Source organism: Tursiops truncatus, chromosome 17, assembly GCF_011762595.2.
Source record: "Tursiops truncatus isolate mTurTru1 chromosome 17, mTurTru1.mat.Y, whole genome shotgun sequence".
Classification (NCBI taxonomy): Eukaryota; Metazoa; Chordata; class Mammalia; order Artiodactyla; family Delphinidae; genus Tursiops; species Tursiops truncatus.
In genome coordinates this window covers 77,025,654-77,093,592 of record NC_047050.1, presented here as the reverse complement: position 1 = coordinate 77,093,592, position 67,939 = coordinate 77,025,654, and the positions used below count along the sequence as shown (strand labels likewise).

Below are 67,939 nucleotides of genomic sequence, written 5' to 3'. Positions count from 1 at the left end.
CCTATTTATTAAAACGGTTCAGATTCCATTGAGAAGGAAATGTCATTTTATTGTATTTAAAAACCAAGATCTGGACCAATGTATGCTTATTCCTACTAGGATGTTTCGCGCAGATGATATATATTCATGCTTATACGTCTCCAGTCACCATTGTATTTCCTGTCTCCTCCCGCTCCCCGTACTTTTTGTTTCTCCCACACAGAGAATCCTGACTTGTGACACCATCAATGGATTAAGCAGTTCATTATGATAGGTTCAAGTGTGTATTTCTTTGGATTCTTCCTGTTAGGAATTCACTGGGCTTCTTGAGTCTATAGTTTTATGTCTTTCTTCAAAACTAGAAAGTTAGCAGAGTCATTATTTCTTCAAGCATTTTTCCTGTACTCCATTCTTTGTCCTCTCCTTCTAGGGCAACACTTACACGATACTGGACTTTTTGGTATTTCCCCTAGACTCCGTTCATTAAAAAAAAAAATCTTTTATTTATGTTGTTCAGATTCTGTGATGTATCCTCAAGTTGGGTCTTTCTTTTTTCATCTCCATTCTGCTATTGAGCCCACTGGAAAGTATTTTATGTTTGTTATTGTAGTTTTCAGTTCTACAATTCCCATTTTGTTATTCTTTATATGTTTTACTTCCTTGCTGAGACTTATCTTTCCATCCATCCCAAGAGTGTTTGCCCTTAGTTCTTGGAGTATTTTTTAAATAAGTGCTTTAAAGACTCTGTGTGATAATTCCTAGTTGAGGTCTTCCCTGATCTTCTGTACAAAGAGTAATTTTGGATTATATCCTGGATATTTTGAATTTTGCGTTATGAGAGGCTGAATCTTATTTCCATCTTATGGAGGATGTTAATCTTTTTGTCTTAGCAGGCAATCTACCTGGTTGGGTTTATGCTTCAAGTGAAGATCAACCTTATGTGGGTTGTGGCTTCTATGACAGTTCAGTTTTCAAAGGCTTTGTGGTGGACACAGTGGCCAATCTGATACCTTGGTGGAGGTCAGTCCCATAGATCAGTTCTTATAGTTTATGTTTCTCAGGGCCAACTCCATGTATGCACAGCTCAGAATGAGCCTGGGTTTTCATAAACGTCTTCATGGGATTTCTTTCCCAAGCTTCTCGCTCCCTGCGGTCTCTCCGGCACTTTCTAGTAACTTGCAGTTCCGCTTTTCAGTCATCTAGTCAGAAAGCTGCAGCTTAGTTCTTCCATAGAGCTGCACAGTTCCCACCCCTACAACCACATCTGGGGCCATGAGGTGGGAAGATGTAGAGAGAAGAAGGTCAATGGGTTCTACCCCATCATCCTGAGATCACAGATCCTCTGACTGGAGGGGCCAGTTTCCTTCTCTCAGAACTTTAGGTACCTGCAGGCTCTGTTGGGAGCTGCTGAAGTTGCTGCCTTTCCCACTCATTAAGTGAGTCCAAGAGGGGTCCTAATGGACCTCTTCTGTCCATGTTCTGGTATTCACTTTCAGAATGTGGGCTGTTTTGGGAATTCTCTGGTGGTCCAGTGGTTAGTACCCGGGTGCTTTCACTACCAGGGCCAGGTTCAACCCCTGGTCAGGGAGCTCAGATCCTGCAAGCTGTGCAGTGTGGTTAAAAAAAAAAAAGATGTGGGCTGTCTTGAGTCAAGTCTAGAGAATACCAGAGGAAATGAAAAGGGGAAACTTACCACACATTTGGTGGTACTTCAAAGTTTTGTCTTATTCCCCAATCTTTCTGCTACTATTTTCTGTTTGGAGTCCTCATATAGCTTCTCCGTGTGCTTCATTCTGGGTTTATAGCTGCATTCAGTGGGAGAGGTCTAGCCATCTCACTCTGAGCCAGGGCTGGCCCTGACGGTGTAGCCCCCTACATTCTGCACAGCACACTCTACAGCAGGGGCTGCACCATCTTCCCTGTTTAATTTGAATTACCTTCACAAGTGGAGACAAACATATTTTCTTATGATTAAGTGGTATTTCATATCATTTTTGTTAATGTTTTTCATGTATCACTCATGTTTGCTTTAGCCCTGTTCCCCCACCCTCAGTGTTTACAGAGTTATTTATATCCCCTGGGGAGTGTGTGTGTGGAAAATCTTTATATTTGTATAGAGTCAAATTAGTCTATCTTTTCTTTTCTTGCATTTGGATTTTTTTTTTTTTTTTTTTTTTTTTGCGGTACGCGGGCCTCTCACTGTTGTGGCCTCTCCCGTTGCGGAGCACAGGCTCTGGACGCACAGGCTCAGCGGCCATGGCTCATGGGTCCAGCCGCTCCGCGGCATGTGGGATCTTCCCGGACCGGGGCACAAACCCGTGTCCCCTGCATCGGCAGGCAGACTCTCAACCACTGCGCCACCAGGGAAGCCCTGGATTTTGAATTCTACATAGGAAAACGTTTTCCACACCTGGGTTATAAAGATATTCACGTGTGATTTCTCTGGGTGTTCGTATAGTTTTGGTTGTTTACTATTTACTTCATTCTAATGTATGATGTATGGATGCGTGTGTATAGATCCAATTTTGACTTTTTCTAAGTATTCATTTATTTGTTCACAAACCATTTATTTATTTATTTTTACTGGAGTAAAATTGCTTTACAATGTTCTGTTAGTTTCTGCTGTACAGTGAAGTGAGTCAGCTATATGTATACCTATATCCCCTCCCTCTTGGACCTCCCTCCCACCCACCCCCATCCCATCTAGCTCGTCACAGAGCACCGAGCTGAGCTTCCTGTGCTATACAGCAGGTTCCCACTAGCTAGCTATTTTACACATGGTCGTGTATTTATGTCAAACCTAATCTCCCCGTTCGTCCCGCCCTCCCCTTCCCCCACTGTGTTCACATGTCCATCCTCTACATCTCCGTCTCTATACCTGCCTTACAAATAGGTTCATCTGCACCATTTTTCTAGATTCCACATATATGCGTTAAGATACGATATTTGTTTTTCTCTTTCTGTCTTACTTCACTCTGTATGACCGTCTCTACGTCTATCCACATCTCTACAAATGACCCAATTTCATTCCTTTTTATGGCTGAGCAATATTCCATTGTATATATGTACCACATCTGCTTTATCTATTCATCTATCGTTGGGCATTTAGGTCGTTGCCATGTCCTGGCTATTGTAAATAGTGCTGCAATGAACATTAGGGTACATGTGTCCTTTTGAATTATGGTTTTCGCAGGGTATATAGTGGGATTCCTGGGTCATATGGTAGTTCTATTTTTAGTTTTTTAAGGAACCTCCATACTGTTCTCCACAGTGGCTGTATCAATTTACATTCCCACCAACAGTGTAGGAGAGTTCCCTTTTCTCCACACCCTCTCCAGCATTTATTGTTTGTAGACTTTTTGATGATGGCCATTCTGACCGGGGTGAGGTGATACCTCATTTTGATTTGCATTTCTCTAATAATTAGTCATGTTGAGCATCTTTTCATGTGCCTCTTGGCCATCCATGTCCCTTCTTTGGTGAAATGTCTGTTTAGGTCTTCTGCCCACTTTTTAATTGCATTGTTTCTTTTTTGGATATTGAGCTCCATGAGCTGTGTGTATATTTTGGAGATTAATCCTTTGCCTGTTGCTTCATTTGCAAATATTTTCTCCCATTCTGAGGGTGTCTTTTTGTCTTGTTTATGGTTTCCTTTGCTGTGCAAATGCTTTTAAGTTTAATTAGGTTCCATTTGTTTATTTTTAGTTTAAGTTTAATTATGTTGCATTTGGTTATTTTATTTTTTAAGTTTGTTTTTATTTCCATTACTCTAGGAGGTGGGTCAAATAAGATCTTGCTGTGGTTTATGTCAAAGAGTGTTTTTCCTACGTTTTCCTCTAAGACTTTTATAGTATCCAGTATTACATTTAGGTCTTTAATCCATTTGGTTCATCTTTGCTCCAGTGATTTGAGAATCCTCCTTTATCATACACTAAATTTCCATATGTTCTTGGGTGTATTTCTGGTCTTTCTATTCTACGTCACTTGATTGTCCATTCACACGACAATGACATGTTGCTTATTTATTTATGGCTGTGTTGGGTCTTCGTTGCTGCGCGCGGGCTTTCTCTAGTTGCGGCAAGCAGGGGCTACTCTTGGTTGCGGCGCATGGGCTTCTCATTGTGGTGGCTTCTCTTGTTGCAGAGCACGGGCTCCAGGCACGTGGGCTTCAGTAATTGCAGAACATGGACTCAGTAGCTGTGGCATGCGGGCTCAGTGGTTGTTGCTCATGGGCTCTAGAGCGCTGGCTCAGGAGTTGTGGCACACAGGCTTAATTGCTGTGCGACATGTGGGATCTTCCTGGACCAGGGCTTGAACCTGTGACCCCTGCATTGGCAGGTGGATTCTTAACCACTCTGCCACCAGGGAAGCCCCTAAACTTTTTTTTTAATTATGTTTTAACCTGTGCTAGTACTTATTACTTCCACAACTTATTTTTTTCCTAACTGATCTTGAATGTTTTTGTTTACACGTCTTTCAACTTGCCCATTTAAGAAAAAAAAGTTATTTTTATGGTAATCACATTAAATTAAAAATCTTATAAATTAGAGAGAACTGACATTTCTTTGTTTGTTTATTTAGGCTGTGCTGGGTCTTTGTTGCAGCATGCAGGCTTCTCTAGTTATGGTGTGAGGGCTTAGTTGCGGCACGTGGGATCTTAGTGCCCCGACCAGGGATCGAACCAGGCCCCCTGCATTGGCAGTGCAGAGTCTTCCACTGGGCCACCAGGGAAGTCCTGAGAGAACTGCCATTCTAATGATATTTGGAGTTGTCCAAGAACAAGGAGTGTCTTTACAATTGCTCGAGGCTACTGTTGCATCTCTTGGAAGTTGGTTGAATTTTCCTCCTTTAGATTTTGCATATTTTTAGTCAGATTTATATTTTTATTTTATTTTTTAAAATTTTATTTATTTATTTTTTGGCTGCACTGGGTCTTTGTTGCTACGCGCGGGCTTTCTCTAGTTGCGGCAAGCGGGGGCTACTCTTCGCTGCCGTGTGTGGGCTTCTCACTGCGGTGGCTTCTCTTGTTGTGGAGCACGGGCTGTAGGCGCCCAGGCTTCAGTAGTTGTGGCACACAGGCTTAGTTGCTCCGCGGCATGTGGGATCTTCCCGGACCAGGGCTCGAACTTGTGTTCCCTGCATTGGCAGGCGGATTCTTAACCACTGCGCCACCAGGGAAGCCCAGTCAGATTTATTTTTAAGCATTAGCTCTCTATTCCACAATTGTAAATAAAAACTTCTCTTCCGCTATAGCACGAATCTCTAGGTGGCTATTGCTCATGTATAAAAAAGGCTATTAATTTTTATTTTAGTTTCATATTCTACTACCTTATTGAATGATTTTATTGACTTTGCTAGTTTTATCATTGATCTTTTAGGGTTTTTGAAACATACTATTAAGTTAGTTACAGAGATTGTACTTTCCCCAGCTCTCATGCCTCTAGTTGTCTTCTCTTGCTTATTTCCATTTGCTTGTGTCTCAGATACAATGTTAGAAAGTACTGATCCTTTTGTTCAGCACCATCATGAGACTGCATCCAGCACTGCCTCATACAGTTAAGTTCCTGGCTTCAGGGCTGATACATGCACACAATCATGTTATGGTATAATATGCTATTGAATTTGGTTTGTTAATAGTTTGTTTTATTTAAGATTGTTGCACTGATCCACAGAAATGCTGTCATTTCCTTTTTAGTATCATCGTCACGTTTAGCTGTCAGTGTTATGCTTCCTTTGTAAAAGGAACTTGGAAATTCTACTACTTGGGTCGAGTTTGGTAATCTGTATTTTTCACTAGGAAGTACTTCATTGCATCTAAATCTTCAAACCTATCCCATCGAGGTATGCAATGACTCTCTTGTGATAGTTCAATCAACTTTCCTAAAGTGTGATTTACACCCAGTAAAAAGCACCCCTTTGAAGTGGACAGTTCGGTGAGTTTGACAAAGGTAAACACTTACAGAACCACCAACACAGTCAAGAGGTAGAGCATTCACCCTAACCCGGGAATGCCCTGCTGCCTCCTCGTGTGGCCCGCAAGGCTGCGTTCGTTGTCCACATGTCCCTTTGCTAGAATTGTGTGCGAATGGGTGATTAGCGCTATGTGGCCCTTTCATCCATTTTTGTCATTTATTTGTATTTCCTCTTTACTCCCACTTTCAATCTTGCCAATGTCACCATCTTGTTAGTCTGTTGACTTTGTAGATCTTCTCTATTTTATTTTGGTTTCCTATTTCACTAAATCACATTTTTGGCTTAATTTTGTTTTTTGGTTTTTTGGGGGGTTTAATTTATTTTTCTGTCTCCAGCTTCTAGATTTAAACACATGGTTTATTGATGTTTCAGCCCCTCTTCTTTTGTAACATAAGGATCTAACCTATCCATTTTCCTCACAGTGCCGTTTTCTTTTCAAAATAAACGTTTGTCCTGATTTTATTACTGTTCAGATCAAGGAATTTTAAAAATTCCTATTATAATTCCTTGTTCAACAGATGAACTAATCAAAATGTAATAATTTAGTTTAGAAATATTTGGGATTTAAAAGTTTATCTTCTCTGTTATAAATGTTTAATTTAAATGCTTATGGACAGAGAACATTGTCTATGGGGTAATTTATTGTTCAATAAAAAAGATAAAAATCTGGACATTTGGAACAAAATGAGAGGACCAGAATGCTCCGTTCAAGGTTGAGCAGACCTTGGGCGGGGGTATTTGTACCCTCGGGGGTGGGGGGGAGGGGTGGGGAACAGAACCTGCAGGAGAACACAGGCCGCTCTGGACTCTGCTGCGTGTGGAGTTCACACACGACCTGATTCACGACTCTGTACCACAGACGTGGCAGACTTGGGTCTCTTTTTTAGGTCAAGGGGAGTGGAAGCAGCATCTGGCATGCCCTCACAGCTGGCTTTCCCTTCTAGGTCTTCACAATCCCAACACACGCCGCCATCGGGCTGTCCTGCGGTGCCTCCTGAGTGCCCCGTCCTCACGTGGGCTGCCTGGGGAGACCCCAGGCTCCATCAGTGGAATCAGGACCCACAGCCGGACGAGGACAGGGAGCACGCAGCAGGCAGAACCAGTGAACAGAGGTCAAGGGATGGGGAAAGTATGAAAGTTGACTCGCCAAATCCATTTGATAGCTGAAAGAGCTAAGGTAGGCACTTCCTTGGTGGCGCAGCAGTTGAGAGTCCGTCTGCCGATGCAGGGGACGCGGGTTCGTGCCCCGGTCCGGGAAGATCCCACATGCCGAGGAGCGGCTGGGCCCGTAAGCCATGGCCGCTGAGCCTGCGCGTCCGGAGCCTGTGCTCCGCAGCGGGAGAGGTCGCAGCAGTGAGAGGCCCGCGTACCGCCAAAAAAAAAAAAAAAAAAAAAGAAAGAAAGAATCCGCCTGCCAATGCAGGGGACAGAGTTTCGATCCCTGGTCCGGGAAGATCCCACGTGCCGCGGAGCAACTAAGCCCGTGTGCCGCAACTACGGAGCCTCCGTGCTGCAACTACTGAAGCCCGCGTGCCTAGAGCCCCTGCTCTGCAACAAGAGAAGCCACCGCGATCAAAAGCTGGCGCACCACAGCGCAGAGTAGACCCCACTCACCACAGCTAGAGAAAGCCCCCACACACCAACCAAGACCCAACACAGCCAAAAATAATAATGATAAATAAAATACACAACACACAAAAATTTTTTTTATAAAAGAGTTAAGGTAGTACAAACTAGGAGAATCAGAAACTCAAATAATTTTGAAGGAGGTAGGGTAGAAGAAAGGAAAGGCAAGGCGTGGCCAGGATGGAGACGGGATTGGATACATCTGAGTGTCAGCACGAAGCTGGAAGCCTGTCGGAGTGCAGGTTGTAGCCGGATCTGAGCTTCCCAGCAGAGACTGTGAAAAAGAACCTGGTCCCCAAAGAAGCCACAGCAAAAATCCTGAAACTAATGACGGCCATAGCAGTGCCCGCACGTCGGCGGTCCTGAGGCCGGCTCAGACCAGCTTTGGGTTGCTCCTTGGCGGCCACGTGCTGCTCAGGGCCCTGGGGAATGGGGGAGGGCCGTGGTGCCCAGGAAGGATGTGACCCGCCACCGTCTTAGGTCAGAGCGGCTTGGGGAAGCTGAATGGCTGAGGGCAGGCTCCATCTTTTTCTCACCTCACATGCTCAGCCCTCATGAAGCATCTATTCCCTGCTCAAGAATACCTTTCTCATTCGGTTGTCAATCATCTTCATCTTTCCTTCACTCATTCTTTACTCATTTCTCCATTCATTCAGCAAAGTTTCTGATTTCTAGCCGAGAGGTTTCCCAGAAGGGCCTACAATCCTGGGTCCCCTGTCCAGAGGAGGGACCAGGATGCCCGGCTCCAAAGGTGGTCATCTTCATGGAGAGGGAAGCAGAGAGCGGCTGGTACGGCAGTCATGGGGAGACAGGGTGTGGTGTTCCCTGACCCGGATCACACACACGTATTTCCTAGGAGAATGCAGCTTGGAGAGAAGACCGTGGCCCTACCGGGTGATTGTTTCCCCTCTGCACTGGCCTTGTGGACTGGCCTCGACTCAGGATTCAGAGATTCCTGATGCCTCAATGGGCCAGGAACCTCGTGTGGGGAGTCGGAAGCAGTAGCTGGTGACCAGCCTGCTTGGCCAGCCTAGGGGTTTAAATTCAGCATGAAAAGTCACAACTGCATTGAGGGGGAGTGAGGTCCCACTTCAAGCTGGGCCTTCTGGGCCTCTCATCCAGAGAGCTCCTGGCCACTCCATCGGTCTCCTTGGCACAGAGTGGAGCCTAGCCCAGGACTGGGAATGCATGAAGGCCCCGGAGCACGAGGGGCGGCCAGGCCCCTGGTCCACGGGGGAAATCACCAGGAGTTGGAGATTGGGGTCAGGTGTGCGATGGGGGAGGCAGGTGTAAGGACCCAGAGCTGGGCAGACGCCGGGGGGCATGCAGACCCTGGGCGGAGGGGTGTGCAGACCTTGGCGGGGGGAGGTGTGCAGACTCCGGGGTGGGGTAAGCCTGAGGAACCAGGACTGGGGGCCAGGTGTGTGGACCCAGCGTCCTCTGGGCTCTGGGGACCTGCTGCCTGCTGACGCTGCCCCCGCCCACAGATTCCTGGCTGCTGTCCTCTAGCTCTCTGCCCTCCAGGATGTCTCCCTGGATGTCTCTATGAGCTTGTCATGAGTTCCACTTGTCCCAACCTGCTCCACCCCTGTGCCCCTCTCCTGGGTGACCCTCCCCCAAGCCAGGCATGGGGCCATCCTGGGCACCTCCAGGCCTTCCATCAGCCCCTACTCTCTCCAGCACCCCTGTGCACCAAACATGGTTCCCATCCACCCCACCGCCCAGCATCTCTCCACCCCACTCTCCTAGGCGGGCACCACTGACCCCTGCCATGTGCCCCAGACTCCGAGCCTCCACCCCACCATTGGCCAGCTGGCCCTCCTGAGGACCCGACCCTGAGCCTGTGACTCTTGCTTGCCCAGTGCTGGTCCTGTCCCCAGCTTGGTTGGCTGTAGCCCAGAGGGACAGTTTTGTCCACCATTCCAACCATGGCCAGCGCACAACCACAGAGTCTGCTGAGAGCAGGCCAGAGGGCTGTAGTCTGGGCCCAATGGGTAGAGACGAGGAAGAAGCAAGAGGGGGTGTGGTCAAGCAACGACTTTATTGTCTCTGGAAGGAGTGAAGGTCGTGGTCCCACTGCAGGACTCTGCCTGGGCCAGGGACAGAGGTGGCGAGAACAGCGGACGTGGGGGGGCCGAGACCACAGAGCCAGTGAGAGCCAGAGCCAGGGCTGAGCCACCCTCTGGCCTTGCCGGGCTCTTCTTGCCCAGCACAGGGACCTGGAGCTTCTGTTCAGAGCAGGGGCTGTTACCCCAAACTGAGAAATGCCCATCGCATGCCCCCATCCCTGACCCCACGGAGTGGGGCTACAGTCCCAGGCTGTGTGAGCGAAGGACCCCTGCTGGGGACGGGAGAGGCGGCCGGGCCCAGGGCGAGGCGATGGCGCTGCCCACCGTCTCAGGGGTGAATGTCCCACCCATGGTCTTGAGAGCGATGGGGGCAGATAGAGGTGGGAGGACAGCGTGGGCTTTGGGGCCGAGGGGAATGTGCTCACAGCAGGACCCAGAGGAGGCCAAGGCCCACCTGGAGCAGGAGCGCCCTTGGAAGGGCCCCGGGAGCCTCCTGCGGGGGGCGTGCCCTGTTGCAGAGAGATCTGGAACAGCAGTGCCTGGTGATCTTGCCGTGCACCCCGGGGCCCGACGACCATTCAGACTTCATGTTGGTGTTGGGACACCTGGGAGCACAGCGCCTGCTGAGCGAAATTCTCAGGCGAGATCCTGCAGAAAAGAGGAGACAGCGCTCAGGAAGAGAGGGGGAGCCTGGGGAGGGGTGCTTTCCCGTGGGCAGGGAAGGCCAGAACCAAACCTCGGGTCAGAGAACTGTTGGTCTTGGAACATCTACAGATACCTTCTCCTGATCCTTTCACAGGCCAGGCCCTGCACAGTGGGAGCACAGCTGCCCAGGGTCACCTTCAAGGTCACAGCAAAGACAGGGTTCAGGACTGCTGGCCCTGGTCGGGGCTCTTTCCTGAAACCACACGTGGCCTGGAAACCCGGGTAGCCAGGGGCCTGGGAGTCCCGGGGAGACGGGGGAAGCAGGGCAGAGAGAGAAACGATGGTGACCAGAGGTCTTGCTGCACCCAGCCTGGGCTCCCGCCCACCCCTCCCTCCTTCACTTAGAGACGCGCAGAGACCTCTGCACGAAGCACCGGAGGGAACAGAACACTCGAAACAACCCAAGCTACGGAAGAAAAGATACCCTCGGGTGGAGTCCACCTTCCCTGTGTCCTGCTGTGCTGTGTTGTGTTTGTTTTGCTGTGTCTGTTGTGTGCATGGTACCTCACTACACTGAACCTTGTTGTATTGTATCATATGACAGCTGTATGCTTTGCATTACATCGTATCATAGGCTGCTCAGGGCGCTTGGTTTAGGATAACCGAAAAGAAGGAAAGAGACCAGCCAGCCTCCTCTGGAAGCCCCCAGAGCTCAGTCTTGAGCGGCTGCCTCTTCTTCCCCTGCTCAGGACCGGGATCTGGCAAAGGTCGGCGCAGGCGAGGGGGCCCCTGAAGGGAGCCTTCCTCAGCTCCCCGCAGAGACCCCGAAGGATCCAGCGCAGAGCCCCCGACAGGCCCCTTCAGCGCTGGCCAGGGACTCACTCAGGGTGATGATCACCGTGTGGGAGACGCAGACCCGGTCGGCGGAGGCGCACGCGGCGGGCTTGCAAAACTCCCAGCTCGTGGCTTTGAAGCACTGGTAGCAGCTCAGGTTCTCACCTGTGGGGCAGCAGCAGGCCGCGGTGGGGCAGCAGCAGGCCGCGGTGGAGCGCGCTGCGCACCTGCCCGGCGGCGCAAAGGGCTTCCGCTGCCTAGAGATGCGCCCGCTGCGCCCCGGAGCTCCGGCAACCCCCGCAGCCCAGAGGGCTGCCCTTACCTGGCTCTGTGGCTTCTTCAGCACAGCCCAAAGACACCAGCAGAGCCCACAGGACTGGAACCGGCACCCCCATGACGCCAGACGGCTCAGCCTGCAGGAGGGCGGGAGAGGGACGGTGGAGCAGAGACGGAGGCTTTGTGCGGACCTCCCCCCGTCGCACCGCCCATCCCCTCGGTCTCTCCGCCCTGGACCCTCCTCATTCGAGGCCTCTCAGACCCTGGTTCTCGCGTTGCCCCTCTCGCAGCCCGAGGACTCCTGAACCTTCCCTCCCCTGCTTCAGGGAGCGCGGCCCTCTGGGGAGGGTCAGCTGACGGAGGGCCGGCTGTGGAGGCCTGTCAGCCCCTGCTCGCAGCTCGGGCTCTTGGGAGGGTCTCCTGGGGTCCGTGAGGATGGCCGCTTCGTGCTGGAGCAGAAGGCGGGCAGGGAGCGCGTCTCCCCTGTGCGTGCATCCCCTCCGCCAGGCGGGCAGGGAGCGCGTCTCCCCTGCGGGCATCCCCTCCGCCAGGCGGGCAGGGAGCGCTTCTCCCCGGTGGGTGCATCCCCTCCGCCAGTCTCCACCCCGCGCCAGCTCTGCTGCATCCTTCTCTTCCTGTAACAACCCCCTGCGGAACAGGGCCCGGTTCACACCTTGGGGACACAGGACCACACTGAGTCCCTGCCTCGGAGGCTCAGGAGAGCTGAAACTTCCCGCAGGTGTGGTGGCAAGTGGTCTGGTGTTGGAGGTGGAGGAGGGCTTCAAGGGGGAGGAGGGATCATTGGGGCTGGAGAACAGGAGGCCGGTTGGGCAATCGGAGATGAAGTGCAGGGCCGTCCAGAGGGAAAGCATCAAGAGCCAGGCCCAGGGCAGGAAACAGGGCAATTAAGGGCAAGTGGGAGAGGGAGGGGAAAGGGGAGAAAGGGGAGGAGGGGAGGGGGGGAGGAGGGGGAGGAGGGGGGAGGAGGGGAGGGGGGGAGGAGGGGAGGGGAGAAGGGGAGGAAGAGGAGGGGAGGGGGGAGGAGGGGAGGGGGAGGAGGGGAGGGGGAGGAGGGGAGGGGGAGGAGGGGAGGAGGTTCCCAGGAACCTGTCCTCACCAGAACCAGTGTTAAAGAAAGAAACTTCCATGACGCTCGTAAAGCTCAGTGAGACTGAATAATCTCAGCGGGGCTCTCGAGACCGGCGCAGGGACCGCTGTGACGGGTTGTGCAGGGAGAGACTGGGGGCAACTCCAAATACAGCAGAGGCAGTGGGGATTTACAGCCAAGGAGCAGGTGTGGTCAATGGATGGAAAAACACTAAGAGGAGACCTCAGGGGTAGGGGGATTCTGGCTAAACAAACCTACCAGGATCTCCCTGAAGGCAGGGCAGGTGCTCAGTCCTCACCTGGGGGGTGGGAGGGGACGGAACCCCATCGGATACTGAGTTGGGGGAGGTTCTTATTAAAACCGGATTTTACAAGGAAGTGCCCAGATGGGCCCAGGAGAAGGTTTGGGAGCCTGACTAAAGTTTGGCCAAGCAAAGAATCTTTGTCACCAAACAACACGGCACAGATGAAGCAGCAGAGTCCACTGAGGGCAGGGGCGGTGGTCCGGAGTGGGACCCCGTCCCCTCTGGAGGCACCATCACCCCAGCCACAACCTCACCTGGAGACCGGGCAGGTCTAAGGGCCCTGCGTGAGTCCAGGTGTGGGCAGGAAAGGCTGCCCTCTTTTCTGACCCCCAGGGACCCCTGCCTCCCAAGGCTGCCCCCTAAAGGCAGCGCCCATGCCCAGGTGCCCGCACCTGCGTGTCAGGTGGCTTCACAGTTTGTCACGCCATGTCCTGCCAGCATCTTTCCCCAGGTTCTTTCTTTGTTTTTCCTTCCTGCGTTTATTTCCTTGACCACACCTGTTTGAGCTCCTCTGAGGAGAAGGCAGGGTGTGGGCCCTGGATCTGGATTTGCAGTGGGTGACCCTGCCCCCAGGGGTCTCGCAGGAGGAGAGTGGGTCAAAGGATAAAAGGGGCGACTAGTAGGCAAAGGGGGATTGGACGGGCTGCCTCTGGCCCCCGAGTGACTGCTGCCGGTCACCTCCACTCGCAGCCACTGGGCCTCTGGAGGCCTCGGCACCCCCTGCAGGCCCAGCTTCCCGTTGCCACAGGGAGAGGATGTGCTGGCTATGAATGAGGGTGTGCAGCTGGTTGGGGTCATTTCCCCTCCAGTCCACCCAGTGGCCCAACCAGCAGGACTGTCCCCCGCCCCCTCTTGCCTGGCACGTCCTAGGGACCATGCCTGGCCAGGTGCAGCCTCCGCCTTGCTGCTGGTGCACCCAGAGCCTCCCTTTATCGGGTGCAACTCCAGCCCTCCCTGCTGTCCAGCCTCTGCCCGGGCATGGGCCCGGCTTGGAGGTGGGCACAGAAGGGGTGGAACTGGAGATGCCTGGGGGGAGGATCTGGGCTTACGTCGTGCGTTTATTCATTTGTCATTTCATGCCGTGATGGAGTTGAATGTGAATCTGTGAAAAATTCGAAACCCCCAAATCGCATGGTGCTGTTGGATGTGGGTGTGATGAAACGACCCGGTGGCATTTGTGACAGGTTAATAAGGTCACTCAAAAACTTACATGAAAATGCAAAGCAGTTAAAACGGCCAAAACAGTTTTTCAAAACTCATGAAACTATACTTAATATTCATAAATTTCACTTTTTACAAATAATACCTCAAAAAGCTGATTTAAAAGGAACTTTCTGCAAATGAAAGTTCTAGATTTAGATGCTCTCGCTGGTTAATTCTTCCAAACATTCAAAGAAAAGATAATATCAATCTTCCAAGCTTCTTTCAGAGGAAAGAAATGAACACTTCCTAATTAATTTTAAGAAGTTAGCATAGTCTTGAGTTCTTAACAAAAATGGATAAGGTATTACAAAAAATGGACATTCCAGAGCAATATCCCGTGAAAATTAATGAAACATGTCCTAAACATAATATTGGAAAATCACCAATGGCCCACAAAAAGGAAAACATACTATATAATCCAATATATACAGAAAATTATTTGTTAACTTCAACGCAATTTGTGATTACAACTCTCTCAGCAAACTAAGAATAGAGGGGATCTTTCTAATCTGATAAAGGTCATTATAAAACCAGCCCTAACTTGCATCATCTTTATGGTGAACTCTTGAACACTTCCCCCCTTGTTATCACCCCTTCTACTCACTCTGTCCTGGATAGAGAAACAAGGGGATCATCATTTTAGATGAGAGATCAGGGACTTCCTGGTGGTCCAGTGGCTAAGAATCTGCCTTCCAATGCAGGGTGCGTGGATTCGATTTCTGGTCGGGGAACTAAGATCCCACATGCCGCAGGGCAACTAAGCCCGCGTGTGCAACTACAGAGCACGCAAGCCACAACTAAAGAGAAGCCTGTGTGCCCCAATGAAAAGATCCTGCATGCCGCAGCAAAGATCCCACGCAACTAAGACCCGATGCGGCCAAAAATATAAATAAATAAAGGTTTTTTTAAAAGATGAGAAATCAACTTCTTATCATTTGGACATCATGGGATTTTGAGTTTCGAACATAAGGTACAGAGCAAATATGGGAATTAATCCATGAATTTAGAAGGGCCATTGGCTATAAGATAAGAACCAATTGTATTTCTATAAATTTGCAATAATAAATTTGGAATCTTAAGTTTTAAAAACCCCACTGAATTCTGGCCCTAGGATCATTTCAGCTGCCTACATCCAACTCTATTTACTCTTTCTAGCAAGAAAAGGATTCAGATCAACAGAGCAAGGGAACAAGACGCCACGCTCCTCGTGACTTCAGCACGCATAGGAGATGGAGAGACCACAGATGTCATTTACTTTCATGTAGAAAAACGAACACAAACTTCTGGCAGAGCCGTCTTTGGACCTGGGGCACCTGCTGTGCAGCGTGGTATCGCTGGAGAGAGCGGTTGGAAACGGGAGAAAGGAACCAAGGGTCTGAGAGTGATGGGCTGGACAAAAGCCATCCTCAGAAAGAGAAGGTCCAGCTCCCCTCGAGGGGATGCTGGGAGCCAGGCTGAGAGCTGCTGGCCAGCGGCCTGGCTTGAGAAGATGCAGGGATGCAGGAGCAGTGGGCGATGCATCCGTTCTTGGGGAGCAGACCAGTAGGAGGGGCGAAACCCCTGCAGGCTTGGTGGCCAATGGAAAGAAGGAAAGAAGAAGGGGAAATTAAGTGCGGCAGCAACCAGGGAGACTCCTGATGTCGACAGGCACCCACCCCTCCCACCACCAGACAACGGACGCAAGAACAGCTGCACTTCATCGCGCAGCCGGAAGAGGGCGGCCTCGCGCCAAGAGGCCGCGTCCTACTGCGCGCTCATCTGTGGGAAGACACTGCACGGAGAATTAAAACGAGAATAAAACTTTTCTCTTGAAAAATGTCCCAGAAAACGAACCAGGAAGCAGAATAAATCTCTCATGCCTGAGTCAAAACATTTGAAAATATGAAGGAACACCTTGCATCAGAAGTTCAGAACCTCAAAACAACAGTAGGCAATAAAAAGAAGACATGAGATGAAAAACGATGAAAGTGAGGAAACAAATGGAGGAAAACGTAAAGACCAGCTTAGAAATAAAGTCTCACAAAGTTCCAAGGGAGCAGGCATTTGAGATTGTTAAGTCGGAAGCTGTAGCAGAGGCAGTGAAGCAGGGAGGCAGGCAAACAAGAGGACAAAGCGACCTAAACCCGAACTAAAAGGGCTCACCTGTTCCTGGAAAAACGACCTAGAATGGTGAGCGCTAAGACTACACTAGTAGAAAATGCAAACGACACAGGGCTTCCCTGCTGGCACAGGGGTTGAGAATCTGCCTGCCAATGCAGGGGACACGGGTTCGAGCCCTGGTCCGGGAAGATCCCACATGCCGCGGAGCAACTAAGCCCGCGCACCACAACTACTGAGCCTGTGCTCTAGAGCCCGCGTGCCACAACTACGGAAGCCCGCGCACCTAGAGCCCATGCTCTGCAACAAGAGAAGCCACCGTAATGAGAAGCCCGTGCACCGCAACGAAGAGTAGCCCCCGCTCGCTGCAACTAGAGGAAGCCCCCGCACAGCAACGAAGACCCAACTCAGCCAAAAATAAATAAATAAATAAACAAAATGTAACTTTTTTAAAAAAAATAAATTGTATTTATTTATTTTTGGCTGTGTTGCGTCTTCATCGCTGCTCACGGGCTTTCTCTAATTGTGGCGAGCGAGCGGGGGCTACTCTTTGTTGCAGTGCGTGGGCTTCTCATTGTGGTGGCTTTTCTTGTTGTGGAGCACGGGCTCCAGGCACATGGGCTTCAGTAGTTGCAGCACGCAGTCTCAGTAGTTGTGGCTCGCGGGCCCAGTAGCTCTGGCTTGCGGGCTCTAGAGCACAGGCTCAGTAGTTGCGGCACACGGGCTTGGTTGCTCCGCAGCATGTGGGATCTTCCCGGACCAGGGCTCGAACCCGTGTCCCCTGCATTGGCAGGCGGATTCTCAACCACTGTGCCACCAGGGAAGCCCTTTACCATGTATTTTTTTTAAAAAAAGTTATCATCTTACATTAGAAAAAAAATACCCATTAAAAGAAAAGCATTCCCATCACTATTTGAAATTCAGTCAGAAGTATTCACTGATACAGTTAGAAAACAATAAACAATTACAGGCTTTAGAATGGAAAAAGAAGTAAAACCGTATCTATCATTTGTAGATGATACGGCAGTATACCTGGAAATCCTAGAGAATAAAGAATAAAAGTAACATATTTGGAAAACAATCAGTAACGAGTCAGGATGCAAAGTAAGCATATAAAATTCAGTAGCCATCAGAGGGCGTCCGGGATTTGCCAGGTTGAAGTAGACTGGCGGTCACATGCTCCCACTGGACCAAGAAGAAAAAAACAGGCAGGTTGCAGGTGTCGTAAGTAAACGTGTTGGGGAGCTGAGAGGGACAAGGACCAAGTGGACTGGCTTCCAGAGGTGGGGAAGTCCCCAGAGCTGAGCCGACGCTGCCAGCCTGCCCTGTCTTTTCTTCCTGGGGATTTGCCAACCACCAGCGGGACTGTATCCACAACCCAGGGAGGAGGGGCGAGCACGCTCAGCTCCGGGAAAGCGAAACCTACGAAAAACCAGAATGCGCGCTGAGTCCCAGATGCAGGCGGCGGTACCCAGGGCGGGGCGTGTATAAGGAAGAGTGACGTCCGCGGCAGTCCCACGGCCCTGAGGAGCCAAGTTCCCACCCGAGGAAAGAGGCCTGCTCCAAACACACATTTGACCTTGCTCTGAAGAGACTTGCCAGAGTCTAAAGCGGCCGCAGGAGTTGGGAGTGGGAGGCTTCAAAGCAGGGTGCAAAGACGTGGAGGGCATCTGCCGCGCTTTCCAGGGCCAGGAGACACGCCTGCCCGAGGCTCCACCGGAAGCCTGGGAGGAGAGGGACAGGAGGGCGTATGAGTTTCCCAAAGCTGCGGTCCAGCCCAACCCAGCTCAACTTGTGATGGAGTTGACCTGGTGAATACCTCACGCACTTTGATCTGGTAAAAGAGGAACCGAGGGACCCGCTACTAGAGGTACGCGTGGCCTCTGGCTCTTATTTATACAAGGCCCCAAGGTGACCGATAGCAACAGGGGAGAAAAGCCGTACACACGGACCAGCGGACGATCCAGATAATGGAGTTAACAGAAAAGGACTTTAAAATAACGGTGACAAGTATGTTCAATAATAGACTTTAAAAACTGAGAGTTTTGACAGAGAATAGGACTTTATGAAACAAATCAAATAAATATTCTCTGTATGGGCGAGGATTCGCCAGAGAAGCAGAACCAATAGAATGCGTATAGAAACAAAAAGAGATTTGTTTTAAGGAAGTGGCTGCAGGGCCAAAATCTTCAGGATGGGCTGTGGGGGGTGGGGCGGGGGGCGGAGAAGTCTTCCTGTACCCTTCTGGCTGGTCTAAGGGTGACACTGACATGAGACAGATTAACAGGAGAGAATCTCGCAGAAGTTTAACAACATGTCTACATGGGAGAGACCCAGGAAAACTGAGTAACTCACCAAAGGGGCCACAGCCCTCACCTTAAGAGCCATCCTCAGCTAAAGACAAAACAGGTTGTTGAAGGTGGGGAGAGTCAGTTGCGGCAGGTGAGCAGGGTTGTGACGCGGATTGAAGGCATCGCCTTCTCCAGTGATAAGAGTTTCTAGAGATTAGGCCACCCCAAATGGAGATCTCCCTTATAAGTGTAAATGCTTCGTACAGAAGGTCAACTCCTACTTGGTTGTCAGAACCCTTCCCATGTCTGCTCTTTCTCAGAAAATAACCAGCTGAAAACAATGCATGTGACAGAGAGACGTATCTTAGGGTGGCAAATTCTGTTTCCTTAGAGCCAGAAGGCCGGAGAGCCGGTGCTGCAGTTAAAGTCCAGAGACTGCTGCAGAATTCCCTCTTGCTTGGAGGAGCTCAGTCTTTTGTTCTATTCAGGCCTTCGGCTGATGAGGTGAGACCCACCCAGGTTATGGAGAGCAGTCGGCCTCACTCAAATGTCACCAATTTAAATGGCAATCTCATGCAAAAGCATCCTCACAGAAACATCCAGAATGGTGTCTGACCACATATCGGAGTCCTGTGGCCCAGCCGAGTTAACACATACGATTAACCGTCGCATTCTGGAATTAAAAGACAAAACATCTGAAATTAAGAACTCGTTTGGATGAATGAGGAGCAGAAGACGATATGAACGTAGGTAGAGACAGGACAATATAAAATAGCCCAAGGGAAGCTTAGAGAGAATAAAAACAGAAAAAAAATTATTCGGAGCATAAGGGCCTGTGAGACTCAGTCAAATGGTCTAACTTTACATGAGATTGGAGTACCACAGGGAAGAAAGAGGGAATAAATAAATACTTGAAGAGATAACATTGTTCAAAATCCATGAAAGATGATTCGCAGATCCCTGGATCACAGAAAACTCTAAGCAGGATAAATGCAAAGCATGTCGTCCCAGCTAGCGACACTGCAATCCAAATGCTGAAAACCAGAAAACAATACCCTTAGCAGCCAGGGGAAAGAGACACAGTGTCTACAAAGCAACAACAATTAAGAGCTAAAGCTGACTTTTCACAAAAAAGCCAGAAGAAAATGAAACTGTATCTTGAAAGCGATGAATGACAAAGTCTGGCAACCCTGAATTCTATGCCAACCAAAAATATTATTCAGAGATATAGAAAACAAAAGAGTTTGATTTATACACAAGTTGCAATAATTCATTGCCAGCAGACTCAAACCACAAGAAATAAAAAAGGAAACTCTTCAAGGTAAAGTGAAATGATTACAAATGGGAACATGGAACTCTAGGAAGAAGGGCAGAGAAGCAGGAGTGATAAGTCCGTGTAACTGAGCAGGACCCTCTGGGGTCTTCCTGGGACAGACCCTCCCCCCATATCCTCTGCTGTAGCTCGTCTCTGAAGTACCCAGATAACAGTGTCTGATGCACATTTCCTGAGCTGTTTTATGGACGCTAAAACCACCACCAAATGGAAGAAATAACCTACTTGATGATCGTGAGCCCCAGACCTACAGGCACCTCGGGATTGATCATGTTAACCACCCTCTTACCTCACCGTCAGCCAATCAGAGAATTGTGCCCGAGCTGATCACAGACCCTGAGGCATACCTGGAGGCACAATGTGAGGTCTTGGGGACAGGGTGCTAGCACTGGCCTGGGGTTCTGTTTTTATGGGGTCGAGGGTGGGGACCTAGGGTTTGGTGGGCTCACTCTTTATTAGTGACTTTAAAACAGAAGAGTGGGGATTTAAAGCATGGGTAGAGGAGAAACTAGAGCCCAGGATGGTGAGTTATAGAAACCAACTAAGAGCTCTAAAACAAAGGAGCCTGGGGGTGGGCGTGTCTGGCTCCTACCTAGTCCTGTGGCTGGCAATGTGTTTAATCTAGAGAGTCATTTGGGAGTGGATGCCTGGCAAGCAAAGCTGAGGTCAGGCCCTTGCATTAGAAAAAGAGAAACCGGGACTTCCCTGGTGGTGCAGTGGTTAAGAATCCGCCTGCCGATGCAGGGTACACGGGTTCGAGCCCTGGGCGGGGAAGATCCCACATGCCACAGAGCAACTAAGCCCGTGCACCACGACTACTGAGCCTGTGCTCTGGAGCCCACGAGCCACAACTACTGAGCCCATGTGCCACAACTACTGAAGCCCGCGTGCCTAGAGCCCGTGCTCCGCCACAAGAGAAGCCACGGCGATGAGAAGCCCGCGCACCTCAACGAAGAGTAGCCCCTGCTCGCCGCAACTAGAGAAAGCCCGCGCGCAGCAATGAAGACCCAACGCGGCCAAAAATAAATAGATAAAATAAAATAAATTTATAAAAAAAAAAGAAACCAAGTGTCAGGGCTGCACTACATTAACCCAACTATGTTAGTTCTATGTTAAGTAAATGTTAAGTAAATGGACTTAACATTCCAAAGTAAAAGCAAAATTTTTTAGACTGGATACAAAATAACACTAAACTGGTTACAACCCTGACTTTAAAAATCAGGACACAGAATAGCTGAAAAGAAAAAGGGTGGGAAAAACATCCTGCCGACAGTAATCCAAAGAAATCTCGTTCACCCTATTGATGCCATATAAAGTGTACTTTAAGGCAAGAAATATTACTAAAAGATATTTCATAGCGATAATGAAATGCCCAAGGTCGCGAGGCCCCTCCACAAGACCACCAGAGTCGAGAGTCAAAGCCAAACGGCAAGGGTCATTTATTGCAGGTTCGAACCTGGACCTCCGCGCACTCGTTGCCGGTGATGCTAAGAGGTCCTGGCGGAGTTTAGTACATCTCTTTTATAGACCGGTACAAACATAGTCGCCGATTGGTTGACTTTTAAACAGAGACACTAGTCGCCGTCTGATTGGTTGGACGGTTGCGGGGGCGGGGAGGGTCAGCAAGCGTAATTACAGAAGCGAGAGCGGCTGGTTAAGTTTCGGTTTCCTGAGGTTTTGATTCTCAATTGGAAATACTTAAGGCGGGGCCATGGTCGCAAAAAGAAATAGTGCAAACAGGAGGACTGATGCAACCCTAGCAGTGCTGCGGCCTCCACCAGCCCAACGGCAGGGCGGCGGGAGGCTGTGCGCCCAACTTCAGGCGGCGCTCCCAAATGTGGCAAGCCCAGCGCCGCGCCCTGGAATGGTCCTTTTTCGGCCCTTCTCCTCCGGAAAGAACAGAAAAGAAACTCCAGGAAAAGCACAAATTGAATGCAGGGCGTCAACTCAGTCCTATTCCCACCAAAGTAGAACATAGCCCCCTCAATAACAAGTCAACATGACACAAAGATATGTCAATCCCACCTCTATACAACGAGTAACAGCTTCGAAATGTTTAAGCAAGATACGGCAGAAGTGAAAGTTGAGGCAAATTGACAGTGACACAAATATTTTACCATAGATCCTTTAAGTAACTGATAGTGTCGCAGGAAGGGGGACCCCTCCCAGGGCCCGAGAGCGTGCTCTTGTCTAATGCTCAGAAATGGACTGTCCGAGGAGACACACGTGCTGACAGAGCAAGAGACTTTATTGGGAAGGGGCGCCCAGGCAGAGAGCAGGAGAGTAAGGGACCCCAGGAGGACTGCTCTGCCACGTGGCTCGCAGTCTCGGGTTTTATGGTGATGGGGTTACTTTCTGGGTTGTCTCTGGCCAATTATCCTACTTGTGCCCACATTTGGTCTGACTCAGGGCCCTTCCCGGTGGGGCATGCATCTCTGAGTTAAGATGGATTCCAGTCGGAGGGTTTCTGGGAGGTTGGCAGGACGTTTTACGGGCTGGCGTCTCCTCCCTCCTTTCGGCCCCTCCCAAATTCTCCTGGTGAGTTTTCTGCGGCAGCGTCCTGTTCCTTATTGGGGCCTCCTTTTGTGTGACAGCTCATGCAAGTAGTTATTATCATACCTGGCCAAGGCGGGCAGTTTCGGTCAATGGTTCCCTAACAATAGAACAAGCAAACAAGAATGTCACTTAGCATACGTGAATTTGCACAAGATTGCAAAAAATTAACATAATGGACATATATGGAACATCATACCAAACAAGTGAATCCGTATTTAAGTGCATGTAGAACACTTACCAAGTATGTCATATGCTCAGTCGTGCAGTTGATCTAGGAAAACAAAATATATGACAGTTGGAGAGGAAGAAATCCAAACGAGAATGGCCAGTATTACAAGTACTGAAAACACCAAGAGCTGTGCAGGATGTGGACAGCTGGAGAGCTCACACTTTACGGCCTCAGTATAAACTGGCACAGTCTGCTAAGGCTCCTGCTGCCATGTCAGCAGCCAAAGGATGTCGCAGCCATCGACCACCACCGGCCCCCCACCCCCGGAAGGTGAGCCCTGAAGGAACGCAGGATGGAGACGAGGGGGATGCCCTCTGCCAAGCCCTCAGCTGCCACAGCTGCCGCACTTGTGCAACCCGAGGGGACTCATGATGGAAAAGAACGGGATACTGGCCGGAGAAGCTGAGATGCCTGTCAAAGGAATGATTTCAGTGAGCCCAGGCTCTTATATCTTCCCATTCACAGAAAAGCGCTACGTTCCTCAACTTGAGATGTCTGGTTTTCTTTAATTGACAGTAATCTTTTGGGAATTCCCTGGTGGCCCAGTGGTTAGGAGTCTGGCTTCCACTGTAGGGGGCATGGGTTTGATCCCTGGTCAGGGAATTAAGATCCTGCATGCTGTGCGGTGTGGCCAAAAATAAATAAATAAATAAAATCGGCCCTTAGAACAAAACAAACAAACAAAAAACTCCCATAGTCTTTTGATGCTCCGACTACCTGGTCTTTGTTGCAAAACTTCTGTATATCCTCACTGCTCCCTGACCTCTTCGGAGCAGAAACTCAGAGCTCTTCTGAGAGGCTGCCTCCCAGGCTTGAAGTTCTCAGAAAGGCCGCCAAATAAAACATGATTCTCAACTTTTAGGTGGTGCTATTTTTTTTTTTCAGTCGACATTAAACATACACATACCCTGTGACCCAGCATTTCCACTCCCAGGTACATTCTCAAGAGAAAAAAAATCACCAAGATAAAGGCCCACAAATGTTTAGAGCTGCGTCATTCATGAGCATCAAACCTGTCAACAACCTTAACGCCCATTAAGGGCAGAATAAATACATAAATGCTGGCATGGGCACACAATAGAATACTACATGGAAATGAAAAAGAATCCTCTACTGCTACACTCAGCAACATAGGAATCTCACAAACAGAGTGATGAGTTTAAAAAGCAGCAGAGTCCATTTCCTGGCAGCTCCACACCAGCAGAGAGCCTGTGCTGCTGGGGGGACTTCAGAGGACTCGTGAGGCCACCAGAGACAGCTCCCTTCTGAGTCACGGAAAGTCAACTGATCAGGAACTTTAACTGTATCTGTACAGTCCCTTCCCTTTTGCACTTTCTATGGTGAATACAAGTTACAGGTCTCACTCACACTCACAGAAAGATTTCAGAGAGGAGACACAGAGGTCAAGAAAGTAAAGTGAGGATTTACGAAGCGACAGCGCACTCTCATTGCGGGACCAGGCAGACTCACGTGAGTAGCTGTGCCGAGTTTCTTTGGCAAGCTGGTCATCTGGGGTGTAGAAGTGAAGGGGCGGAATATTCATTGGGGAGGGAGGGGTTTGGGGTCGTATTCCCTGATTTTCTTCCCAGCTCCACCTTCCCAAGAGGCGGAGGCATTTTTCCTTTATTTAGCCTTGATCGTTGTTCTTGGCTTCCGTGCCCGATGGGTATTTCCTATCTGCGAGGCTAATTTTATTGTAATCAGAGTATAATGAGCAAAAGGTTACTTTTGGACTCTGGAGATTCCAGCCTCTTCTCATCTTTCTTTGTCTGTCTCCAGGGCACTTGTCACCCCAAAATGTGTGGTTTCCTGTCAGTCCAGAGGTTCCTTTCTCTGTCTGTCCAAGGGCCACCGTTGTCTACAAGCTGTACGGTTTCCTGCCATCTGGCCCGCGCCCCGCCTCCTCTGCGCGTATCTAGCCACCTGCCTGCTGTAACACCATGGCCCACTACTCGCTTTGTACATGTAGATCTGGACTGTGTAAACTGTCAATAATACACCATCTGGCGTATAACCCTTTGTCTCAGAAACATGTAACCTTGCTTTGACCTTTAGCAGGTGGAAGAGTCCTCAGGGTTTTCTGGAAGGCTGTCTCCCGGCTTATAATCCTCAGGTTGGCGCCACTGAAATTCTCTTTCCTTAGAATGACTATTGATTAAGTTTCCGTGGACAGGAGGATCCTCATGGGTGGAGGCAGGGCTGGGGGCTTGCCCTCCTGTGGCCCGGGTCATCCCTGTCCTTCCCTGGCCTGTCTACCCTCCTGGGGACCACAGCGTCCCTCCCACAGGGACCACAGCTCTCACCAGGCCCCGGGGGGAGGAGGGCTGGGGCCTGAGGACAAGTAGACCACTGAGGAAACCGAGTCACAAATCTGAGACACCACTGGAGGGAGAGCGAGGCCACCTTCCCAGGGGAGCTTGGGCGCCAGCAAGTGAGGGGAGCTGGGAGGTCTGCTCCCCAGCAGGGGGCTCGGCAAGGAGAGCCTCGGGGTGCCCGACGCTGTGGTCCTGTCAGGACTGGCCTGGAGCCGGGAGCTCCTCCATCCCCTTCTCTGACAGGCGCTCTTGGTGATCCTGGGGGAAGGGACGCAAATTACAAGGACCTGCAGGAAAGGCGGGGGTCACTGGGAGCCCAGGGTTGCGGGGTCTGACCCACACCGGCTCCAGACCCCAGGCTATGAGGGTGTCAGGCCCAGTGCAGCAGAAGCTGTGGGGAACGGGAACGGAGTGGCGGGTGAACCGGTGTCTGTGACACTCTCAGGATGGCAAGACTCTGCTCACTCCTCTGGGCAGAACCGGCCAAGAGCTGCCTCCCTGCCCCCAGCCCCACCCCAGGCATTAATGTGAGGAGGGAGCCAGACGCCCCTGGGTTCAGTAGGGTGAGAGCCACTGGAACCCACCCTCTGAGCCCCTCTCCTGCCCACCCCCAGCCCAGGCCTGGGGTGCTATCAATGTCCCAAGTCCTGACCCTGGGAGAGAGAGAGAGAGAGAGAGAGAGAGAGAGAGAGAGAGAGAGAGAGAGAGAGAGAGAGAGAGAGAGAGAGAGAGAGAGAGTGTGTGTGTGTGTGTGTGTGTGTGTGTGTGTGTGTGTGTGTGTGTGTGTGTGTGTGTGTGTGTGTGTGTGTGTGTGTGTGTGTGTGTGTGTGTGTGTGTGTGTGTGTGTGTGTGTGTGTGTGTGTGTGTGTGTGACAGAGGGGTGGACGGGGCATCTTGTGAAAGCTGGGTCTGGGGGGCAGAGCTCAGGGACATCTCCTGGCTAATCCCAGACTCAGGTGACTGATCCTCTGGCTGCCTGTGTCTCCATAGGCTTCCCCAGTTCCCTGGGGGGGGTCCTCAGGCTGGGGGAGCTGTCAGCAGAGGAGCTGAGGGTTGGGGGAGGGGCAAAGGGCGTGGTCCTGGGGGAGGGACGGGGGCTGGGGACCCTCAGCCTGGCGTCCCCTCTAGCCCTCAGGAGGAGGCCAGCTATTAGAAGAGGTGGACTTTCCTTCAATATTACAATGAAGCCCGGCGGGCTGTTCCAGGACAGTCTTCCTCGGCAAAAGCGGGATGGACGGACTGACAAGGCTGGGAAGCTTAGCGTGACCTGTAGGAAGACGACCTCCGCACGGGGTGGGGCTGGGGGCGTGGTGGGAGGCTCCGCCCAGCCTGGGCCCGCCCCCTCGGGCCCGCGGAGAGCCTCGCCCCGCTCTGCCCCGGAGGCTAAACGGAAGGGCTGAGGGCTGAGGGCAGACGCCCCCTCGAGCGGCCTCGGCGCTCCCGTCGGCGTGTGCCGCTCGCGGCCGCCAGGGGACGGCGCCTCGCCGGCTAACTCAGAGTCTCGGGCACCTAGAGCACCCCTCCTCCTGCACTTTCCACTCCGACCTTAAATGCTTGCCTTCCCAGGACTTCATCGTGTCACTCAGATTTCTCCAGGGAGCCGTCCTCCCAGAATGCACCCTCTGCTGAGGTTATTAACCTTCCATTCAAGGGGTCCCAGAAAGCACCCATGGGTGGAGCTCAGAGAGGGGAGGTCCAGCTGTGCTGTGGCTCCGTCACCAGCCCTGGGGATGGTCTGGTGCCCGCACCTCCCACCCCACCGCCAACGGCACCGGACCGAGGGGAGCCCGGCAGGGGACCAGAGGAACTCTGAAAGCTCCGGCAGGGCAAACCCAGGCCGGGCCATGAGGTAGCCTTTGCGAGGGGCCCCCGCCAGCAGGTTGGGTCCTGGGTCACAGGAGGGCAGGAGCGGGGCAATGAAGGTGGTGCTAAGGACTGGGGAGGAGGGGGCCCCGGGCCTGGGCCATGGGCACCACAGGAGTGTTGTGGGAGAGGGCACACCCTGGGCAGGACTCCCCTCGTCCCGGAGGCCAGCTGGTCAGGCGGCAGACCGAGCAGCTTGGGAGGGGCAGGCGAGGGGGCAGGGGCCGGACCGGACGGAGCTGAATTTGCCTACAGAGAAACGGCAGGCATCACTCCGGCCCCTGCGCACTGAGACTAGAAAGCCCAGACTCCCGGCCAAAGTGTGCCCGGGCCAGACAGTGCTGCGCCTGGCACCTCCGTGCAGCCCGGGCAGATGCCAGTGGAAGCGAGAGTCCGGGCAGAGCCCGAGGAAAGCTTTCCTTTCCCTCCCCTCTGCCGCTTCGTTCCCCTTCCGGCCCTCTCCTGGGGGTTTCCCCCCTCCCCCTCCCTCCCCTCCCCCTCCCCCCTCCCTCCCCCTCCCCCCTCCCCCTCCCTCCCCTCCCTCAGGCTGTAGGAAATGGAAACTCAGAGCCCTCCCTCCCTCCTCCCCTCCCTCCCCTCCCTCAGGCTGTAGGAAATGGAAACTCAGAGCCCTGGGCTCCTCCCCCGCTCAGCCCCACCCAGCCTCCCTCTGCTCTCGCACAGCCTGTGCCTTCCAGCCTCCCCCCACCCCAGGGAGGGAAGCGCAGCCGCCCCTAGGAGGCCCAGCTGCTTCTGAACCCAGCCCTCAAGGGACTTAGCCCTGCCACCCGGAGCAGAGGAAATGCTGGGCACGCCCAGGGTCATAGACGCAGGAGGACAAGTGGCTTCAACCCTCTGAGCCCTGGTTTTCACTTCTGAAACCTGGCGGTAACCACATCCATCTCTCATTGTAGTTGTGGGAAGAGTATAACAGATCAACATCACCTGCAAAATAGTACACAGAGATGGAAGCTGAGGTCAGCATTAGCGGGAACAGAGCATTTGTTACATACCTGTCCTGCCACTGCCGCCCGCCCCCCGCCCCCTGGCTCCCAGTGTCCCCAGAGTCAAATGCAAACTCCCAACTGTGATGGTCAAGTCCACCTGTGCATCTTCCTCTGGCCTGGCCCCGCTGAAACGACAGAACGCGTTTTGGTACTCAATAGAGCATAGGTTCTTCAGTGCAGAAAGAATTCAGCAAGAGGCAGTGACAGGTAAGGAAAAGGTTTATCAGTATAGGGTGCTTGTGAGAGATGCAAGCGGGCAGGCAAGGGAGCACCGTGATGAAAGCTGGGTGGGCTACATTTTTATAATGTAGAAAAAGTGAAGGGAAGACCACTTCTTCCTCATTCTTGAGTAGATGTCAAACTTCCATCATCAGCTCCTCCTCCATGTCAGGCAGGGAAGTTTTCTTGTCCCTACACGGTCAAGCCAGGGCTGTCGTGGTGCTACGGAAGTGGGCAAAAAGGTGGTAACGTGCACTGAACCGCGGCACGTCATCTCAGGTGTCAGTAGAACGCCACCTTTCCCTATATTTTTGTCTTTAGCGTGCGCAGAGGAGCACGTTCTAGGAATCATTACCTTACTGACCTCACTGGGCAGGATGTGGGTCTCGCTCCACCATTGTTTTGGGGCATGTCTTGTGCTTCTGTTGCATGGTTTTGTTGCTAGGCAAGCCTGCTTTCTTGCGTGATCATTAACTTACAGGGGTCTCCCATACTCCTTTCTTTACTTATGATCCCTTAGTGGGAGTAACTATTTAATCGCCTACTTTGTCCCTTCACTCTCTCCCTATCACCACCACTGCCCCACCCTGCTGGTCTCAGTCCTTTTAGCAAAGTTGCTTGTGATTTGTTTTGAGTGAACAACACAGTGGACGCATTCTATGCGGGGACTGTCAACAATAAACAAAGCAAACAAAATGCACAACGTGAAAGCAGGTGTTACCTGAACACTGGGCTCACCTCTTGGTAGGTGTGGAGCCAGAAGCCACAACCATTTGCCAAAGAGCAGAAGGAAGCATGTATTACGGGCAGCAAGTAAGGAGAACACCAGGGATCTTACCCAAAGCAGAGTCTCCCCAGCAGCGACACTGGGGAAGTTTTAAGCTAAGGGTACGTGCATATTCATGAAGCGGTTTGAGCAGAGGATTATTCAGTATAGAATTGGGGCAAAGGTTGACAGAGTCCAGGCTTGGGTTGACTGAAGTCAGAAGGGACATCACCCACCACCTGGGTGGGGGCCTTAGTTCCTTACAGAACTCAAAGGTATATTGTGTATATCCCTCGAGGAGGAACTAGTACTCCGCTGCATCACTGCACTATTGTTGGACTGCTCTTCCTCTGTTCCTGTATTCTTTTGTTCCCCTAAGATCACTGATCACAGAGACCTGTTCAAGGGCAAGCACTGCAGCCAGGCTTAGATCACAAAATGGCTTAGGCCAAAATGGCTTCTCTTATGTCAAGAAAGCCATTCCTGGTTCTTTCTCTGGGGACCCCCTAACCTATCTGCTTACACAGTTTCAGTTTTTTGCAGGGACTGTACTGAGGACTCTAGCCTGGGAGACAGCCTCTCAGTAGCTCCAGAGAGGTAGGGGAGCCAGTATATATATATGAATTTTTTGATTGGGAAATACAGGTGTCAAGCATACCTCTTGGTAAAAGATTACTACATATCACAAGAGACAGACATCTCAAGTTAATGATTTTAGTGCTTTTCTATGTATGGGAAGATGCAAGAATCCGGGGTCATTGAAATTCTCCCTTAGATCCACATCTTAACACAGCCTGCTTCCTCCTGTTTTTCCCTATCATGAATTCGCCTCAGGGCACACTGCTGGTGGGCGACTGCAGTGGGTTGCAGTTTAATCCTCGTGGAACTGGAACGGTGGGCAGCATTTTTGTTTTTTGGTTTTTTTTGGCTTCGCCACACAGCAGACTAGGGATTGAATCCATGCCCCCTGCGGTGGAAGCGCAGATTCCTAACCACTGGACCGCCAGGGAAGTCCCTGAACTTCAGAGGTAACCAGCATTCCTGGGGGACATGCTGATTTCATCCCCTTGAATTCTTTTTCTTGCTTTGGTTTTTCATGCTGGTCTGATCCACTCAAGTGCATCTCACCATTTCTACCACCCCGTGAGTCTCAACCAGATGCTGTGATGTGCTTCTGGACCCTTCCATGAGATGTTGGCTGGGCCTGGGTCTCCTTCCCCTTGTCGTCCTGATTTCCTGGGGCAGACCGCTCCTCCCGTCCCTCGAGCTCTATCACCGCATTGGCGCTCAACCCCAAGTGCTGGCTGGCATCCCCCTTGGTGGCAATGACGCCGAGGATGCTGCATTCATGTGTGTCACAGGGCCCATTCCGTGCAGAGCTGCTCACCTGCTCCTGTGACCCGGGCCCGGGATATGGGCCACAACCCGAGCCCTCGCAGGGACCACTGTCCCGCCCTGCTGCACAGTGATGCTTGGAGCCTGGACCCAGGCACGTCAGAGCTTCTGGCCAGCCTGGACCCAGCCCTGCTGTGTTCCCTCCCCCCACCCAGGAGACACGACAGCGTCCTGAAGGATAAACGTATCTCTCTGCAAGGCGCCCAGCTGCAGCCCTTGGTTCATTGCTCCTCGGCCACCAGCCCAATCAAAGAATCCCCTTGGCTTAGAACCCAGACACTCCCCCAGTGCAGACGCTGGGAACCCCTGGCCTAGCCACAGACCACAGCTGGGCTTGCCGGGGGAGTAGGCGTGTAGCAGCACCCCTGCCCTCCAGCCAGGGTCCAGGCCTTCTCCAGGGGAGTCCCCCCCAACTCCTCCCATAGGCCCTTGGGATGGACATCTCACTCACCCACTTACTGAGCTCCTGCCCCCCTTCCCCACCATGCTTTGTGTCCTCCTCAGCCTGACTGGCCCAGGTACCCCGTACCCAAGTCCCGGAACCCCGGTTGGGGGTGTCCCCTCCCCTCCCCTCCCGCCCAACCCCGTCCCTCCCTCTGTAGGGTCCTGCCTTCCACCCAGAAGCAGGCTGACCTCTGCTAGTTTCTCTGTCCAGTCCAGTCCTGTCCGGAGGATAAACTTCCCAACCCTGCCCGGCCGAGGGCAGCTAGCTGTGGTCTCCAGCGACCCCCTTCCTCACTGCCTCCCTGTGGGCCTCAGGGTGGGGCCCGATCGCAGGGGACCCTCAGACCCTCTACACCTGCGGCTCTGCATCTCTGCTGCCCCCTCCCCCTCAGTAGGACCCTGATGGAAGCGACAGTCTCAGGCTGTGGGCCACACCTACAGCAGGAAAGGGTGGGAACATCTGTTTATTTGAGGCACCAAAGCAGCAGGAGGGCTCCAGTGAGGCGGTGGAGGGAGGGGGCCCGAGAGCTGGATTTCGGGCTGGGAGCAGATTCCTGGGTCAGCAGCCTAGACCTGGGGACAGCAGAAGGCCTGTCTTCCTAAAGGCTGCCCTCGAAGTGAGTGAAATGAGGTGTGCAGAGATGCCAGGGGAAAGGGGCTCTGTGCTGGCGCTCGGGGCTGGGCTCCTGAGGCTTTACTCCCATCCTTCCCCCACACAGGCCGAGACCTGGCCACACGCTCACCCGTGCCCGGCAGGGCACACGAACCAGCGCCTGTCCACACAGCACATCTTCCGCACTGCGGGCCGACAGGGGCAGGCCTGGGATCAGGTGCCCCTCCCAGCATGTCCCTGGGACGTGGTTCTGACTCTGGGGCCCTCAGGCTCCGTTCCCAGGTTCCCCCTGGAAGGCTGACCGGGAAGTAAGGGTAGCCGGCAGGTGTGTGGGTGCAGAGGGCAGGCCTGCCTGTGGGGACCCAGGGCCTAGAGGGTGGGCTCTGCAGGGTGAGGAGTCTAGGGGAGGAGGCTTCGAGATCCTCTTGGGTCTGGGAGGAGCTGGACTTTCCTTCCTTCCTGAGCTTTGGGAGTCTGGGCCGGGCACAGGGTCCCGGGGGTCAGGGGCCAAATCGCAGCAGAGCCGACAGCAGGCTGAGCAGGAGCCCGAGGCCCAGCACAGCGGCGCTGGCCCGCAGCCCGCCGTCGGCCGCACTCAAGTTGCACAGGAAGCTCTGGCAGCAGTGGGTGCCCACGGACGCCACACCGAGATTGACGCTCTGGATGGGGCAGATCGGGGAGCAGCCCTTGTTCAGGGTGTAGCCAAAGTCCACCACGTTCCCTGCACAGGAAAACGACGTTGTGAGTGGAGGGGCTGAGAGGCCAGGGCTGGGGTGGGGGAAGCCTAGCTGCGCTCACCGATGCCAGCGGATGCAGAGATGGTCACACAGTAGTTGTCTGTATCGGAGCAGACGGTGGGCTTCAGGCAGTACCAGTTGCTGTTTTCATTCACGCAAGAGAAGCACACCAGGGAGTGGACTGCAGAAGGAGGGATGCCTGTCTCATGCCCAGGAGTCTTCCTGTGTCCCCTCCCAGCCCGGACCCAGAGGCATGAGGACACCCCATCTTGTGCAGGCACTGACTGGCAACTATGTTAGCCCGGGCCCGGGCTGGAGACCCAGGAGACAATGACACCAGACCCTGGCTCTGGAGGAGCCCCAGTGATGCCCCAAGTGTCCAGGCAGGGCTGAGGCTGCCAGTGGGGGCGGGGGTAGGAGGGACCGCGTCGCCGTGGGAGAGGAGCCTATTAGGTGGCACAGAGTAGGTGACATGGGCACCGCTCAGGAGAGAAAGGGGAGAGGGAGTCCAGGAGGAGGACACAGCCCGCTCAGAGGCCTGGGGCCCCGGGGCACCTCACCTTGCTCCACACCCAGGAGGGCAGCCAGCAGCACCGGCAGGAAGACCTTCATTCTGGAGGGGACTGGCGTCCCGGCTGGGGTCTCACGAAGCCAAAGAAGTCAGCCCTGCGCTAAAGAGACAGCTTGCTGGAGGGCGGGGCTCACGCCCCTCTCGCAGGGCCCTGGGGCAGGGCAGCGGCTTGCTCTTCCCAATGGGGTCAGGGACACTGGCCCTGGGGGCAGCCTGGTGTTCCCACTTCGTAGATGGGGGAGCTGCCAGCTTCCAGCAGCAGGGCCAGAGCACAGACGGTCTTTCTGCTCCACTCCCAACCTGCCCCTCACTCAGTGCAGACTCCCAGCTGAGGCCCTTCCCCAAGTCTGTAGCACTTGCTGCTTGGGGGGAAGGAACTCATTAAGGTTCTCAGAATCACCCAGAAAGGGAGGTCAAGGGAGTGGCCCCTGCCCACGGCCCGGGGGGTGTGGATGAGATAGGCTGGGACCTGGGATCCTCTATTAGAGTGCTTGCACCTGGACAAACGTCCCCTAGAGCAACAAGATACAAAGAAACTATAAGTGACTAAAAACAACTGCGCCCACGCACCGCGGGGCAACAGGGTACAAGAAGCCACAAACTGCATTTTTGAGGTGCTGCACATCATCCCTGCCCGGTACCCCGAGGGAGGGGACAGGCCACCTAAGCTGTGCCTCCTGCCTGACCCACAGATCCGCCCCGTTGTCACCCCATTTAAGGACTCAAGTAGCCCCTCTCGGGAGCTGCTGTTTTCGCTTCCTTGTGCTGCAGCTCGAGCCCCAGTAAAGCCTTGCCTGGAATTCTCGTCTGGCCTCTTAGCAATTTCTCGAGTCCAAGGGCCCTGGGGGGGGGGGATGGCGACCAGTAATATTATATGACCTGCGTCCAGAACTTTCCAGGGGCCAGCTCTGTGCCTCACATGGGGCATGAGGCATATCTAGCTGAGTATCCACCTGGGCAGCTTCTGTGCTGGGGGAGGGGCGAGGGGCTCTCCCATTCTGTGTTATTTAACGCTAAAGACGATGACCCCATACGTATCTGCTACTCCCCCCCACCTTCATGGCTGGGGGAGGCTCAGGGAGCCCCAGCAGTGTGCCACCAGTCACCCCAGCGGGAACAGGCACAGGCTCTGGCAGGTGGCTGTGAGTCCCTGGGGGCTGTCCTGCACCAGGAGCCTCCCTTGGGCATAGGTCCTTGGCAGTGGATGGAGAAAGCACTTCGAATGCGACCAGCTGGGGTTCTGGTTCTCTGCTTTGCAGGAGGCACAGTGTGGGAGGAGCAGTCTGGTACCTTCTGCTGGGGACGGCCGTGGGCGGGCGGGGGAAGGGCTAGTCCCCAGGCACCGGGAGGAAGGAGAAAGCCAGGGAGAGAACAGATTTTGGGAGGGGCTGGCAGAGACCCTGAGAATGGGCTTCAGGTCTGGGCAGGGGCTGATGTCTTGGGGTTGGCAGCAGGAGCTGCAGACGTCCGAGAACAGCGCCGAGCCCAGTGGGGGCCTCTTCCAGGGTCCCGGCAGTTAGGGAGGAAGGAGCCTCGGTTTCCTCCTCCACAAAGTGAAGTTCCGGCGGGAGGAGCCCTGAGCTGTCCTGAAGGAAGCTCTGGGGCTCACCTCCGCGGTCACAGTCAGCATCCCCACCCTGCTGCCAGGCACCCCAACAAGTGCGCCCTGCTGGGCTGAGTCGGCACTGGATACTAACGTGTCCACATTAGTAGGGCCAGGCGGAAGGGAACCCGTGGGTTTGCGGGCAGGGCCATTCGGGACCCTGACTGTGCACTCTTCCCCCAGGCTCACAGGGCTGATGTCCGGGAGAGCCTGGCATTCAGTGACGCTGGGCCAGCAAGAGAGGTAGGAGCACGTCCTGGACCCCAGGGATGGAAGGGGCCTGGTGGCCCAGCGCAGGGGGCTGGGCTCCTAGGCACCTCATATCCTTGCGTAATCTATGCCAAACAAGGTGCTTTCACCTCTTCCCAAGGCAGGCTCCCGTCCCCATGGTGACCCACCAGGGCATTTAACTCTCTCCTTCCTGCCAGCGCGCCAAGATCCCAGCCCCTTCAAGTCAGGAAGGCTGGCCCTTCCCCAGTCCCCATGTGAGGGGTCAGGGAATGGGCCCTAGAGTTGGGCGATGGGGCCCCGGCGCCTGCGCAGCCCTTGGCTACCCAGCCCGGGAGGGCGCCCGGCTGCAGTCTCCGCCCGCTCCCGCCCTCGTCCTTTGGAAATACTGGAGAGGGCCGGGAGGCTGGGGGGCTGGGAGTGGAGGCGAGGCGCCCAGGGGCCGGGGCCGCTCGCAACCCCGACCCCCAGCCTCCCGCAGGCCTCTCCCGCCTCCCTGGCGCCCCGCTCGCCCGCTCCCCCTCCTCGCTGGGCAGGGCCCCGTCCCCGCGCCCCCGCCCGCCCGGCCCGGGCCCTCACTCACCGCCGGCGGACGCAGGTCCCCGGCCCGGCCGCGCAGTCAAGTCTGCCCCCGAGCCCGAGCCCGTGGCAGCCCGCTCTCCCCGGCGGCCAGGCAGCGCGCGAGCGCAGTGGGCGTGCGGGAGGCGGGACTTGGCGCCCAGGCCCCGCCCACCAGCCCCTCACCCCTGCGCAGGGCCCGTCGCAGCCGGTCCGTCTGGTTCGCTTGGGCGGGGACGTATTGCGACAGCCCGGCCTGGCTGGGCAGGGGTGGGGGAGGCCCCCAAGTGGCCGGACACTTTTGAGGTGGAGCTCGGGGGAGGGGATGCGTCCGAGGAGGCCGAGGGGGCAGTACTCGGAACCCCTTCTGCAGAGTGGGATGGGGTCTGCGAAGAGGCCTTCAGCACGCCACGCCCGAGCCAGGTGACAGGACGAGGGTGAGAGGGTGGAGGAGGGGGCTTCCGGGGCAGTGATTGCGGGCCACAGTGCCGCCCAGCAGGAGATCCGGGCCGCACCAGCGTCGTGACCCTCAGCCCAGGAGAACTCAAGAGCCCCCTGGGTGCTCCCCTGCAGACGGGGCTGGGTGCAGGGCGCGTCATCACAAAGCCAGCCTGATATGACCCTCTCAGCGCGGAACCTAGCGGCCCCTGTTAGAGTGAAGCGGGCTGTCCTTAGTCTGACGCCAGCCAGTGCGTTTCCTGTGTTCTGTCTCCAGGTGCCATTAATTGCCTTTCAGCCAACGTTCACAGAGCACCCACTGTGTGCGGCCCTGCGTCCCCCACTCCGGGCTTGTGAGCTAGGCTCAGGGGCCAGGCTCTGCAGCACCCCAGGCCTTGCTCCTGCTTCTCCCTGGCGGGAATGGAAGAGCCTCGTAGCCTGCGGGAGCTGGGGGTGCCAAGGCCTGCCCGTGGGCAGGGGCTGCCAGGCAGAGCGCCCTTCCTGTACGTGTCACCGTCTGCTGGTTCCCTTCTCTTCGTGCAGAGTCCTCTCAGCGCCTGATGGGTCCCTGCGGATTCACACTTCTTACTTTCACAGCACATTTCCTGTTGGAGCTGTTTTTTGCACCTAACCTTTTCTTGCAGCCTTTCTGGGTGGCATCTGCTGGTGGCATCTGCGGTGACAGTGGGGGAGGGCCCCAGGAGAAGTGGCCTCTTAACTGTACAAGGGAGAGGGACTGAGGTAGGATGGCGGGTGGCCAGGATGGAGCAGGGTGGGAAGAGGAATCCTGTAACAGGAGACCAGTCCCATGGGCAAGGTAGGGGTACACTAGGCACCATGTGATTGTGCATTGATACGAGTGATTGTGTGATTGTCTGCTGAGTGGGTTTGTGTGTTCAGAGTTCTGGGTCGGGTCACCTTCTCCTGTGGTCTTCTCTGATGACCAGATGACAGGAGAGTGGGATAGATCAACTTGGACAGTCTTTGGGGGCTTTTTCCTTGGAGGCTGAAGGTGGGAGTCTGTGTGTCATGAGATGTCCCAGCTGAGGAGTGATGACATCCTCAGGGTTACACAGCCCTGGGGCCCAGGGACATGCAGTAGGGTGTGGCCTTTGGTTAGCCCCCTTCTGGGTGTCACCTCTGGGGAGCAGGAACTGCCTCACCTCCGCCCCCTCCCCCTCAACAGTTCAATAATCTGAAAACTGTGGCCAGGAGGACGGCTGGTTCCCCTGAGCCTGTTGCTTGCTCTTAGCATACAGTCAGTCAGATTTGTCTGATGGGGGTGAGGGTGGGGTGTGTGTTGGGGGCGTGGCCAGATTAGCCTGCTGCACTCAGAAGGCCACGGCCTTGAACACATGGCAGCCCTGGGAGGTGTGACTTCCTGGTCTATATCCATGAGCTTGACATAGCCAGGCTCATCAGCCAGAGGCGTTTCCTGGGACCAAAGTGATGCCGGGGGGCTTTCCTAAAAGGCCCACCCACCCTTGGGGGGCCCACTCAGTCTCCCTCCTTCAACCTTGGGCTCTGGGAACTTGCCTCTCACCACTGGACACCTGCAGGAATGGCCAGGTGTGTGTCTCCCCACTTTCAGGTCTAGTCATTCTGCAGATACCTCTGCCTCTGTCTCTGCTTCCCTTCCTTCTGGCCTGCCTCACCCCCCCAGAGCTGCCCACGCCCCCTGTGACCCTGCTCCTTTCCACACAGACCTTAAAATCTGACCTTGTGCTGCCAGTCCCACGTGTCACAAATCCCAGGAGGCCCAAATGCCCGGGCAGCCCCCTGCAGTGCACTCGGGGCTTGTGATGGGATGGGGCAGTTCAGGGGAAGCGTGGTGGGCAGGGGAGCAGACACACGGTGAGTCCAATGAGATATCTCTAACTAAGCCTCCCTATGCTGGGGAAGCAGGTCCGAACTTGCCAGGTGTGTCACCTCTGCCACCTGGGCCTCGCATACACGTCCTTCTAGGGCAAACGTGACGCAGAACCGCCAGCAGGGGAAATTCGGTTACCTGGATCTCTCTGGCTGGGTGGCGCGTGAGGACAGTGGCCATCCACAGTGTGCCTGGGGCGGGAGCCGCTCGTCTTGTCATGGCCCAGAGTTCCGTAGCCGCCGTGAGGTGGGTGCCTTTGGGTCACTCTGGACCTCTCCTCTTGGAAGCACCTCAGACACGTGGCAGTGGGTGGGGCTTCTGGGCGAGCTTGGCTCAGAGCTGCAACGTTCTCTCTAGCTCCCCTGGGCACGGAATCGCCCACCTCATAGGGTCTCAGGGGACCTGGCAGGCAATGACCTGGAGGGGCACAGGCACTCTGGGGCCCCGGGGGTGGACAGGAAGACGTGCTGGACACTTTGGCCAGGACCGGGGCATCCTGGCCAGCCACCTTGCTCCCTGCTCCATTTTACTGATTTTCCCTGCCTTGAGGTTGGGATTAGGTTTATACGGCCCCTCAGTATCCAGTGTTTTTAGTCTTTTAAAAAATACATATTTATTTATTTATTTGGCTGCGCCAGGTCTTAGTTGCGGCACATAGGACATTGCAGCATGCGGGATCTTTAGCTGTGGCATGTGGGGCCTAGTTCCCTGACCAGGGATTGAACCTGGGCCCCCTGCATTGGGAGCACAGAGTCTTAGCCACTGGGCCACCAGGGAAATCCCCAGCGCTTTTATTTATTTATTTATTTATTTATTTTTTGCGGTACGCGGGCCTCTCACTGTTGTGGCCTCTCCCGTCGCGGAGCACAGGCTCCGGATGCGCAGGCTCAGCGGCCATGGCTCACGGGCCCAGCCGCTCCGTGGCACGTGGGATCCTCCCGGACCGGGGCACGAACCCGTGTCCCGTGCATTGGCAGGTGGACTTTCAACCACTGCGCCACCAGGGAAGCCCCCCAGCGCTTCTAGTCTTTTCTTATCTGGGCCAGTTCCTGTCCGAGTATCTGCCCTCTAAGGCCTTCTTGTCCCCAAGCGTGACCTTTTACAGACAGAGTGTAATTTTCTCAGAATGTCCAGAAGGTGGCCAGCCCCCGTGATCTGTCCTGATTTCTGGATTCTAACAGTCCATGGTTCTGACCAGGAGGAATTCTACCTAAAGTTGCCTGCACCCGTGTGTCTGGCTTTCTGGTGTGGTCATAACAGCGTTGGCTGGGACTTCGCCCCACGCACACCCAGGGCGGGGCTGGGCAGGTTGGGAAGGCCACAGGCTCCATCCCCACTCTCAGAGGGCGTGGTTGGAGTGAGGCCCCTGCAGTGGAGGCACATGGACCCCCCCCCCAAGTTCTGCCGCCCCTCCCAGCACTTCCCCGGTCTCTGGTGAGAAATGGAATATTTCCTGCCATATCAGTAAACAAAGGATGTCACAGTCATCAGCGATTGCAGCCCTCCCACAGGAGGCGGTGAGCCCTGAGGAAACTCAGGATGTGAAAACACAGGATACGGGCCCCCGAGAGCTGTGGTGCATAAAGCAGTGATTTCAGTGAGCCCAGGCTCTCGCATCTTCTCATACATAGAAAAGCGCTACATTCCTTAACTTGGGTTATCTGGTTTTCTTTAATTAACAGTAATCTTTTGACATTCAAACTACCTGCCCTGTGTTGCGAAACTTCTACATAACCTGGCTGCCCCCTGGCCTCCTCAGAGCAGTTCTCTCGGGGTTACTTGAGGTGCTGCCTCCCAGGCTTGAAGTCCTAAAACGTCCCGCCGAGTAAAACATAACTCAACTTTTAGGTTGTGACAAATGTTTTAAGTCCTCACTGGGGTCACTCTGTACACCCTCCATGTTGCCCTGCTCCCTCTTCTAAGGCTGCCTGGAAGCTCTGAGCTTGCCAAGTTCTTTGAGCTTTTTGCAAACTGCCGATTTCCAGGGCTGCTTGCTTTTCCGATCCAGTTTGCCTCACAGCTTCTTGGGCAGCCCCTGTCCTGAGCACTGCCCAATGGGTAGAGGTGGATGCAGCCTTGGCCAAGTGTCCTTCTGCATGGCCCCTCACTGGCCTGCTTGCTCCCAGGTCCGCATGCTAGCCAGGCTGGGCCAGGAAACCAGGGAATGACCCCTTTGGCCCATCAATCCTTATCCCCCCTTTAGAAGTCACTAGGCCTCCCTCCTGCGCGCCCCTCCCTTCTCCCGGCTGTCCTAAAGGAGGTCGGGGCAGCCCTTGGGCCTGGAGTGCCCTCTGGTGCCAGGTGCTGGTGCCCCAGAGCCCTGCAAGGTTGGCAAGTGAGCCAGGAAGCGAAGAGGCCCAGGTCTTCCAGCACGAGACTGAGTAGCAACTGTGCTGGTGACCCAGCCCTCCACCCTCAGTCACACTTATCCCTCAAGGCTTTGTTCCAGCTGCCCCTTTAGTCCTGGGAGATATCAGACAGGTACAGGGCTCAGATGGGGGAAGCCTTCCACCTTGGTATGTGCCATGGGGTGGTGACACTCCCTCTAAAGAGAGGGAGCCTGGTGGGGGAGGGGAGCCCAGCAGGGCAGAGGCGTAAGGTGGCAGGTCCCCCCACCCCCCGGGATGTGTGTAAAATGTATCCGGGCTGTACTCCTAACTCATGATTCCTGGGGAACGTTCTCCTGGCAGAGACTACTGAGGTTTGGGTGACGCACACTTTGAATTATGGGGGGCACATTTGCTGCTGGATGGCCCCTAGTCCTGTCCTGGGTCTGCATCAGGCGTCACCGGGCGAGGCGGCGGTGTCCAAGCAGGGAGCCAGAAGCCACCGCCCTCGCGTCTGCAGAGGATGGGGGCTGACGGCGCCAAGGGGGAGCGGCGGCTGGGGTGCAGATGGGGCAATCGCCGCTCTCGGGCATTTTGGTTTCATCCTGCGAAGGGAGGGACATCCACCCGCGCCGGGTGTCAGCTGCTGTCTGCCTTTGCACGGTGCTCAGGCTCGGCCTACGGTGGCGGCAGGGCCCAGGGCGGGGCCTCGGGAGGCGGAACGTGCGTGTTCCTGTCCCTGGTGCTCGCCGGGGCCGGGCTGGCACGCGGCAGAACGCAAGGGTCAGGGCGCCGCCCGCTTTCCCAGTCGGTTCCACTGGCGTCATGCACCCCACCTCGCTCCCTCAGTCCCCAGTTTTGGCTCCCCCGCCCCTCTCCAGCCAGTGCCCAGTCCCCTGTTCCCGCCCCCCGTCCGCAGTCTCCTCCCCCCGCCCCTCTCCATCCAGTCCCCAGTCCCCGCCCCTCGCGCTCCCCTCTCCCCTCGTTCGCCCTCTGGTGACCGGAGCGTGCAGTGCACCCTGCACAGGCTTCAAGGCCGCGGCCGGTTTCCCACGAAGCTGTTCGCTGTTCTCTGTTCTCCGTTCTCCCGGACACGGTGGGTTCACTCACACGGTCCCGGGGACAGGCCGGCTTCATCCTTTCCCTGCCGCTGCTTTTATCTCAGAGGCCTCCAGGCGGCTACTGCCCTGGGCCCTGGTCAGGTGCCCCTGTAGTTCTCCCCAGCTTGAGTCTCGGGATTTCACTCTCACAAGCATCTCTGCTTCAAGCTCCACAAGGTGTCCTGGGAGTGGGGAAGAGCCCCTCCGTGGGGACACTCTGATGTCCTGCCGAGGAGTGGGCTCCGGATGTCCAGGGGGGCGCTGGCACCAGGACCCTGCGGGCCCTCCCCGCAGCTCTGCCTGGCGGGCAGCGTGGGCCGGCTCTGAGCTCTTCCAACAGAGCAGACGGAAGGCCGGGCCTGGCCCCTGTGCCGCCTGAGGGGCAGCAATCAGCCATCTGTGGCCACTGGGAGCCCTGATGGCCGGAGGCTGGACGTGTCTCTCACACCCACCGTTGCTTCCCCAGCGTCACTCCCGACTCGGACTTCAGCGCAGTTCTCACGAGCCTCAGCCTGGCCAGCGGGTTGCCCATCAGAGGCTCCCTTTGGGCTGAGGCAGCGCGGCTCAAGTGCCCGTCCATGCCCTGTCGCTGTCCTAACTGGCTCCTTACTGGCTCCTCGGGGGGATGGGATGTGCTCTCTGTTCTTCTCGTCTCTTGCTGCTGTCATGAGACCTTTTGCACACCAGCTTGTTTGCAAAATTTCTATTAGGAAATGCAGAAAAGCCGGCCCTCAGCACCCCCGGGAAGGAGGTGGTCAGCGGGTCGTCCTCAGCCCCGGGCCCTGGGCGATAAGCTGAGCTGGAGTGTGCCCCTCCCTGGGGCTGCCCGCGTCCCAAGAAGCACAAACCCACCTCCTCTCTGCTCCGCCCACCCCCTTTGCCCCGGGTCAAGGGCCCGCCCCTGTCTCCCTACATCCGCCTCACTACCCCAGTGTCCATGACTCCTCCATGCAGGGGAGGGGAGATGAGGGGCGGGGAGGGGGGTGTCAGTTTGGGTGCTCTGAGAAGCAGACCCCCAGGGATAGAGAGAAGGGCAGGCTCTGGATGGAAGCCTGTGAAGGGCAAGGGAGGAGAGGCAGGGTCAGATGGGAGAACCTTCAGGACGTTGCGGGCCAGCCCTGTGGAAGGAGGGAGGGGAGAAGGCAGGGATGGAGGGGGGCCCCCGCCAGGAGATGGGGGCCCCTGGAAGAGCAGGTGGGTGTTGGCGGGGCCCCCGCTCAGCGCTGCCAGGAAGGCCTGGGCTCCTGGAAGCGCTCCTCACACAGGCTCTCTCTAGAAGGGACTTCCCTGGATACCAGGGAAGGGAAGGGGGAGGGAAAGGTTTGAAAACAGGCTTTGTCCTGACAACATTTACACTACTGTATGTCTCACGGCTTTAGGGTCTGGCAAGAGAAGGGAGCGTTCACAGTTCCTGGCCCCCCAGAGCCAGGCCTCAGCCTGTGTCCCCAGAGAGAATTCTCCCTGGGCCCTGGGTGGGACTCAGGCTATGGGTGAGGACCAGCCTTGGTCAAGCACAGGGCATGTGGCTGGCGCCCAGCCACAGTCCTCCTCCTACCTGGGGTGGTCCCAAGCCCCTCCCACCCCTCCAGGAGGCTCAGCCTGAGCGAGCACACACTTAAACGGTTGGGTTTTTTTAAAATACATTTATTTATTTAATTTATTTTTGGCTGCGTTGGGTCTTCATTGCTGCGTGCGGGCTTTCTCTAATTGTGGCGAGCGGGGGCTACTCTTCGTCCCGGTGCGCGGGCTTCTCACTGCGGTGGCTTCTCTTCTTGCGGAGCACGGGGGGCTTTAGGTGCGTGGGCTTCAGTAGTTGTGGCTCGCGGGCTTAGTTGCTCCGCAGCATGTGGGATCTTCCCGGACCAGGGCTCGAACCCATGTCCCCTGCATTGGCAGGCGGATTCTTAACCACTGCGCCACCAGGGAAGCCCCTCTTACATGTTTTTGACCAACATCTGCCATGAGAAATATATTTCACAGTATGACCAACACATATAAATTCTTGCTGTGTGGAGGCACTAGGTATCTTTGATTCTGTCCATTTCTACCTTAGGGACAAAGCCCCTAGTTCATGACATTTATTTTTCAGATGGCTTATTAGAACTCTCTATAGGAAACAGAGTTACTTATGTAATGAAAGCATTGAGTTGGAGAAAGAAATGGAATGTAAAATGGAAATGAACTTGATTTGAGCCATATTAGACGGGAGCTTGGCCACCCTTTACCGATAGGCAGTGAGCAAAAGGGCAAACACAGACGCCGGCAGAGTCATCATTCATCCTGCACGTGAGGGGCACACATTAAAAGCAAGGCAAAAAGTTATTCTCCCTGGAGCAAGAAAGGAAGGAAGTTTCCTGCCTCTCCCTTCTTGGAGCAATCACTTTTGAAAACTGGTCGTGATGAATTCTCTCTCTTGAGAACTGAGCTAACTTGAGATGGAGTTAAATCCTTTTAAAAGGTGCATTTGGGATGAGCCACGTGTCAGTGCTGCAGTCTCCCGAGGACCAGTCGTGGTAGGTAGATCTGGAGAACTGGGGTGCAGCAGAGGAGCTGTCCGCCTTTGTCATCTCTCAGCTTAGCGGACTGCCTGCGATGTGCATGGCGCTGTTTAATGCTGACTCAGTAACACAATTCACTGCAGAGGTTTTCTGGGTTAGCAGGAGATTTGTTTCTAATTCTACTTCCCAACGCGCCTGTTATCACCAGCATAGTTAGGGCACTAACTTCAGTTCCTGGGGGTCCTGGTCCTTCAGGACCACCTCTGCGCGCCCAGCTCCCTCCCCTGCAGGCCCTGTCCTGGCTGAGCTTGGCAGCCCCGTTCTGGGGGAGACTGCGCAGTCACACTGGAGTCCCTGGTGCCCCTCCCTTCCCCAGTAGATGGAGGGTCCTGGGTGAGTGCTGTCTGGCTCGCAGTGGTTCTTCACCAGCTGGCCATCACTCTCTAAGGGAGGGGAGGCTGTGCACGGGTCAGCAGAGGCCAGGCCGTGTGGCCCTGAGAGCCGACTTCTGCAATGTCTCTGGGAACTGGCTCTCCCCTCATGGCACAGGATTCACCTCTTCCTCACTCAGAATCCCCCACTGCAGGAGTGGCCAGGGAAGTGGGGTGGAGGGATCTGCCCCAGACCCTCTTGTCCTGGGTGGGCAGGGGCGGCCCCTCCCCCACTGGGTCCCCAGCCCCCTGGCTTGCTTCCTTGGGGCCAAAGGAGCCACCCACCCGTCTTGGTGCCCCTCGCCTCTCCTCTGTTGCCCAGGCTGGGCCAGGCCAGAATGGGGCAACATTCTGGGGAAAAGGAAACTGGAGGGCTGCCCTGGCCACGCTCTGGTGGGAGGCCCAGCCCTGCCTCTCCACTGAGCACACAGAGTGCACACATGCCAACACCAGCCCTGTGCGCACGACACCAACACCAAACGCAGAACACACGTGCAGGGACTTCCCTAGTGGTCCAGTGGATAAGACTCCGCGCTCTCAATGCAGGGGGCCCAGGTTCGATCGCTGGTTGGGGAACTAGATCCCGCATGCATGCCGCAACTAAGAAGCCCGTGTGCTGCAACGAAGATCCCGCGTGCTGCAACTAAGACCCGGCACAGCCAAAATAAATAGTAAATAAATAAATAAACAAATAAATGTTAAAAGAATTTAATTTAGAACACACGTGCACAGCGCACACATGCACACATAGGCACACGCACACTGCTCCCTCTGGTACCCTGCATTCCGGGACGCTTCCCTCCGAGGGTGACCAGCGTCTGGGCCATGGAGGGAAGTGAGGTACCTGCCCCCCAACAGAAGAGCCAGAGGAGAGGGCCGGGGGCTCTTGTTCCTGGTTGGGCAGCAGGGCCAGTGGGACAGACAGACTCGAGTCAGCCAGCTTTCCCAAGGTGGCCACTGTGCAGGTCTGTGCCCATGGGCCTTGCAGATTCGATGTTCCCAGGAGGTGCTCTGGGGGGTGGGGGGTGAAGGGCTGGGACCTGGGACCTCAGTGTGTGTGGTGCCTGGAGGGTGTTTCTAGTTCACCGACTGGTGGGCAAACCTGTGAGCGTCAGCTGTCAAAAACAGGGATGGCTATGATTAACTAGGGCGTCTTAGAATGAGGTGAAGTGAAAGCCCTGGAATGTAAGCCATGGGCGTTGGGAGGCCGGGAGTGGCCGGGGCCTCTAGGGGCGGTGTCGGGGTGAGAAGACCAGGGGACAGGGTGGAGGTGCGGTGCAGGACTGGGCTGTGGACCCAAGGGAAGGACTGATGGACGGCGGGGGACTCCAAAAGGGCCTGAGGGTCTGGCACTGGTGCTGAGTTCCTGTTTTTGATGGCAGTGCCGTGGTTATATAAGAAGTTAACATTTGGGGAAGATGAGGGAAGCAATTCTAGAAACGCTGCATTATTTTTGAAACATCTTTGTACGTGTGAGCTGATTTAAAAATGAAAAGTTAAAAATGTTTTAAAAGCAGCATGGAGTGGGCTTGGCGGGAGCTGAGTGATTTTGGGGGTTCTCGTAGGAGGCTGGTGGGGGGGCCCCGGCCTGCATCTCAGAGGAGGGGAGATGAACTGTGTTGGGACTTGGGTAGGGGCGTCACAGAGGAAACATTTCAGGTGGATCAAAGCTCAGACTGCAAGTGGAAAACTTAGAGGTCTTTAGAAGAAACGTAAGACCACCTCTTCATGTATTAACAGAAAACGTTTTTAAGTAATCCACCAATGCGTTCAAGAATACGAGCGGTGAAAAAAGTTTGCCTGTTATCATGATGCTGCAATCAGAAAGAAAAGAAAAGAGGTGGCAGGCTGAAAGAAGATGCTTGCAATAATTAGTAGCCACTCATCACAATGGAAGATTAAAAAGCCCAAGAAATTGCATGGCGGAGGAATCCAGGCAGATGGTTGTGCCTCAGGCCTCTGCAGGAGGACGGGGCCTGGCTCCCGCCCCTCGGGACACGTGGGCCCCTTGCGTCCTGCAGGGAGCGCTCAGGCCTCCCGCAAAGGGGCTTATACTCCCCTTGTGTGGTGAGACTGCTGGAGGCCATGGTGCCCGAGGCCTGGTCCCAGCACAGTGAATCAGCCTCCAGCTGCCATCTTCACTCCAGGCAGAGTGGTGGCTAGGAGGGAGTGTTGGTTCCTGTACTAGGAAAGCAAAGGTCATGGAATATCCCAGGAGACCAATGCCAGCAGTGAGTCCAGATAGGACAGAGGTGCATGCGTGCGTGTGTGTGTGTGCAGGTGTATGTGTGAATCTCTGCGTGTGTGTGTATATGTGCGTGTGCCTGTGTATGGGCATCTGGTGTACGTGTGTTACCAAACTCAGGTCCGGCTGCTCACTGCTCGAAAATCATTACCTGGTCGTGGGTTACTTATTCTTCATTTCTACTTCGATCTGCAGAAAGAACCAGCAGTTTAGCAAGGTATTGTGTGATCAAAACATTTGAAAAGTGTGCTTGTGCGAGAGATGAGTAGAGAATGGGGGACCCCGGTTTCAGGTCAGTGATAAGACAAAAGGGACCTCCTGCAGAGAGCTCTTTCCTGCCCAAAGCTACTTACACTTGCGTGTGTGTGTGTGTGTGTGTGTGTGTGTGTGTGTGTGTGTGTGTGTCTGTAGGGGAAGAAGTGCTCTGAAGCCCCTTCCCAGGAGAGAACTTCTCTCCTGGATGGCCCCACCCTGGGGCCCCTTCTGCTCTGGTGGGCAGAGTTTTGTACGGGGGACCTGGGTCCTCAGCAGACTGTGCCTCTACCTCCCCAGGTGACCCACAGCAGGTGCCCAGACTCATCCCACCCCTCCTGTTAAGTACTCGCTGTCCAGAGAGGAGGTGGCTTCCAGAGGCTTCCTGGGGAGGGGTCTTATGACCTCCATCTCTCTATGCTTTACTCAATCATGCCAGTTCTGCCCCTTCCGACCTGCCCCGGCTGCACAGGGAGCAGGGAGGTGACGCTTGGTTCCTGAGCTCCTCACACCCTGCAAAACCACAGGCGTGCACAGTGCAGGTAGGGCTCCTGGGTGGGCAGCCAGCACTGCCTGCCCTGCCTGTGCCAGAAACGTGTCCGGACCAGTGGCTTCCCTCACATTACTGGTCCTAGAAACACACAGCAAAGAAGGCTGATCTGGAAAAGCTAGATGCCACACCTGTTGTCATGTTAATCTACCAAGGACACCTCTGTAACTAGCTTGCCCAACCTTCATACGTGGAGGAATGGCCCTCTGACCTGGGAAGCACATGCCTAGTTCTCATACTGGTCTGTCTAATTCTATGCAGATGAGCAATTTTGTATCTGGTGGTTAATTAGACACAAGTTTGGTGGCAGAACCCAGCTCCTCTGAGAAGTATGATTGAGAACATGGAAATATAAGTGAGAAAACCACTCACCATAGTACAGTGTCTGTGATGGACATTCTTAATCTTCAAATTACAGACCTGCTGAAACCGCTAGGTGGTGTTTTGGTGCGGGGGTGAGGGGGGCAGTGGGGGGTGGTGGTGGAGGTCCAAGGAGCTCCAGTTCTTTATGTCTCGGTGCAGAAAGAATTCAGCGAGAGGCAAAGTGGTGGACAGAAGTGCTTGTGAGGCTTACGAGCAGGCAGGCGAGCATTGTGCTGCCCTGAGGGCTCAGGGGCTTCTATTTTTCTAATCAAAGGAAAAGAGGGGAGGAGGAGAAGACCACCTTCTTCCTTGTTCTTCGAGTCTTCCAACGTCAACTCCTCTTGCATGTCGAGCAGGGGAGTTTTTGACCCTACACGGTGCATCCGGGACTTTCATGCCACCGTGGAAAAACGATTTCAGGTCTCAGTATAATGAGGGTGTTTCATTTTGAAATGTCACCTTTCCCTAAATTACTGTGTTTGTGTGTGCAGAGAGCACGTCCTAGGGGTCATTAGCTTGTTGATATCGCTGCGCAGGATGTATGACTCATGTTTCCACTATTGTTTTATTGTCTTGAGGCATGACTTGCACTTTCATTGCATGGCTTTTTTGGTAAGCAAGTTAGCTTGGTGTTGTTGTTAGGCAGGCCTGTCTGGCTTTGATGCTCTGCCTTATGAGTCAAGCAAACCCACATTGTTTCAGGATTTTCTCATTACTTTCTCGAGTGATCATTAACTGACTGCGGTCTCCCAAAGCCACCCAAAATTTCCTCTCTACTTACGATCCCCTGGTGGGATTTTCGAGCTAACTCTGATTATCCTTCTCTATCCCTATCACTGTGCTCTTTTGAATCACTGAAACAGACTCTTGGTATTTTGGAAAAACTACTTGCCCCTTTTGAAAACTATTTTAAGATCTCATCTTTGGGGTCAGGAGCATTTGCCAGACTGCTTTCTGTCCCCAGAGCAAGGGCAAATGGCGAACTCAAGGTTTCAATTCCCACAGATCGTATCATAGACGTTTACCGACGTTTTCATTAAGTATGGCTAAAATGCTGACGAAGATTTCCTCTGTAACAATTAATGAAGGATCACAAATGTGGGGGACTATATTGTATTTCCATAAACCAAAGTGCCCAGCCAACAGGCTACCCGTGACCAGAAGGTCTCCGGGCCTAACCCTCTGTGTCTGCAGACGTTGCCGTTGTCTTAGACGTGACTGATCTGGGTGGCGGGGGGGTGTCTCTGGGTCCTCATGGGGTGGGGCTCTGGCTAGGCACGGGACCCTCTGTGGCCTGGCTTTCTCACAGGTGCATTTCTCGGCAAGGGCTGTTCCTGGGGTTCTCGGGACCCACGACCTGGCCAATGGGAGAGTTTTTGGAAACATCTTTCTTAAAAGTGTCAGGGGATGACTGGAAGCTCCTTGTGGAGAAGGCGTGTCCTTCCTGGGATGTCCCTCAGGCTCCGCTGCCTCTGCTCAGGGGCCACCAGGGGCTCTCCTGGGGGCTCCTCACCTGCCACCCCCCAGGCACTCCCTACACAGATGGGTCTGCCCACATCGTCACCCCCCCAAGGCCCCTCCTCTAACACCCTTACATTCGAGGTCCCTGGTTACCCCGCAGGCCAGAGGGGACAGCCCTTGCCCGCGGTCACCCAGGGGGACAGGACCGCGAGGTCAGGAGGAGGGAGACTGGCCCACCAGGCTGGGGGTGAGGGTACCTGTGCAGGCCCGCTGGAGGCCAGCAAGGTATGCATGGGGTCTTCAGACCCCTCTTCCCGAGAAGCAGCTCCTACCCCGTACATGCCCACCCCCGGACCCCCCATCGTGTGCCTGTGTGGTGTCACCGCCCACTCGAAGCCGGCTGCCCTGCTGAGGCTGGGGAGACGCGGGAAGGCAGGGTGCTGAGGGAGAGGCTTCTGGATTTCCAGGCCGCAGAGGCCCGGCCCAGCCCCACCCCCAGGCCCATCCCAGTGGGGACAGGCCCCCTCCCCAACCCGCTCAGGTCTGGGGTTGGCCGCGCCATGTTCAGGGATGAGGTTGAGTCTCCCTTGTTTTCACCTCGGGGAGTGAAGGCGAGAGGGGTTTGGTCCACTCCCGCTCTGCTTGGCGCGGACGCGCAGGGGCGCACGGAGGAGGAAATGCTTCACGGGGAAGAGCGGGGACCCCCACCGCTGTGCAGAGCTGGCCCCTCCGGGACAGGCGCCCCTATTCCCAGTCCCCGGCCATCGGAGCTCGCCCGGCCCAGGGAACACGGGCTTGAAGCAAAGTCTCCCTTCGAGGGGGGTGTCACAGGGGACTCCACCCTCTCCCCGATGGAGCTGAAGAGCACGCAAAGCTCAGGAGGATGTGGAAAGCGTTTATTTTCGCTGTGAGTGGGACCCCGCCGGTCGGGCTGTGGCCTCCGCTCTCCTACAGGCCCCAGTCCAGCCAGCGCCCCGCGGTTTCTGCATCTGGAGTCAGTGGTTAATTGACAGCGCTTGCAGAACACGTCAGGCTTGCTGGCACAGCAGGGAGCTGGGCGCCTGGGGCTGGGTTGGCCGGGTGGGTGGGGCCCCTGCGCCGGGCCCTGCGAGGGGACGAGTCCCGGCACAGCCTGTGTTTGCTGAGCACGCGCGGGTCTGAGCGCACACGTCTGCGCAGGCGTGCTGGGCTGGGACCGCCCTGCCGCCGCCGTGGAGCCGCGATCGCGAACGATGCCCCTCCCCATCAGAGTCCTCGCCGCAGGGGTGGTCACAGCAGGACCCAGAGGAAGGTAGGGCCCAGGCTGAGCAGGAGGCCCGCGGCCAGGGCCCAGAGGCTGCGCCCCGTCGGGGCCACTCCATCACACAGGTCCTTTGCACAGCAGGTCACGCCCCACACTTCAGACTTAGGGGTTATCGTCGCGCCAGCACCGTATGGCTGTGGAAGCTATCTCGCAGGAAAGGGCACAGTCCGTGTAATACGACTCCACCTTCCCTGTGGGCACGGAAGGAGCCGTCTGGGGTGGGAGGCCCCCTCTGACCCTCCTGGGGTCGTCCCTCCTCACCCTCTCCCCAGACCCGCTGGGCTCTCCATTCCTCTGCTGGGAGGCTGTCCTGTTCCACCAGGCACCCCCCCACGCACCCCCGCCCCCTCCAGGAGGTTTCTGGGAGCTAGCCCCTCTCTCTACAGATGGGGACACTGAGGCAGGCCGGTGAGGGGCAGGGTTGTGCCCCAGGTCACACTGATGTTGGCCCCCTGCCATTCCCAGAGCCCCCCCTCAACCCATCCGCACGCTCTGGGTGCTGGGAACTCACCACTGCCCATGGCTGTGGTCAGGTCGCCCCTAGAGCAGACAGCAGGACTCCAGCTGCATTGGGTGGGCTGGCACTGGCTGAGCTTGCTGACACTGCTGATGCCGTAACAGGTGTAGCACCACAGGCTCAGGGCTGGGGCTGGGCAGGGACACAGCCCCAAGCTCAGAGGGTGGGAAGGCTGGGTTCAGACTCGCACACAACAGGACCACAGCTGTGTGGGAGCGTGGCCTCTGGACAGCTGCCTCTGGGCCCCTCTGAAAGAACTGTGGCCCCTTTTCACACTCAGATTCTGGAAGGCAGACCCCTCACATGCTCACAGGGCATTGCCACCCATGCCCTTGGGCCAGGTCCCTTGGGTGTCCTGGCACTCACAGAGCTCCGAGCACAGCAGGAGGACCGGAAGGACGCGATGGAGGCCTTTGATGACGCCTGGAAACGGCACAGCTCCGTGGGCCCCTTTGCGGTGCCCCACGTCTAGGCTCCTGCCTCGCCTCACTGGCTGACCCCCCAGCACACCTCCCTCCTGTGTCAACTCACCACTAGCTTCAGACTCCTTTCAGCAAGCCAGCATCTGGAGCCGCCTCCCTGGTGGCCCACTGTTATACCCCCCCAGAACGCTTGTGCCCCACCCATAGGAATGCGGGGCTGGGCTCACCTGCCTCCACCTGCATCCACCTGTCAGACCTCATCCAGGACCTTGAGTCCCAGACCAGCAGGATGGGTGTCACCTGGGCCCTGGTGGGAAGGAGTGATTGGCAGACATCCAACCTCTTTCTTCCTCAGAAGCACTCGCTTTGGGTAAATCCCGGGAGGAAGGAAGCTGGGCGGCTCCCCCTTCCTCAGAACTGCAAAATTGAGACCTTTCAGAATCACCCATCTCCCGGCCCCCTTCCTTCTCCGGGCCCCCAGCCCCCAGTCCCACAGGCTACCTCCAGTCCTCTGTGCATCCCCCACACGGCTGCTGGGGAGCCTCCTCCTGGGGATTCCTTGTTCTCAGCTTCCCCGGTCACTTACTGTCTCCCCAGCAAGCCCCTTCCTGGCAGCTCGGCCTGCAGAAAGTCTGCTGTTGGTGCCCGCCTGATGAAGGATTTGGACCAGAAGGATCCTGCCCTTCCTGTGGGATAAAACGGACCTGTGAGGATGCCGCCGGGGGCTGCTCCCTGCACTGTGGGGGGGCCGTGTTTGTCCACCCATCTCCTGAATTAGCTGTGCCCCCAAAGTCCTGCTGTCCCCACAGGCTCCATTTCCAGAGATCTCTCCGGGGCAGACCCTGCCTGTCCATCCTGCTGCTGTCCTATTAGAAATGTTGGATGGGCAAGGCAAAGACTTGGAAGGAAGAAGTGTATTATACTCCGGGTCCCAGAGAGGGCGCTACGGTGTGCGCGGGGGCCACAGAGGAGCATAGCCAGGGACCCCACAGAACAGGTGGGGAGCAGAGAGAGAAAGGACCTGTGGGCGGAGCCTTTCCTGGGGTCAAGGGTTAGGTTGTTCCAAAGCAAGCCGAGCAAGCAGGAAAAAGCAGGAAGCGAAGTCCTGGGCTGACCTGGTTATCGAACTCCAGCTGCTTTTGAGTGTGAGCTCAGATCACGACAGTGAGACAGGCGTTAAACGCTGGAGCAAGAACTCACGACGGAGGATATGTTTTTCCTTTTGGTTCTATTGAGGCATAATTGGACCTTCGGCACTGGGTAGGTTTAAGGTGTGCCGCATGACGATGAGACTTACACACGTCATGAAATGATGACCACAGCACATCTAGTGACATCCATCATCACACGTGGATGAAAAACAGGAATAGAAACAAAGTTTTTCCTTGTGATGAGAACTCAGGATTCACTCTCCTGACAAGTTTCATATATAACCCGCAGCAGCGTTCATTCTATTTACCATGTTGTACATTACATCCCTAGTACTTCTTTATCTTGTGACTGGAAGTTTGTACGTTTCGACCACCTCCATCCAATTCCCCCTCCCTTCACCCCGCCTCTGGTAACCAGAAACCTCTTCTCTTTTTCTATGAATTTGTATTTGAAGTATAATCGACCTATAGCACCAGGTTAGTTCCCATTATACAACGCAGTGATTTGATATTGCTATACATTTCGAAATGATCACCATAGTAAGTCTAGCTGCCATCTGTCACCATTCAAAGGAACTATATGATTACTGACTCTATTCCCCACAGTGTACATTCCGTCTCCATGACTTAGTTATTTGATGAGTGGAAGTTTGGCCCTCTTAATCTCCCTCATCTATTTCTCTCCTCCCCTCAACCTCTCCCCTCTGGCGACCACCTGTCTGTTCTCTGTATCTGTGACTCTGTTTCTGTTTAGTTATATTTGTTCATTTGTTTTGTTTTTTTAGATTCCACATACAAGTGAAATCACACAGTATTTGTCTTTGGCTTATTTCACTTAGCAAAATAGCCTCTAGGTCCATCCATTTTGTCACGAATGGCAAGATTTCATTCTTTTTTATGGCTGAGTAATACTCCATTGTGTATATACCACATCTTCTTTATCCACTCATCTATTGATGAGGGCTTAGGTTGCTTCCATAACGTGACTACTGTGATTAATGCTGCAATGAACATTGGGGATACATGTTACTTTTCTAATTACTGTTTTGCTTTTCTTTGGATAAATACCCAGGAGTGGAATCACTGGATCATGTGGTAGTTCTTTTTCTTTTTTGTCATTAAAAAAAAGTTGGAGTATAATTGCTTTACAATGTTGTGTTAGTTTCTGCTGTAGAATGAAGTGAATCAGCTATATGTATACATATATCCCCTCCCTCTTGAGCCCCCCTCCCACCCCGCATCCCCCCCCCAGGTCATCACAGAGCACTGAGCTGAGCCCCCTGTGTTATACAGCAGGTTCCCACTAGCGATCTGTTTTACACATGGTGGTGTATATATGTCAGGGCTACTCTCAATTCGTCCCATCTTCCCCTTCATATGGTAGTTCTATTTTTAGTATTTTGATGAATCTTTATACTGTTTTCATAATGGCTATAATTAACATTCTCACAAATGGTGCGTGAGGGTTCCCCTTTCTCCACACCCTCACCCGCACTTGTTATTTGTTGTCTTTTTGATAATAGCCATTGTGACAGGTGTGAGGTGATATTTCATTGTGGTTTTGATTTGCATTTCCCTGATGAGCGATGTTGAGTATCTTTTCATGTGCCTGTTGGCCATATGTATGTCTTGGGGAAAATATCTATTCAGGTTCTCTGCCCTTTTTTTTTTTTTTTTTGTGGTATGCAGGCCTCTCACTACTGTGGCCTCTCCTGTTGCGGAGCACAGGCTCTGGACACGCAGGCTCAGCGGCCATGGCTCACGGGCCCAGCCGCTCCGCGGCATGTGGGATCTTCCCGGACCGGGGCGCGAACCCATGTCCCCTGTATCGACAGGCGGACTCTCAACCACTGCGCCACCAGGGAAGCCCTGCTGACTACTTTTTACGTTATGTTTTTGAACTGTAAAATGAACTAGACCCTGAATTCTTCCAGTCTGTTTCCTCAAAATTTGGCTACATCTCTCCAAACTAAAATTTCCTATTTTTCTCCCACCCTTCTGATTTGCAGTCATTAAGAACTAAAACTGCCCTTTTTCTAAAGCCGTGCAAACTAAAGATGGACAACTTTACATAAACTTCCGAGAAATCACCACAACAGCTCACGTATAGACAATCTTTGTGCCTCTTGCCACGTGGGCCACTCAGAAAGATCACTCGAGCCATTCCAGCCGCAAACCAGGAAAAGCTGTCAAGTTGCCACTGCCTGCCCTTAAACCACGTGAAGAACACTTCAGATATACGAAGAGCTCTTCTAGACTGGCTGCCCTCAGAACTCAGACAGTGTTTATAATTTGCTCCCATCATTCACCGTTATTTTCCCTTAGTTTCCATGGCAATGCCTTATTAAATGCCTGACTTCTCCTACAATGTAGGCCTAACTTAAGACCCCACCTGCTCCACCACCTCCCAAAAGGAGACACAACTACTTAAGTGATCTCTTTTCAAGACTAAGAGCTTAATTCAATGAAATAAGGGGGTGACCTACCACCTCAGCTTTAATGTGTGAAAATTCCAGGCAGGGTTCAGGAGGGCACTGATAGGGCTCGATGCAGGCTGCCCCAAAATATGCCAACGCCACATACTGACTATACTACAAAGCTATAGTAATCAAGACAGTATGGTACTGGCACAAAAACAGAACTATAGATCAATGGAACAGGATAGAAAGCCCAGAGATAAACCCACGCACATATGGTCACCTTATCTTTGATAAAGGAGGCAGGAATGTACAGTGGAGAAAGGACAGCCTCTTCAATAAGTGGTGCTGGGAAAACTGGACAGGTACGTGTAAAAGTATGAGATTAGATCACTCCCTAACACCATACACAAAAATAAGCTCAAAATGGATTAAAGACCTAAATGTAAGGCCAGAAACTATCAAACTCTTAGAGGAAAACATAGGCAGAACACTCTATGACATAAATCACAGCAAGATCCTTTTTGACCCACCTCCTAGAGAAATGGAAATAAAAATAAACAAATGGGACCTAATGAAACTTAAAAGATTTTGCAAAGCAAAGGAAACTACAAACAAGACGAAAAGACAACTCTCAAAATATTTGCAAATGAATCAACGGACAAAGGATTAATCTCCAAAATACATAAACAGCTCATGCAGCTCAATATTAAAAAAACAAACAACCCAATCCAAAAATGGGCAGAAGACCTAAATAGACATTTCTCCAAAGAAGACATACAGATGGCCAACAAATACATGAAAGAATGCTCAACATCATTAATCATTAGAGAAATGCAAATCAAAACTACAATGAGATATCATCTCACACCAGTCAGAATGGCCATCATCAAAAAATCTAGAAACAATAAATGCTGGAGAGGGTGTGGAGAAAAGGGAACACTCTTGCACTGCTGGTGGGAATGTGAATTGGTACAGCCACTATGGAGAACAGTATGGAGGTTCCTTAAAAAACTAAAAATAGAGTTACCATATGACCCAGCAATCCCACTACTGGGCATATACCCTGAGAAAACCATAATTCAAAAAGCGTCATGTACCAAAATGTTCATTGCAGCTCTATTTACAATAGCCAGGACATGGAAGCAACCTAAGTGTCCATCATCGGATGAATGGATAAGGAAGATGTGGCACATATATACAATGGAATAAAAAGAAACGAAATTGAGCTATTTGTAATGAGGTGGATGGACCTAGAGTCTGCCATACAGAGTGAAGTAAGTCAGAAAGAGAAAGACAAATACCGTATGCTAACACATATATATGGAATTTAAGAAAAAAAAATGTCTTGAAGAACCTAGGGGTAAGACAGGAATAAAGACACAGACCTACTAGAGAATGGACTTGAGGATGTGGGGAAAGGGAAGGGTAAGCTGTGACAAAGTGAGAGAGTGGCATGGACATATATAACTACCAAACGTAAAATAGATAGCCAGTGGGAAGCAGCCGCATAGCACAGGGAGATCAGCTCGGTGCTTTGTGACCACCTAGAGGGGTGGGATAGGGAGGGTGGGAGGGAGGGAGACGCAAGAGGGAAGAGATATGGGAACATATGTATATGTATAACTGATTCACTTTGTTATAAAGCAGAAACTAACACACCATTGTAAAGCAATTATACTCCAATAAAGATGTAAAAATAAAATAAAATAAAATAAAGAAAAATAAAGTTACTTGAGAAACACCCAGTACCAGAAGAACGCTCTGACCCTACGTTGTCCCACTGAAAGCAAGAAGCAAGAGTCCCACGGGAAGGTATCCCCGCTATGTGGGGAGGATTGGAGGGCACCCTTATCGCCAAAGATGGGGGGATTTTGAGTCTGAGAAAGGGGCATAAAAAAACTTTGTTACTTCTTCATTAATATGATACCCCAAGCAAAAATCCCTCTGTTATATCAAATCTTCTCAAATAACACATTCTTTGCCTAAACAGGTATGTAGACAGGCATCTCTGGTCACTTCTTAGGTCCTATACCTGTGGGGCCTCCGTACCTACAAAATTAAGTTGGTTTCTTTTCCTTCTGTTAATCCTTCTCACATCAACTAGATCAGACCAGCCAGAGGAGCCTAAGAGGGCAGAGGAAGTCTTTCCCTCCCCTACAACATCCACAAAGAGAATCAAAGGGACACCCTAAAACAGAAAAACAAAACACCTGAAAGTGAAAAACTCACTGGATGGGCTTAACAGCCAACCAGATGCAGGAAAAACAGAACAATAGAAAACCTGAAGACAGGTGTACAGAAAATGTCCAAACTGACACCCAGAGAAAGAAAAACAAAGCAACGCACCGACCTGGGAAGAGGGGACGCGCAGGTCAGAGTCCAATATCTGGCCTCCGTGTAACCGGAGTCCTAGAAGGAGAGGCGGAGAGATGGACAGAGCCGATCTCTGAAGAGAGAACGGCGGAGACGACAATTTTTCAGGATGAGCTTGGGCCATCGGCCCACAACCCAGAAAGTTCAGTGCAGCAGGTCCAAAGAAAAACTCACACAAGGAAGACCAATCTCAGACGTACGACAGCTGAACCGTGGAAAGTGATTTTTAGTCAGTGAAAATCTGAACATCTGCCGGAGGAAAGCCAGGCCATACCTTTAGGCAGCCACACCCCAGCCATGTCTGCTCTTCCCACAAAACCAGGAGAAACGGAAAACCTCACGGACAATCACTTCCAAACGCTGTAGAAAGAAGACACCGGTCACCAAGACTTCTCTTCTAAGGAAGGGAAAATCCGCTCCAAACGTGAAGGTAAATGAATATGGCTCGACACAAAACAGTTCAGCTGTCGCCTTACCAGCAGATCCCACTGCAAGGCACGTTTAATGCACATTGCATTTAGAAATAAAACATTTGACAACAAGAGCCCCACGCAGAGGGGGTAACAGAAGTGAGGTGCGGAAACAGCTCCATTGGCATCAGCCAGTGTAGACGTCAAGGCAAAGAGCAGCGCGAGAGTTAAAGGCAGAGGGAGAGTTCACATCCATGAGGGATTTGGGGAACTCACTCGGTACCTTTCCTGGCTACAGTGGCGTTAAGCAGAAACCAGTCGCTTCACGCGTTTGGACATTAAGAACAATTCCAACTCGTAAAGCCTCCACACCCCATCGCTCCCAGGAGAAAACAAAAAAGATTTGGGGCAGCACAATGATTAAAATATTCCAGAACAAAACCAGACCTAAACAGCCTCAAGGCCTGGCAGGAAAGGCAGCGAGGCCAAGCACACAGCAGCAAGGCGGAGAGGCTGAAGCCCGAGGATCTTATTTTCCATCTCAAAAGCCGGGAAAGTGACAGCAAATCCAACCCAGAACAAAGGGCCTGAAAAAAGACACAGCGGAAGCTGGGAGGGGGAGGGGCCGCTTCGTGGGAGGTTGGAGGTGCCTGTACCCAGGGGAGGGGCGGCTAGGGGGGTAGGCAAAGACCAGACACCCCATGGGCGGGCATGCTTTGGGGTTCGGATGGCTGACTGGCGCCCGCGGGATCCCGGAACCTTGCTCGAGGGGGTAGGGCCGAACCTCAGGACCGGCAAAAGCTGACCTGAGGCCGAGTCCGAGCCTGCTACACGGCGCCCACCGCCCGTGACCTGCCCAGCCTTCTAGAACCTTCAACGCTGCCCGTGACCTGCCCAACCTTCTAGAACCTTCAACGCTCCCCGTGTCCTGCCCGGACCCTCTGGAACCTTCCCCGCCCCTGCCATCCCCGTGTCCTGCCCAGACCTTTTGGAACCTTCCTCGGGACGCTGTGTCCTGCGAAGACCTTCTGGAAACTTCCCAGCCTGCGTTCTGCTCAGACCTTCAGACCCTCCCTGTGGCCACCTTTCCTGCCCAGACTTATGGGACATTTTCCGCCCGCCCGGCTTGCTCGGCCCCAGCACAGGAGGAAGTCTGCAGAGGGGGCTGCCAGGCTGGGCGGTCTGGGAGGCACCAGGACTTCAGCGCAACTACCGGAGCCCGCGGTGCCGGCGCCTCAGGGTGCAGCCACCTCTGCAGTTCCTCGGGGCAGGGCGTCGGCTTTGGGCTGACCTGTATGTCCAGCACCCTGCGGCAGAATGTGTAAGGACGGGGAAAGCTGGCACACGGCAGAGCCCCGACAGCCCCAAGGGCAGACCAGGAGAGGCCGGGAGGGGCCGCAGGGTGGAGGAACGGGCAGCAGGAGGCTGGCCGGCCCGGGCCGCTGCGCCAGCACAGCAAGGGCAGGCTGCGTCTCCTCGGCCCAAGGACAGCTCTTACACCATCTGGGGCTGAGGCACGTCGTACATCTCAGCTTGACGAGGGGCCTTGGCGGTTCTGACTCATTGCCCCAGCCGAATATTCCCCGAGGAAGTGTCAGGAGCAGGGAACGGATTGAAGTAGAATGACCAGTAACATCAGGTCGTCAGCCGCCCTGCTAACCCCACACATACCCTCCGTCCTGCCCCCAGAGCCTGCGCTGCGGTGGCCTCACCGCCTCACCCCCGTGTCAGGGTCAGGGCGCTGGGGCCCCTCTGCCACACTGGGCGGGACGGGGGGGCCTTGGGAGTGACAGAAGCTCCGGGCATCAGTAGCCTGTTGAGGAAATGGGAACGGCGACAGCGCTACCCACCTCACGAGAAGGCTGCCAGGCATGGGTGAGACGAGTCAGGGCCCCAAACCGTGGACCCCCTCTTAGGGGTGGCTCCAGCTGTGTGCTTGCTGGCCAGGGTCCCTGGGAGAGGGGGGAGTCCACAACCACACCCCCGTCATAGACTCTGCCCACGCCGGAAGCACGGGTTCCGGGGGGAAAGGAGGCTGCGGGCCCCGAGCACAGGCCCCGTGGGGGGAGGCGGGGACCTTTCACCCTCCTGCCTGAGGAGGGCCTTGCAGTCCACCCCCCCAGTGACCCCGTCTTCTAGGTGCTCTCTGCTCCTCAGTGGGACCAGCAAGCCCAGACAGACAGGGCCTCGGCCACATCAGTGCCCTGGCAGTCCCAGTGCCACCGCCAGTGGTGTCTTTGCATCCCCCTCTCTGCCCCCATGAGACTGGGAGACTCCCTTGCTGGCTCCTGCCTCCACTCCCTGGACCCAGCACAGGGCCTGGGGAAGAGTGGACGAAACACATGCGGCCTCAAGAAACTAGAGCAAAGCCCTCGGCACTGCTCCCACTCTGGTCCTTGTAGAAAAGGGATGAAAATACCCAAGGTCCCCTTTCATCCCTTGCTAAGATAAGGCACCTATCCATCTTGCTTCTTTCCCTCACTGGATGGGGAGGGAGGCCTCTTTCCCTCAGCCCCACCCCATCGGGTCCCTGCTCCAGACCCTGTCCCTGCTCTCTACAGCCACCCCCGAGCAGACCTGCGTCACTGCCGGACTCGGCGCCCGTCCGTCTCTTTCCTCCCCCGCTGGAGGCCTCCAGCCCTGACCGCTGGTCTGGCCCAGGGACACTTTCTCCTCTGACGTGATCCAGTCGGCCGGTCCAGCGAGCCCGGGGAGATAAAAGGATGGGGCTGAAGGGGGCGGGGGCGCAGCAGGATGGCGCTGTGGGCAAAGGCCAGAGTGTGGATGGCAGGGCCCTGGCTGTCCCTGCACAGGGCACGCACACTGGGCACCAGAGCCACTCCGACCCCCAAGGCGGTGCTGCCCTTCGAAGCCGTGCCCCGGTGTCCCGGCCACAAGTGGATGCGGGTGCTTCAGATCTGGAAGGAGCAGGGCTCTGAGAACATACACCTGGACATGCATCAGACCTTCCAGGAGCTGGGGCCCATTTTCAGGTAAAGCTCTCCCTGCCCACCTCGGCGAGAGCACCCTAACTTTCTGTCCCTACTGGCAGCTGAGTCCCTGCTAGGCGCAGGGGCGCCTGGGGAGTGGGGGTGAGGGGCAGGGAGGGGAATCAGCGGGGCAGGTCTGTGCCTTCGCTGCTGCAGACTGCAGCCTTCTTGAGCACGGGGCCGTGCATGGCTCGTGGCTGGGAGCACAGAACGCAGACCCCAGAGGAGGGGAGGCTTCAGTGAGGCGGCGGGAGGGACGACCCGCTCCGGGTCAGCGGCGGACTGGTTCTGCTGAGTGGGGCCCCGGGGAGGACACGGCGCCATGGCAGGGCTGGGAGCTTTGTCCCACAGGTATGACGTGGGAGGGAGACACATGGTGTTTGTGATGCTGCCCGAGGACGTGGAGCGGCTGCAGCAGGTGGAGAGCCCTCACCCCCGGCGGATGTTCCTGGAGCCCTGGCTGGCCTACCGACAGGATCGTGGCCTCACGTGCGGCGTGTTCTTGCTGTGCGGGCGAGTGGGGATGCGCACGGAGGGGGCGGGCAGCCTGGGTGCAGAGAGGAGGCCAGCCAGGGAAGACCCCGAAGCACGCCTGCCCGGGAACCATCCGGGTGGGTGGAGAGAGGGTGACCACTGGCTCCAGATGCAGATCGTGCCCATCCCCTGGGGGTCGTGTGTGCCCTGGGGCGGGGGAGGGGAGCCCGGCCCCTTCCTGCAGGGTCAGAGGAAGAAGGATGATGCCTGCCGTCGACGAGCCCCGCACCTGCACAGGCCTCCGAGGCGCTTGCGTGTGGGTTGGACTTCTCCCCTCGTCCAGGTCAGGGCCCCCCTGGAGGCCCTGCAGGCAGCGGCCCGTCGGCACCGGGCTCTGCGTGGGTGTATCAGGAGAGACACGACTTGATTCCTGCCACATTGCAGCAGGAGGCTCTGCAGGGAGGGGGCGGTGGGGCTGGCACAGAGGCAGCATCGCAGGAGCCGGGAGATGAAGGTCTCCAGGGGCCTTGCCCACTCTGGGGTGTGACGAGAGCAAAGCTGGGCCAGGCCTGCCTGGGGGCTCAGCCCCCTTCCTCACAGCAAAAGCCTCAGCCCCAGAGAGGGCCCGGGGGGCAGACGGGTGTGCCAGGCGCGGGGCCTGCCAGTTTGCACGAACCCCCGCAGCAGGCTCAGGCAGAGGCCCCCGTCTCCCCTGGGCGAAGCGCACGAGGCTGCCCCGAGGAAGAGCTGCCGCCGAGGCCCAAACGTGGGCAGCCAGCCCCCTAGGAGCCAGCAGGCGGCCCCCGCCTCGCCCGCTTCCCTCTGGGGAAAGGAAGGTGGGGTACAGGGCCGCGGCCCCCTAGGAGCCAACAGGCGGCTCCCCGCCTCGCCCGCTTCCCTCTGGGGAAGGGAAGGTGGGGTACAGGGCCGCGGCCAGCTGCTGACTCTGGACGCCCTGATGCCCCGCTCTCTGCTCGACAGAAACGGACCCCAGTGGCGTTTGGACCGACTGAGGCTGAACCCAGACGTGCTGTCGCTGCAGGCTGTGCAGAAGTACACGCCCTTGGTGGATCGGGTGGCCAGGGATTTCTCCCGGGCCCTGAAGGCGAGGGTGGTGCAGAATGCCCGAGGGAGTCTGACCCTGGACATCAGGCCCAGCATCTTCCACTACGCCATCGAAGGTGTGGGCTCGCCGCCACCGGAGCGGGCTGGGGTGGGGTCAGGGAGGGCCGGGGGCAGGTGGTCGTGAGGCCCTGCGCTGCCTCGGGCTCAGGAACCCCCTCCTCCCCGCAGCCAGCCACTTAGTCCTTTACGGAGAGCAGCTGGGTCTCTTTGCCCAGCACCCGAATCCTGACAGCCTGAACTTTATCCACGCTCTGGAGGCCATGTTCAAGTCCACCGTGCAGCTCATGTTCGTGCCCAGGAGCCTGTCTCGCTGGACGAGCGCCAGCGTGTGGAACGAGCACTTTGAGGCCTGGGACTACATCTTCCAGTACGGTGAGGGCGGGGGGTCAGGCAGTGCTGCGGCCAGGGACCCCAGGGCCCCCTCCACGCACCACAGTCTGGGGAGAATGGAGGCCACAGGAGGGACCTGTGGCTTCTTCATGGTCCCCAAGAGAGCTGGCAGTGAGGCTGGACTGGGCTGTTCCGAGAATGGGGGTAGGACACGGAGACCTGGGGTTATTGAGGGCTGAAGGGTAGGAGGATGACAAAAAAAAGTGCTTCCCAGCACCAGACCCAGGGCCTCTGTCTCTGTGTGTCCCGCAGCCAACAGAGCCATCCGGAGGATATATCAGGAGTTGGCCCTCGGCCAGCCGTGGCGCTACAGCGGCATCGTGGCGGAGCTGCTGCTGCGTGCGGACATGACCCTGGACACCATCAAGGCCAACTCTATCGACCTCACTGCCGGGAGCGTGGACACGGTCAGGCCAGCGCCCAGCCCTTCCCATGGAACAGGGAGCCCTCCTGCCTCCAGGCTGCCCCCTCCCATGGCAAACGTCTCCTCCAAGCCCCTCCCCAGTCTACGGCTCCAGCTTCCCAACTGAGAAGGGGGAGCACGGGAGCCAGGCCTCAAAGGCAGGAGTCTGTGGTTACTCTCGTGGGAAGCCACGCTCCAGGCAGAGTGCAGAGTGGACGAGGCCCAGGGACATGCAGCAGCAGAGACCCCGGGGACCGTCTAGGTCCTGGGGCGGGGGGGTGGGGGGGAAGGGCCGAGGCGCGGCTGGAGGCCCACACAGGGGACCTTTCCCAGGGACAGAGTACCTTTGGCTCTCACTCAAGATCCTTTGGCAGTGACAGACTGACGGGAGGGACAGCAAGGGGCTCCAGTGTGTGGGCGGGACAGCAGGTGGCTGGCAACACGGCGCAGTGGGCAGGGTGGGCCCCGGGGTGTGAGCGCAGCCGAAGCTGCCTGTCTCTGGACCGAACCTGCATCTGCCAGCACCTCTGAGCGCCTGCTGGGCACCCAGGATCCCGAGCAGAGGCACAGGCCCCTGGGGCAGACACTCCCTGAGCAGGGGCTGTGATGCCACCACAAGGTGAGAGAGCCCAGGGCAGGGCCTGTGCCTCAGGGGGTAGCTCTGGGAAGGCTTCCTGGAGAAGGAGGCCTTTGCGCTGGGTGTGGACAGGCCAAGAAGAGGAGGCTGGGAGGGCAGCAGGCCAGGGCCTGCAAGAGCGGACAGCAAGGAAGGCTGTGAGGCTGAGCGGGGGGAACAGGGCACGTGGGCAGAGGAGGGCAGACAGGGTCAGGGCCCCTGTCAGGAGGGGCTTTGGGCACCGGGCCTGTATCCAAGGCTAGAGGGAGCCAGTGTAGGGAGTGTCTCGCTCAGACTCCTGCTCCCTCTCGGGCCACAGCGCAGAGAGCGCGGACTAAAGCTGACGGAGCAACAGGGAGCCGTATCTGCATATCAGGAGATGCCAGGGGCGCGCTGCCTTGGGGACGGCATTTAGGAGATATTCAGCTTCCCAGATCTCAGGCTGGGCTGGTGGACACCTCTCCCTGCACATGGAGATGATCCAGGAGGAGGAAGCAGTTGGGGCCCGGGGTGGCTGGTTCATGTCAGGACCCCATGTTCGGACCTGCCTGTGGCTGGCCAGGGAGGTGACCCACGGGGAGCGGATGGCCCGGGGCTCCGGAACCCTCCCCGCTGAATAGATGGCAAGAGTGGGCACCTCCTGGGCCCAGAGGAGGGCGCGAGCCAGGCTCTGAAGCGGCTGCAGGAGGCCCGGGTCTTCTCTGAGGTTGGGGACACCCTCCCCGAGGGATTCGGGGGAAGCAGACAAGGTGGCTTCAGGATCTTGACGGTCAGCTCTCTGGGCTTTGTCATCTCCGGGCACGCAGGTCCCCTGCCCCAGGAGATGGCGGCCATCTTTCTGGGAGGGGCGCCCTGGGGGTGGAGGGGCGCAGCCTGTGCCCGGGTCTGAGCCCTGGCCCCGTGGCTCCTGCAGACGGCCTTCCCCTTGTTGATGACTCTCTTTGAACTGGCTCGGAACCCAGAAGTGCAGCAGGCCCTGCGCCAGGAGAGCCTGTTGGCCGAGGCCAGGGTCTCAGAAAATCCCCAGAGGGTGACCACGGAGCTGCCCCTGCTGCGGGCGGCCCTCAAGGAGACCTTGAGGTAGGCGCGCTAGACCTGGGCTCCCCCCCGCAGCCCTGGCCCCGCCGTCGGGACAGCCCGCTCGCCGCGGCTTGCAGGCAGATCCTGGGGCTGCTGGTCAGCAGCTTGGCCCAAGGCTACATCCCCCTGCGCCTCCTCTTCCTCTCCCTAAAGGGATGGGGGTGCCTCTTCCTCTGGGGTCCCACCTCAGTGTCCCGGGACCGTCGTCGGTCGTGTCCTCATTGGCCCGGGGCTGCTCAGGCCGGGGCAGCTTAGGCTGACTCAGGAGAGGCAAGGAAGCAGCTCCTCGGGATTCGGGCTTCCCAGGGCCAGGAGCGAGCTGTGAGGGCGCTGGGGGAGCTGCCCTCGGGCCGTGGGCGCTGGGCTAGGGAGGCTGCAGAAGGGAAGCGAGGGCCCTGTCGCAGCTGAGGACCCTGTTGGCCGCCCCTGTGCACAGGCTGTACCCCGTGGGTGTCTTCTTGGAGCGACAGGTGAGCTCAGACTTGGTGCTGCAGAACTACCACATCCCGGCCGGGGTGAGTGAGGCCACAGGGCTCCCCTGCCAGACACCCCGCCCTCTGACCTTCACCCGCAGGGCATCTGACCCTGCCCCTCCCCACCTGTCTGCAGACATTGGTGAAGGTGCTCCTGTACTCCCTGGGTCGAAACCCCGCCATGTTCAGCAGGCCCGAGCGCTATGAGCCCCAGCGCTGGCTGGACAGCCGAGCCTCTGGTACCAGGTTCCCACACCTGGCCTTTGGCTTTGGCGTGCGCCAGTGCCTGGGGCGGCGCCTGGCAGAGGTGGAGATGCTGCTTCTGCTGCACCACGTGAGTGGGCCTGGGCGGGGCCGGGGCGGGCAGCCTCGTCGGGAACCTCAGGCTTCTGCTCCTGGGGCACCCGCCCTCAGGGCCCTGGAAGGCAGCGGAGGCCGGCCAGGCAGAACCCGCGCCTCTGTCCTAGGTGCTGAAAAACTTCCTGGTGGAGACGCTGGTGCAAGAGGACGTAAAGATGATCTACCGCTTCGTGTTGATGCCCTCTACCCTCCCCCTCCTCACCTTCCGGGCCATCAGCTAGTCACGTCGCCACTCGGTCGGGCTAGTCACACCACAAGCTCCCTCTGCCTGACCCCAGGCCACCCCTCTTTTCTCCCATGGGCCCTGCTTCCTGAGCCACACCACAGTCCAGGCAGCGCGTTGCACAAATGGAACAGCCCAGCCCTCCGAGGATCAGGGCTTGCCAGCCTGTGCAGCAAGGCCCGAGCAGAGCTGGAGATGAAACTTGGTCGCAGGTCCTGGCCATGTGCCCGGTCCCACCAGGGCCCTGTCCTGCAAGGAGCACCGTCTGAGGGCCTTGGAGCCCCTGTTGCCCCAGCTCCAGGCTCCCTGTGTGTCCATCCAAGCAAAGGGGCCTCAGACGCCGCCCTCTGCCGCCCCGTCCAGTCTCTATGCCCTCTGCTAAACTCTGCCCCCACGCAAGAGATGACAACGTGGGTGTCCCCTGTCCTGCTCGGTACCATTTCCAATGCCGTCCCTTTTGTCTGCAGTGCTCTGGCGTGGACTTGCCCTTCAAGCTGGGCTGCTAGCTGTCCATCTACCTGCTCCACTCAGTCCGCAGGGGCTCCTCCTGGCAGTGCCAGCCCTCTGGGATTGTGGCTGAAGTGCCCAGCCGAGGGCCTGCATAGGCAGGTCAGCAGTCATGTTTACTAGAAGGGTAGCTACCAAAGAGCCAACTTGGACATCTGGGTCAATGGTATGCATCGGACAGCAGGAGGCATGTTGACCGCCTCCGGCAGGAGTTCGGGGGCCACAGAGAAGCCTCTAGAGGAGGGCGTGGGGCCATCTCGTGCTCCCTTTAGGGGAGCCGGTCTGGAGGGCCCCACTGCCCTCGTGCAGTGCCCCGTGCCCCAGAGCAGAGCAGCCACCTTAACCTCATGGGTGGAAGAGGCTTTGAACAACTGAGAGCCAGCCGGGGTCCCCTAGTTGGCAGGAGCGTGTCTGTCCCATGCCACCTGGGGTCAGGTGACACCCCCAGGAAGAAAGGGGGCCCAGAGGCAAGAGGGGGTGCTGGGGCCTCTCCACTCTCCCTCCCTCCCCACTCCCACCTCGTCTGGTGAGAAGCAGGTCCTCAGTCCCGGCGAGGCAGTAGGGCAGGAGGAGGAGTTGTGTTTCTGGCTGCGCCAGCCCTGCTGGCACTGAGCCACCCCGATGGCATCTGTTCGGTGCCAAGATCCCTGGAGGAGAACAAGGGCTTGCACACCCCTCGCCACTCCACTCCACCCACGGCGGAAGAGGCCTGCTGCCACCAGTGGGTCTTCGCTGTGGAGGGGGACTTGGAGAATCATGGAGAAGAGAGGACGTTCCAGACTCTGTGGTCGCACAGGCACAAGCTGGAGCCCTGGCTTTCCCACGTGGGCCCAGCCCTCAATCCCTCCGAGGCGCAAGCTTCTCCTCTGGGAATTCTGTATAATTACCATTGCAGCGGGCCTCAAGGGCCCACAGGGAGACCGGCGCTCGGAAAGTACCCGGCTTTCTGGCTCGACCGGCACTGAATAAACGCGGATTTCTCTTCCCACTGCTCAGGAGTTGTCTCCTTGTTTGTGGCCCTGCTCTGTGGTGAGTGGACGGTGTGTGACGGCAGGAATGGAATGAAAACCTCGTTACCCTGGGGTCAAGGTGTGTCATTCTGCGAAGCTTGGCACGTGTGTTTGCTTGAGCTTCACGGCAGCCCTGAGAGGCACCCACTGTGCTCGTCCCCATTTTGCAGGCGAGGAAACTGAGTTCATCCACCTGCTAGAGTCTCACAGCGCATCCTTGGCAGGGGTACCACCGAAGCCAGGATGCCAGTCCCATCTCTAAGGCCCTCAGCGCAGCTCCTTCCCGTTGAAGGGCCTTGGCTTGGGAGTGATCGTGCCCATCCTGGAGACAATCTCCAATTGAAAGCATCTCTGGATGCTTTCAAGATCGTCTCTTGGTTTTCCGTGTTTCTCCAGTTTTCCCGTATCAAGCCTACGTAGGAGTCTCTTTTTCCTTATCCTGCTTGGAATTTCCCATGCCTTTCCAGTGTGTGTCCATCTGGCTCTTTCTAAAAGTCTTCCAGGTTATCTCAACAGTCTACTGTGTAATCGTCATAATTCTTATGCCTCTTCACATCTTTCAAGGTAGAAATAGTATTGCCTTTAAGAAGCCCGATGCCAAGACCTGGAACATCTTCCATGTTCCGTGTGCCGCTGGGGCCTGGTTTGAGGCTGTGTCCTCCAGTTGCCCAAGGGTTATCACTTTCCCAGGGCCACTCTTTGTATTAATTACACAGCCTGGGGTTTCCTCTGAGGCACGAGTAACATAAATCCTAACCCACCGTGGGGGCCTGTTCTCAGTTCTCAGCGGGAGCGCATATCGCCCTCCATCCCAGCCTCAGGAAGCTGGGCCTCTTCCTCGCCTCCCCACGGTGTTAGGCGGCAGGTTTCCAGGCTGCATCTTCAGCGTTGTTGTAGTGTTTTCAAATCTTGCCTTTCCGTGGGGTTCTGATTGCAATTTCTAATCTTACTCGTGTCCTAGGCCTCTCGTCCTTTCCCCCCACTAACTGGGGCCACCGGATCACTAGACTTGCTGCCTTGTGCCCAGACCTCCCCTGGTGGCTGCTGTGTACTGGCTTCTGTGGTCCCTCCTCCCTGGCCCAGGTCCCTCCTTGTTTCAGGATCCTGAAGAGGTCCTGTCCTTTCTGCCAGCCCAGAAATGCACTTTTGACATGTTTTTGGTTCTGTAGAGCTACCGGAGTGGGAGGATTTTCAGAGCATCAGCTCCGTCCCTTTGCTCGAACCTGAAGACCTTCAGTGGCACATTTAAATAGGCAGTCGGTGGCTGCCCCGGGGGGAGGACTGGGCATCCCCATAATTGTCAATCAAATCTCTG

The 67,939-nt window shown here is 55.3% G+C and overlaps 3 protein-coding genes across 15 annotated transcripts; 1 reads left to right on the top strand and 2 right to left on the bottom strand.

Annotated features, from left to right (window-relative positions):
• Positions 1–9,606: 9,606 nt before the first annotated feature.
• Positions 9,607–27,173, bottom strand: LOC109549510 (lymphocyte antigen 6L). Of its 7 annotated transcripts, none has more exons than XM_073794878.1 (7): positions 22,533–23,682; positions 22,358–22,391; positions 18,491–19,078; positions 12,076–17,838; positions 11,449–11,539; positions 11,175–11,291; positions 9,607–10,295 (listed from the first exon to the last, which is right to left on the bottom strand). In XM_073794878.1, exons 5-7 carry the CDS (start codon positions 11,519–11,521, stop codon positions 10,069–10,071), a joined length of 417 nt encoding a protein of 138 aa, XP_073650979.1. In that variant the 5' UTR covers positions 11,522–11,539; positions 12,076–17,838; positions 18,491–19,078; positions 22,358–22,391; positions 22,533–23,682; the 3' UTR covers positions 9,607–10,068. The 7 variants fall into 7 exon arrangements, 3 of the variants coding, with proteins under 3 accessions (XP_073650979.1, XP_073650980.1, XP_033698697.1); XM_073794879.1 differs by having other exon boundaries at positions 17,694–17,838; XM_033842806.2 differs by lacking the exons at positions 12,076–17,838; positions 18,491–19,078 and adding an exon at positions 23,994–27,173 and having other exon boundaries at positions 22,533–22,565.
• LOC101316201 (cytochrome P450 11B1, mitochondrial) lies at positions 23,870–67,095 on the top strand. 5 transcript variants are annotated; one of them, XM_073794876.1, is made up of 11 exons: positions 35,166–35,265; positions 56,295–58,848; positions 59,787–59,966; positions 60,315–60,470; positions 61,419–61,618; positions 61,731–61,934; positions 62,205–62,359; positions 63,885–64,051; positions 64,488–64,566; positions 64,661–64,858; positions 64,992–67,094. In XM_073794876.1, exons 3-11 carry the CDS (start codon positions 59,875–59,877, stop codon positions 65,103–65,105), a joined length of 1,365 nt encoding a protein of 454 aa, XP_073650977.1. In that variant the 5' UTR covers positions 35,166–35,265; positions 56,295–58,848; positions 59,787–59,874; the 3' UTR covers positions 65,106–67,094. The 5 variants fall into 5 exon arrangements, with proteins under 5 accessions (XP_073650978.1, XP_073650976.1, XP_073650975.1 ...); XM_073794877.1 differs by lacking the exons at positions 35,166–35,265; positions 56,295–58,848 and adding an exon at positions 23,870–23,993; XM_073794875.1 differs by lacking the exon at positions 56,295–58,848 and having other exon boundaries at positions 33,534–35,265; positions 64,488–64,521; positions 64,992–67,095.
• On the bottom strand, positions 30,979–35,008 carry LY6E (lymphocyte antigen 6 family member E). 3 transcript variants are annotated; one of them, XM_033842655.2, is made up of 4 exons: positions 34,868–35,008; positions 32,443–32,553; positions 31,944–32,063; positions 30,979–31,866 (listed from the first exon to the last, which is right to left on the bottom strand). In XM_033842655.2, the coding sequence occupies exons 2-4, from the start codon at positions 32,492–32,494 to the stop codon at positions 31,646–31,648; spliced, it is 393 nt and encodes a 130-aa protein (XP_033698546.1). In that variant the 5' UTR covers positions 32,495–32,553; positions 34,868–35,008; the 3' UTR covers positions 30,979–31,645. The 3 variants fall into 3 exon arrangements, with proteins under 3 accessions (XP_033698546.1, XP_073650982.1, XP_033698547.1); XM_073794881.1 differs by having other exon boundaries at positions 32,443–32,569; positions 34,868–35,006; XM_033842656.2 differs by having other exon boundaries at positions 32,443–32,548; positions 34,868–35,006.
• Positions 67,096–67,939: the final 844 nt, after the last annotated feature.

Excerpts from the sequence above, each read along its gene's own strand:
- LOC109549510 (XM_033842806.2), bottom strand. The coding sequence starts at position 11,521 with ATGGGGGTGCCGGTTCCAGTCCTGTGGGCTCTGCTGGTGTCTTTGGGC. Across the intron at positions 11,292-11,448 it reads TGAAGAAGCCACAGAGCCAG|GTGAGAACCTGAGCTGCTAC; the intron begins GTAAGGGCAGCC and ends GCTGCCCCACAG. Across the intron at positions 10,296-11,174 it reads CACGGTGATCATCACCCTGA|GATCTCGCCTGAGAATTTCG; the intron begins GTGAGTCCCTGG and ends TCTTTTCTGCAG.
- LY6E (XM_033842655.2), bottom strand. The coding sequence starts at position 32,494 with ATGAAGGTCTTCCTGCCGGTGCTGCTGGCTGCCCTCCTGGGTGTGGAG. Across the intron at positions 32,064-32,442 it reads CCTCCTGGGTGTGGAGCAAG|TCCACTCCCTGGTGTGCTTC; the intron begins GTGAGGTGCCCC and ends CTCCTTCTGCAG. Across the intron at positions 31,867-31,943 it reads CTCTGCATCCGCTGGCATCG|GGAACGTGGTGGACTTTGGC; the intron begins GTGAGCGCAGCT and ends TTTCCTGTGCAG.
- LOC101316201 (XM_073794874.1), top strand. The coding sequence starts at position 34,577 with ATGGGGCCCCGGCGCCTGCGCAGCCCTTGGCTACCCAGCCCGGGAGGG. Across the intron at positions 35,266-59,786 it reads GCACGCCACGCCCGAGCCAG|GGCACGCACACTGGGCACCA; the intron begins GTGACAGGACGA and ends GTCCCTGCACAG. Across the intron at positions 61,619-61,730 it reads CTTCCACTACGCCATCGAAG|CCAGCCACTTAGTCCTTTAC; the intron begins GTGTGGGCTCGC and ends TCCTCCCCGCAG.